At 37.8% G+C, this 72,089-nt stretch overlaps 3 protein-coding genes and 1 long non-coding RNA gene across 6 annotated transcripts; 2 read left to right on the top strand and 2 right to left on the bottom strand.

Moving 5' to 3' along the window:
- Positions 1-23,747: 23,747 nt before the first annotated feature.
- Positions 23,748-24,940, bottom strand: LOC148863633 (ribulose bisphosphate carboxylase small subunit, chloroplastic-like). Its single transcript, XM_088975591.1, has 3 exons — positions 24,575-24,940; positions 24,314-24,448; positions 23,748-24,184 (listed from the first exon to the last, which is right to left on the bottom strand). The coding sequence occupies exons 1-3, from the start codon at positions 24,755-24,757 to the stop codon at positions 23,954-23,956; spliced, it is 549 nt and encodes a 182-aa protein (XP_088831717.1). The 5' UTR covers positions 24,758-24,940; the 3' UTR covers positions 23,748-23,953.
- Positions 24,941-31,279: 6,339 nt separating this feature from the next.
- On the bottom strand, positions 31,280-32,455 carry LOC148863632 (ribulose bisphosphate carboxylase small subunit, chloroplastic-like). The gene is made up of 3 exons (XM_088975909.1): positions 32,101-32,455; positions 31,841-31,975; positions 31,280-31,706 (listed from the first exon to the last, which is right to left on the bottom strand). The coding sequence occupies exons 1-3, from the start codon at positions 32,287-32,289 to the stop codon at positions 31,476-31,478; spliced, it is 555 nt and encodes a 184-aa protein (XP_088832035.1). The 5' UTR covers positions 32,290-32,455; the 3' UTR covers positions 31,280-31,475.
- A 1,913-nt stretch (positions 32,456-34,368) lies between these two features.
- Positions 34,369-37,190, top strand: LOC148863631 (uncharacterized). Of its 2 annotated transcripts, none has more exons than XR_016110852.1 (2): positions 34,369-34,519; positions 36,425-37,190. It is a non-coding gene; the product is annotated as an uncharacterized LOC148863631 (long non-coding RNA). The 2 variants fall into 2 exon arrangements; XR_016110853.1 differs by having other exon boundaries at positions 36,409-37,190.
- A 5,769-nt stretch (positions 37,191-42,959) lies between these two features.
- Positions 42,960-48,412, top strand: LOC148863630 (uncharacterized). Of its 2 annotated transcripts, XM_088975908.1 has the most exons (4): positions 43,114-43,462; positions 43,866-44,152; positions 47,489-47,691; positions 47,988-48,412. In XM_088975908.1, the coding sequence occupies exons 2-4, from the start codon at positions 44,141-44,143 to the stop codon at positions 48,256-48,258; spliced, it is 486 nt and encodes a 161-aa protein (XP_088832034.1). In that variant the 5' UTR covers positions 43,114-43,462; positions 43,866-44,140; the 3' UTR covers positions 48,259-48,412. The 2 variants fall into 2 exon arrangements, with proteins under 2 accessions (XP_088832033.1, XP_088832034.1); XM_088975907.1 differs by lacking the exon at positions 43,866-44,152 and having other exon boundaries at positions 42,960-43,462.
- The last annotated feature ends 23,677 nt before the right edge of the window (positions 48,413-72,089 follow it).

Below are 72,089 nucleotides of genomic sequence, written 5' to 3'. Positions count from 1 at the left end.
CTAACTAGGATATCAAAATCTATCTTGGGAATGGAGTCGAGGAGAATGGAGCCTGCTTTTGGGCATAGAACCTGGAAATTGGAATGGAGTCATGGAGAATGGAGCCTCTCTCCATCCCTGAAATACCTTTCAGATGTCCAGCCAGCCATATAGACAAGGACTATTTACAAACAGAACAGGAGCCCACGGGTTGTATGCATGGTTGGGAGTGTGCATGAGCTTGGCTGCCTGGTCCAGTTGATTATCTTGGACCGAACTTGGTTCTTTTTCTCTTACAACCGACAAGGCCCAAAGTTTGAGGATGACACTGTCACATTAGTATTGGACCCACGTCAACTCTGATGCATGGGACCCATGTATAAAAGAGCTGACGCAGAGTGTTTGGTTTTGCATGCTTCCTGTGCAATGGTGATACGTCAGTGCCACGTGGGCATTCTGACTTCAACAGCCAAAAAAAACATAAAAAAAGCGCTTGGTTAAAACCGTGAGAAAGAAGGCATGCCAACTATTTGAAGAAATGCCAAATTGACGTTTTCTGTTGGTAAAGTCTCAATGTTTGGACTAAATTGATAATAATGTGGTGTTGATGATTAGAACCCAACCCCTGACTTTTTGGATTGGGGCTTTAGACCAAGGATTATAGCTTGTAAGGGCGGCAAAATACTGTTCATCTTCTTTCTCTTCTAAACCATTTTTGCCCCAGTTGTACAAATTTCGATGACTACCATCTACCAGTGTTGCCATTGTTGTCTTCGCCCACCTTCGGCAATGCCAATCTGACGATATGCCTCTATTACACCAACCTTAGGGTTTTCTCCCTCACATGGTCATAATGTTATCGATCGAGATCTCCAAATCAACCTCTGCTCAAGGTTCAAAGTATCGACATGTATCATTTTGGGATCTCCCCGATATACCCTTATAGAAAGTGTATCGGGGTTCTGACCGGTTCAAGGGGTGGAGGAGCTTAAACTGCCCCTTGAACTGATTTTGAAAAAAATAAGAAAAAAAAAAGTATTGATATAGCCTAATATGCCCCAACCAATGTATAAAGTATATCAATATTTTGAACATTGCCTCTGCTTCGATGACCAACAAGTTGAAAATTTCCAAATCGACCTCCGCCCCAGCCCTGCGACCTTCTTCTTTGTTGGACTGTTGACATAGAGTCACTTTAAACCATATTTCCATTAGAATTGACTCCTGACTCCCGACTCCCCAACCCTAGCCCTAGCCCCAAGGTTGGTGTGATAGAGGCATACCGTCAAATTAGCACTGATGGATGTAGGCGAAGACTATGGTGGTGAATTTGGCGTCCTGCCTGTGAATTTGGTATCAATCTACGGACAGGATTCAGTACACCCCTAAAAATCCTAGCTGAACTCTAGGAGTGGAATGAACTCTAGAAACCCCTATTAGGGCCCAAAAGTTGCCCTTATCATATATGTAGGAGACCAAACCATGGATATGGGTTTCTTTTATCCGAGACCGGAAGAGTGCAAAATAAATCAACCAATTGCAGTACTAGATTCAAAGAGGTCATGGATATGGACATCTTTTAGCTGTTTCCCACACTGAGCCCATCCCTTCGTCAGTCCATGAGGGACAAAGATGGCGGACGATTCCGTCAGTGGTTACGATAAAGTTGAGTCGATATTTTCTTGGTAGGGCCCATACTCGAAGCACGGAGCTGTTAGTTCCAACTTCTAAAATGATAAAGTTGAGTCGATATTTTCATGGTCGTCGCCGTCGTCGTATCGTCGGAGCTTTCCTTCCGCTCACGACGTGGAGCTTACCGCCAATCCAGAATGATCGTTGATAGGCCTTATCACGTGTTGGTCGATCGGCCTTCCTTATCAGATGTAAGGTCTGTGAAGTCTGATAGAGTCGAGTCACCTAATAGCCATTATACTCAGAGTTGGGGAGTGCTGGTTTTTTTGTTAGTTGTTAGCAGTTAAGCAAACAGTAGAGTGCATACAAAATCCATGGGGCCCCGCTGTTTTTTGCTCCACGGCAATTACCGAAAACTACCCTACCTAAAACACTAACAAATCAAAACCTTAATGAGAATACCGATTGATTGGTAATCAGTTTGTCAGGTAGCCATACCTCTCCACCACTCTACATGAATCGTCCACTGGAATGATTGCAATTCACTGAACAGTGCCTTCCATGTAAATACAGGTGTCGTTGGATGACGAGAGTAGCCTCGCCATAATTCATAAGAGCAGGGATGAAGGTGAGACTTGAGACTTGAGACAGACCCAAGTGGGTTCCAAAGCTGTTCATCGTCTGGCGACGTCACCGGTGTTCAATCCAAGGCTCCAATGCCCAAGAAATGGAGGATAAACCTCTGTTATTTATTTATCTTGCTTGTGCGTGCTGCTCCCATTGGTTTGACGGTTCGGAGTCTTTGGACTCGTGAGCCCATCAAGTAAGAGTTGGATGGAATGATTGATTCTTCGGTGGCTCAGAAAGAGTCGAGTTCAATGAATTAACTTTGATGGTCCATTCCTGTACTGTAGTGGAGAGTCTGGAGACCATTTACTGTTATGCAGTCGTTCTATTACAGATTACAGTCTACAGTATTACATTTTCATCATTGCCCTGCTTTCGGCTCTGCAAGTGACAGAAATGGGTTTGATCCTACATGTTCATCTCCCCCAAAGAAAAGACAAATACAGGTTGAGTGACTTTAAACGGGTAGATACTCTCAACGCGCGTTAAGAAATTGTCGATTTGCAGCAGTCTGATTATAAAACTACACGAATTCATGGAAGAGGCTTTAAAAGAAGATGTCATTATGAGAGTATTCCAACGCTGTTACAATAAATTAAAAAAAAAAGAAGGAAAACACAAGCTTCTCTGGATTTCATCTTCCTTTCTGGTCCTTTGATGGGTTTGGGATTTCTTTGATATCTTTCAGCTGCCATATATCATCGTCCCAAACAAGCTCGTTCTGTACAGCATAGAACTCCGTCTCCCACTCCGGAAACCATAACCAGCCCCACAGTGCTTGTTCCTCCACCAAACTGGAGAACCACGGCAAATCCTCATCCCAACCCATCGCCCCCTCCAGCGTCGAGTTTCCCGGAACAGAACTATACGAAGAATCTCCAGCGAACCTCTTCACCTCCTCCCCCACTTTACCCACTACACCTTCCGTTCCCTTCTGAACCGAATTCCTGGCCGTGGTTGTAATGATTTTCTTTCCGGCAACCCCAAGAAGAGCTTTTACATCCCATTCGCTGTTGAACTTGTGTGATTTTGTGGCTTTTCTGTAGCCCTCTTCGTCTCTGTTTCTCTTTCTCACCATCCTTTCCACTACAGAGCTCATCCCTTGTTCCTTTTCTCTTTGGATTTGGGTTTTCCTTGGATTGCCTTTTTAATTTGTAATTTATATTCTGTTATATCACGATTGACGAGGACGGGAGAGAACAAAGCCAAGAGGATATTTATAGGGGAGACCAAAGGTTAAGTTTTTATTTGGGTAAAATGAAGCACAAAGATAAATTAGAGAGAAGACTTGGAATTGGACGTCGGCGCGAGTGGCGAGCAAACCACAAAAGCTTACGTCGCACCACAAATGGGCGGGGCTGAGGGGCTGGCGGTACTTGGCAGATTAGGTGGTGCCGACGAAATGGGTGAGTCTCAGGGGTCTACTTGCATGGGTGCTGCTAGACCACATGCAGGACCGGGGTGGGACCAATCGTGTTCTGTTACTGTTTGTCGTGTTCTAAATTCTAATGAACTGGTTCGTTTTCGGGCCGAGTAGTTGGTAATTGCCGAGTCAATCGGTCCGTTGACTCCACCCTCTACAATCCGAAATCCTCTTAATTAAAGTTTGGATGACTTGACTTGCCAGTTCAACTCAAGATACGTTGAGCAAGTCGGACCAGCTAAGGAGCGAGGCATTTCCGACTTGAGACTTGAGAGTGGGAGTCCACTTTGGAACGGCTCTCTTTTGTAGGCTTAGATTGTAATTAACGTACTCGGTGCTGAATCTGCTGATCATTTATTAAAAAAGTAGTCAAAATTAACCAGGCGCCAGTGGCCCAGTCTCTCTCTGACCATGATGACATATGGTCCCAGTCCAGTTTCTCATCAGCTTCCCCAGGTCAAAGATTGCTTGGCTCTGTGCAGGCTATTGTCAATTGAAGTCTTCCAATTATAATGTGTCAAACCTTGTGTGCTTACAGTTACTGGTGCCATGCTTTTTGAGGGCTAGCTAAACTTAATACTTTGTTCCAAGACTGGAATTCAATATGAAGACAGTTATCCTGATCATTCATCTTTTTGAAGCCTTGGTTGCCTTTGTGGCACCTTTTTATTTATTTATTTTATTTTTGAACTAACACTCAGTCTTGAACTAGAATCGGCCGGGACTCAGGAGTTGAGTTAAACTCAAGCTTGTTTTATAGCCACCTGGGGCATGTATCAATACTTTAAATTCATTTCTTTTAAGAGAAAAACTAAAATTATAGATTTCAAAATATGTACATCATCAAGTCCTTGGGAGGGTAATTGAAAGACCAATTCCGAACCCCTCTTACACAACTTATTGGCCCAGTTACAATCTACAATATTGCTATGTAAGGTGTTGACTACTCCCATGGCATCACAAAAAAGAGTGATGATATTGATATTTCTTCTTCTTGCTTCTTGAGGCCCTATACTACCTACAGCTTCAGCTGGATCTTGTGCTTGCACTATACTACCTACAGCTGCCATCACCCTTCATTGTAGAGAGAACATAAGCGCTCGCTGCACGATGAGAATAATAAGAGAAAGCATCATCTGTATACAATGTATTAGGGGATGCAGGTTGTCCTTCCTCCTGGATTTGTTAAAGTGGGGGATTCTCTAGTGAAACAAATAGTTGTGGGTAGTTTTAACTACCCAGATTGGATCGGGACAAAGACTTTCATGTATTTTCTTGTTTCTGATATCCCATATACATTTCAGCGCAATGGCCACTTTACCCAAATGAAAGCCTTTTTCACTCTTAGTAATTTGGGTAGGGAGTCCGTTCAACTGTAAACCACACCAAACTTCCCTTGCAAAAGAGCATTTTAAAAAGAGATGCAGTTCTGATTCCAACTCCTTTTGACATAACACACAAAGCCTATCTTCATCATTGAGTAAAAACAACTCTTTTAGCATAACACACAAAGTCATTTTTATGTTTCTTTTATTTTTATTGAAACTTGATGTTGACGATTTGGGCACTTCTAGCTGGTTGTGGCCTGGCTTCTGACTAGAACGAACGGCACCTGAGAGGAAGGAAAAGTGAAGGGTTCCTGGGGAGTTATCTCGGTGGGAACACTCCGATGGCTAAGTTAGAACTGGAGGAAATCTCAAAGAGAGTAGAGAGTAAGAGTGCTCAAAGTATTTAAGCTTCAATACATTTTCTTTGTGTGGGTTCGGGTTCTTTTATATTGGAGTCCGGTCACACCTGGCATAACCGCCATCGCCCTTGCCGTTACTGCCAGGGCAGGTGTGGCAGGCGCAGGTGGCCGCCACAAACTACCATTGCCAGGTACGGGCTTGACAGACGTGTCATGCCTTCTAGAGGAGGCAAACAGAACGCCGCCTGGCGAGGGATCAGAGCCCTGCTACTAGGTTCGGTGGGTACGGATGTCAGACAGAGCTCCCCACATCATACCGAGCTACCACGCGTCAGACTGTCTAGGGCGAGCTTGTCTCTGTACCGAGGTGCTGAGGTGACTACACTGGGGGGGAGGGAGGACGATGCTGTCCTGAGGTGCTCGGGACACTTAACAACAAGCTAGGGTGCTCCCTTTTTGGGAAGGGAGAGCTCCGGGCCCCTTAAGGGGATCTCGGGCCCCTAGGAGAGCTCAGGACCTTCCACACTTGGTGGAAGTCACAATTGGCCAAGCGTCAGTCCCCGACGAGTTGCTTAATTCGCTGAGTGGATAGCGTTGGACTTGGCGTGTCTCTCCCGTCGAGTTGCGGTCGTGTTATCAGGTTGAGTTGTACACTGGGCCAGGTCATATACACGTGTCCCTGGGCTACGAGGTCGGGCCAAGTCACCCTTCATCAAAACCTTTTTGGGATCTAATAGGTCAGAGGAAATGGTCCTAAAGGGTAAAACCGACCTTCAGTCTACTTACATGTGGCATGCATATAGAACTGCCAATCGATTTGCGAGCTGAATGATGAAGACCTAGCTAAACCTCGAACCAAGGAGAACCACCTCGAGGTTGCGAGCCACCCCGAGAAATGAGCAACCTAAGAAATGAGCCACTCTGAGCTCCTGTGAATTTCTGACAAATGAACGACCTCAATGACTGTCGAGTCGAGGTCCGAGGAAGCAACACCTACCGAGATGACATGCTGTCGAAGGCAACCACAGAACATTACAACATGTCTTAAAAAATGACCATTTGGCAATCCATACAATAGATTAGACGACACATAAAATTGCCCATCAATCAACGGGTCCCAACCAAGCATACTACACCAAACACCACAAGGTCAAATAACCTAACAAGTGGCCCCAAATAAGCCCTAAGTGGCTCAGTTGATTTCTAGATGCTCCAAAATGAATCCTGGTTGGTCAGGCTGGTCTGCAAATGGCTTGACTAGACCACAGATGTTTTAGAACCAAGCTCCAGGTGTACTAAGCGGGTCCCATATGCTCAAAAGTAGATATCGGGTTTCTTGAAGCATAACAGATGTCCCATGCTTGTTCGATACGTACAATCTAAATGTACAATAGAAACCTATATAAAGGTTAGAATACCATTCAATTGGGGGGAGTTTTTTTTTTTGTTCAATTCCCACCTACCCCTCAGACAACTTGGTGCACTAACTTGATCGCCGGAGTTACAAGCCTGGGATGTCACCCTAGGCTCTTTGACTTTCTTTCCCTCCTTGCAAGTAACTCTGAGTTGTTTCTTAGGCCTGAAACAAATTTTTATGGCATCAATTGGCGTCGTTTATGGGAATCTTGAACAAAAGGCCATCCCCATTACTCTTGTCCACTCTACCGGCATGTCACAAACCTCTAGGCACATCCACTAGACTTCTCACCATTCTCCTGGTGAGATCTCTTGGGAACAACCCCGATGCTCTCCGTCCCTGGATAAGCTCAACGGAGTTACCTACAAGGATTTCGATGATTTAGTTCATACCCAAATAGTCAGATAAGCAACATGGGACATGGAAATGGAAGCACACCAAAACCGGGAGCTGCAATCACCTCTAGAAAATCGCCTTGTGTAGTTGATTCAGCAAAACCAAATGGTACATCAAGTGTAGCAACACCGTCTAGCTCCACCACCACCTGAACCAGTTGACCCTCCAACTTGGCACAACAAAAGGCCCTTTGAACGAAGGGATAGATTGTTCTCGCCATGGTCAACACTAGGGAGATCAGATAGAGAAACAAAGAGATGACAAACGAGACCGACATGACAAGCATAGCCAATGACCAGATCCATTGACTCAATGCTCAAATGTTTCTAGAAAGGGAAGCAAATCCAATTCCTCCCCCAAGACAAAACACTCACGAGCTTTTGAGCAGCTCCGAAAACACTGGCACTAGTCACCATCAGGTAATCGAGGCGAGTGAAGCGAGCATCTTGATAAGCATGACCTATCTCCTAGCTCACCAGGAAGTAATAAGTAAACTAGTCGTTCTTGTTCCTAATTTGGTTAAATCGTCACCCCTTGTCCCAGAGATTTTGTTGGAACCACGGTTGAAGGGGTTTAAGACCCCAACCTTTGAGACTTATAATGGAATAACTAGCCTAGTGGACCATATAGAGAGCTTTCATCCTCTGATGTTATTTCATGGCACCTCGGAAGCCAGTATGTTCATGGCCTTTCCTACTACATTTAGGAAGGCATCCAGACTGTGGTATTTCAGGTTTCCATCATGATCTATAGAGAGTTGGACTTAGTTCTTAGAACTATTTATTACTCACTTTGCTATCAGTCGCAGATGCCAGAAGACAAAGATGATGCTAATGCATGCTAAACAAAAGCCTAAAGAGAGCCTAAGAGAATGTGTAGAGATTCAAGAGCGAGGCACTAGAAGTGAATGACCTGGACCATGCTGTCAAGATGGCAGCAATAGTTCGCAGCATGAGAGACAAATACTTCGGCTTTTCTTTGACCAAGACACCTCCCTGTAACATGAAGGAGTTCTTGATATGGGCTGCGAAGTACATGAATGCCAAGGAGGCGTACCAGATGAAGAATCACCATCGAAATAAGAAGATGAAGAGAGACAGAGAGGATCAAAACAAGACCAGGTGTCCCGGGGTGAGAGGGTATTGACACATTCCCGAACTCCACCACAGATGTTCAAGATGTATATGCCCCTAAATGCCCTATGAGGTCACATATTGATGCAGATACAAAACGAGGAATATCTGAAATGGCCAAAGCGACTAAAGGGACACCCGACCAAACAGAACTAGAAGAAGTATTGCAAGTTCCATCGTACAATTGGCCATGATATGGAAGATTGTTATGACTTGAACAAGATTAAAGAGCTGATAGCTAGAGGTTATCTAAAGCAATTTTTGAAAGAGATCCGACCAATAGAGAAGAAGAAGGAAAATGAAAACATGGACGACCTTTAGGACAGGATCGTGGGTATCATCAACGTTACCGTAGGTGGCTCAATAGTGGCCAAATGTAGCCAGACTAAAAGAAGAGCATTGATAAGAGAACTGTAAACTGACCAAGGAGGCCGATATGAAAGAAGCCTAAAACAAGTGAGCCCATTGTATTCAACGATGATGACTTGAAGGATGTTTGATTTTCCCATTGTGATGTCTTAGTTGTTACTATGATAGTAGCCAACTACTTGGTAGCCTTTGAACAGATGAAGCTAGACAGGAAAAAACTCACCAAAACTGACTAACCTTTGGTCAGATTCTTAGGGGAAGTAGTAAGACCCATTGAGAAGATTTGTCTATCGGTAACAATAGGGACCACGCTGAGACATGCTAGCGTGATGACAAAATTTTTGGTTGTTGATTCACCCTTATCGGATAACATTATATTTGGCAGACTCCTATTTCATGACCTCCATGCTGTGGTGTCTATATACCATCTGGAAATGAAATTCCTTACTGAGAATGGAATGAGAACGGTCTGGGGAAGTTAGACTGAGCTTCGATAATGCTATATGGCAACATTGAAGGGTAAGCGCCTGTAAAGGACAAGAAGCCAAAGAAGTAGAAGAAGAATCCGACTGTGAAGGACAAGGAGGCCATAGCCGCAGACTATAGTAGTACCCATATCGAGGACAAAGCCAGAAAAGACGGTTCAAATCGGTTCTCTTCTTCTTGTTGACCTACAGGATGAGCTGGTAAGATTTTTATGTTTAAATTCTAATGTGTTTGCATGGTCCGCAACCGACATGCCAGGAATTGACCCTTCGGTCATAACTCACAAGCTTAATGTTTACATGAATGTTAGACCTGTAGTGTAGAAAAGACGAAAGTTCACCCCTAAGCATCTAAAGAAGATTGAGGAAGAGGTTGGGAAGCTGCTGAATGCCAACTTCATCAGAGAGTTGGAGTACCCAGACTGGGTTAGTAATGTAGTGCTCGTGAAGAAGGCGAATGGAAAGTGGCAGATTAGTATCAATTATACCGACTTAAACGGAGCCTATCCCAAATATTGCTTCCCTTTACCTCGTATAGACCGCTTGGTGGACGCGACCTCGGGAAATGAGCTTCTCAGTTTTATGGATGCATTTTCTAGATATAATCAGATTGTGATGGACTGGATGACGAGGAGCAAACAACGTTTGTAACTAAAACAAACTTATTTTGTTATAAAGTTATGCCTTTCGGCCTGAAAAACGCTGAGGCTACATACCAAAGGCTTGTAAATAAGATCTTCAAGGAATTGATAGGAAAAAATGTTGAGGTCTACGTCGATGATATGGTAGCTAAAAGTCGAGCTGCATGTGATCATATAAATGACCTGGGCAAGGTATTCGAGGTATTGAGAGAGTATCAACTTAAACTCATCCTGAATAAATGTGTCTTTGGTGTCACATCGGGAAAATTTTTGGGGTTCTTAGTAACTCAACGTGGCATCGAAGCTAATCCTAAAAAAGTTCAGGCTATTTTAAACATGCGACCTTCGGGATCAATCAAGGAAGTCCAGCGATTAATAGGCCGAGTGGCTACCCTTAGCTTGTTTATCTCCAATCTCGAAGGTTGGTATCTACCATTCTCCAAGGCAATCAAAAATGCTAAAAACTTCGAATGGACACCGGAGTATCGGGATGCCTTTGAAGAATTAAAACAATACCTCAGCTCACTTCCCCTGATGACGACGTTAGAACCTAGAAGGAGTTGTCTTTATACTTATCTGCTAGTGATGAAGTGATAAGCTCAGTTTTTACACGAGTGGTGGATCGAGTTCAATACCCCATTTATTTTGTTAGCAAGGTACTATGGGATGCCGAGACAAGGTATACGTAGTGGTTCTGACTAACCAACCACTTCGATAGGTGTTAGCAAAACTTAAAGTCTTAGGAAGACTGGCAAAATGGTCAATTGAACTTAGGGGATTCGGTGTGAGATATGAACCACAACCTACAATCAAGTACCAGGCATTGGTAGATTTCATCGCATAATTTACCTTTACAACAGAACGACCCATCTCGGAACAACCATCTATTAACTCAGAACCAACTTCTGAGTTGGACCCATCGATGATTTGGACCTTGCATGTAGAATATGAAGCATTTATTGCTGGGTTGAACTTGGCAAGGGAAGTCAAGGTGATGAAGCTCGTCGCATACAGTGATTCCTAGCTCATCATTAACTAGATTATGGGAACCTATGAAGTTTGGGAGATACTCCCCCACTTTGAGGAATTCCACATTTTCCAAATACCCAAGTCGCACAACACGTAAGCAGACGCATTATCGAGATTAGCTGACTCAATGGAGGTTAATTCCCGGAGAACAATTCAAGTTGAAGATTTGCATCGACTTAGTATTCTAGATACTCCTACTATCGAGATCTCTCCGATGTTGGCACCTGAACCAAGCTAGATGGACTCGATACTAAGCTTCTTGCAGACAGGAATTCTACCCTTAGATCGATTACGGACTAAGAGGACACAATGAAGATCGGCTTGATACACTGTCATCAGAGATCCGTTATATTGGAAATCATTCACCCTGCCTTACCTAAGATGCCTCGAGCCCTCTGAAGCTAAGCATGTCCTTCAAGACATCCATATCAGAATGTGTGGGGCTCACATGGAAGGGGGCAGGTCACTAGCCCAAAAAGCATTGCAATAGGGATATTATGGGCTCACCATGAAGGCTGATGCACTTTACTTCATCAAAAAGATTAATCGCTGCTAGCACTATGCAAATATCCCTCGCCAGCCCGTGGCTGACCTCCAATATTTTGTTAGCCCATGACCATTTGTGTAGTGGGGAATTGATTTATTGGGACCTTTCCCACCAGCAATGGGGAAAAAAAGTAGGTCCTAGTCGCCACTGATTACTTTACAAAGTGGGTAGAAGCCGAGCCGTTAGCCATGGTCACATCTCACAACATCCAAAACTTCGTTTGAAAAACATCATTTGTAGGTTTGGCCAACCTCGAGTACTCATTTTGGATAATGGAAAACAATTCAATGACATGGGGTTTTAGAATTGATGTAGAGAGATGGGTATCCGCCAACGGTTCACCTCGGTTAACCATCCCCAAACCAATGGTTTGGCCGAGGTGACAAACTGCACATTGCTACAAGGGTTAAAAACTCAACTGGACAGAGCAAAAGGTTGATGGGTAGAGGAACTCCCTAGTGTACTATGGGCGTATCGAACAACAACTCGAATAGCCACAGGAGAGACACCCTTCAACTTGGTGTACGATACAAAAGCAGTAATCCCAACTGAGATCGAAGTGCTTACATTGCGTACTGAGGTGTATGAAGAAGATGTTAATGAGGACGAGCTTAGGAATAACTTGGACCTAATCGAAGAAGTCAGGGATCAGACCCACATGCGAATTGCAGCTTACCAACAATAGGTAGCCTGGAATTACAATGCTTAAGCCCAAAAGAGAGGCTTTAGAGTGGAGGACCTCGTTCTCAAGAAAGTGATTGTGCCTGAACCAGGAATAGGGAAGGTCCTTATAAGGCCATCAAGGTGCTAGGCTCAACATCCTACAAGCTACAGACCATGGGAAGGTGAGTTGTACCCTGCACTTGGCATGTTGCAAATTTTAGAATGTACTATGTATGAGATTGCTTGGAATTAAAGTAAAAATCCTAAGTTTCTTTGTCCAAAGAATTGCTACAACTCAGCTCGGACTTAACCGAGGTGAGAATACATAACTCGGCACTATGTTAAAAGAAACCCCATAAAACATAGAAGCGTTGAAGACAAGAACTCATTCCCCGCTAGGATGACTCGAGCGAGCAAGATAGCTTGGGAAATGAGGAATTAATGGTAAAAGGTTAGTAACTTAACCGAGGTAGAATAACATGGGCAAGTGACTTAAGTCAAATAACTCAGTAAGAACCACAAGCATAACATAATGACATTTTTATTATTGATCAAAAGAAGAAGTACAAAAAAAAAAACGTTAATGTTCATAATAGAGAATCTGAGCACAACAGCTTGGAGAATACATCAAGAAGAATCATGGGGTGATATGATCGCCTGAAGCCTAACCACTAGTAGGAATCGTAGAACTAGATCCAATAGCTGCAGTTTCAGCACCTTCCTCCTCAACATCGTTGTGCACATTCGATGCTAGAATAAGATCTTTGGAAGTATTCGTAACCTTCAACTCGTTGGTGAGGCAATTTGGGAGAGTAGTAGCCAGAAGCTCATACAACCTGAAGCCCTTCCTTATGAAGGGCACGATGAAATCGATCTTCTCGGCTTCAGACTTTGGGGAGGTTCTAAAAGCAACAACCCTCCTCGTGGGCCTCCTCTAGTTTGGTCTTTGACTCTGCTACAATCTTGGCAAGCTACGCCTTCAAATAATCATCCACTTATAGTCTGAGATGTGCAATCTCCTGCAATCGGCTTTTTTCCTCCGAGGTTAGGAAATGTCCCTTGGGGTCGCTGATAGTCGAGCCCCACTTGTTGATAAGCTTCCACAGACCATCGTAGACTATGAAGAAGTATCTAGACTTCCAATCCATGACCTTGCTTGGAAGGCCCTCAGGAAACCTCTAACCTGGCTTGAAGGTGAAATAGAAGAACTTTATATCACTTGGGGTGTGCTTAATAATGCACGAGGCCTTGAAAGTCCTCATATTCATGGGACCACCGTGGGCATGGGCCACCGAAGCAGCATTGACTATAAGGCTAATGGCATTAGGAGTGAGATGTCCTAAGGTGATCGGCTAGATATTCAAAAGGTTAGTGACTAGACAAGGAAGGGGAAATCTCAACACCGCGACAAAATGTTGCTCATATACGTAGACTTCATTGGCACTATGATTCCAAGGGGGTCTTGTTTGGGGTAGGGAGCCTAAAATGGAATTCATTGGGGACCTCATAAAGAAGGCATGTCTTTTACAGATCGGCCAAAGTACATTGAGACATGATAAAGGGTTTGTTGGGGGTAATCACAAGCTCATTAGGTGTTGAGGTGAGCTGCCCAGAATCTCTACGAGCTCGAGAAGTCGACTCTACGACCTCCTTCTTTGTTCTCTCTACCCTCTCCATCTCGACAAAATTGTTTGTCGTGGAGCTTGACATGAAACAACTAAAAGAAGAAACGAAAAGGAAAAAAAACTTGGGAGAAAAGACTCACTTGGGATAGACTGAAGAACGAAGACAAAGTGAAATAAGAAGCAAAGCAGACTTTGAGGACGAGCTCTCCAACTTCAAAACGGGGACCACTCCAAAGGCGAATGTAAGAATGGACCCCCCATGAGGTCCCTATTTATAGGCAAAGGAAGCGGACGATAGAGAGTTGAGATCAAATAAGATCAACGATTGAGGATTTGCAACGGTTGGACTCCTCGAGAAACCAAACCAATTGAGTGCATTTTTGAAATCCAAATTGGGTTAATAAGCAATGTCAAGTCAACACATAAAATTGACACGTCTATAAGAATCCTCCAAGCGACGCTTCCAAGCTTGGCGGGTCCTAGCCAAGCATGCTACACCAAACACCACATGACCAAATCATCCAACAGGTGGCCCCAAATAAGCCCTAGGTGGAAAGGTTGATTTCCAAGTGCTTCAAACTGAATCCCAATTGGCCAAGCTGGTCTACAATGGCCTGACTAAACAATAGATGTTTCAGAATCAAGCTCCAGGTGTATTAATTGGGTCCTAGGTGCTCAAAACCAGATACCATATGTCTAGAAGCATAACAAATGTCCTACACTTGTCCGACATGTACAATCTCAATGTGCAACCGAAACCTATATAAAGGTCATAATAGCATTCAATTGGGGGGAGCTTTTTTTTCAATTCCCACCTACCCCTCAGATAGCTCGGTACACTAATTTGATCACCGGAGTTACAAGCCCGAGATATCACCCTGGGCTCTCTGACTTTCTTTCCCTCCTTGCTTGCAGGTACCTCCCAGCTGTTTCTTAGGCCTGGTGTTGTTTTTTACGGCACCAGATCCCATTTACAGTAATTGATAAAGCCATGTCTCCTTTTTTTCTGAAAAGTTCTATATTTTCCAATGAGGTGGCTTTAACATCTACTATGAATCATGAGTCAGACTGTTTTCATTTAGGCTATGTTTGGTTTGAAGGAAAAAATAAAGAAAAGAAGAGAAACATAGAAAACCTATGCAAGGTTATGTAAAACTTTCCCTATATCTCCCTTTCTTTCTCAACTCGTCTAAAGCTGTCAATGAGTGGGTTTGGTCTCGTCTGGATCAGGGTAGACCCGGTTTCGATCCATTAAGTAAATATGTTGAACAGTTACACATCAGGCCCAATTATAATTATACATAGTTCTGACGAGAAAACCGATCCCTACCCAATTTTTGTTCACACACATAATGCATACAGACCCAGACCTGCCGGCTTGACTTGAGTTCTCTCTCTCAGGGTGTTTCACAAAATTAGGCCCCACATCTGATTTAAAATATATTAATTAGTGAAACAAAATCAAACAAAAAAAACACGTTTTTTATTTTCTTATGGAGTTTTTGTTTTGTTTCCAAAACTAACTCATGAAATATGTTCTCAAATTTTTGCTTTCAATGATTTTTTTTTTGAACTTTTGACATTGCTTTTCGTAAAACTTATAATTTTCAAATAGAGATTCTTATCAATTAATGGGTATTATCTCACTTCTCTTCTTTAACCCAAATCTATTTAAAAATGGGTTGGAAGAGAGCATTATAGGAGATAGGAGATGTAAGTAGCAAATATCGGCCTGAACAATTCTTTTTTTTTTTTTGTTTTTTGGTTTCGAAAAGAAGGCTGATTTTAATTTTCTGAAACAAATTGAGAATGTATTTATATTGCTTCAACAAAAACACATGTTCATTTAACTAACTTTCACATTTTAGCTGATGGGACGTGTTTTAGAAACAAGGAGTGTTTCCTGCATCCATAAATAAATAAATAAAGTCTTAGAAGCATGCATGCAAATATAGAAACCGATACCCACAAATTACAATAATTAAAATATAGAAAATGGGAAGCTATACTATATCTACATGCATACTGGCCATGTATTTCACATGGTTGATTTAAAAATTGTCAACATTGATAGTAATGTATAACTTACTAGTTCAATCTAATGTATAGCCTACTAGCAAATGTGTATGAATTTGTATGTGACAATTGTTGAATGTGTTTCTAAACTTTTTTATATTTTTCCTATAGTTCTTCTTATTCGTTACATACATTTATTTTTGTTTAATATGATGAATATATGATATTAGAGAAGTGTATTTTTTTATATATTTATCTTTTTAATTTTTATTATTTAATTATGACATCAAGGGTTATCACACTTGACTCAAAACATTGAATTGTTGACTCGGCACCAAACATGAAAACAATTCCATTGTTGGGTCAGTATTAAATTTAATTTGTATTTTGTTTCCATTACCTATTAATACAATTCTTCTTTTTCACATTTATTTTTCTTTAATATGGTTAAAATAAAATATTACATATGTGCCCAAATTTTTTTATTACAAAATTTTTGTATTATTGCATTTTTTGTTCTTTTATTCTTTTCTAATTTTTTATTTAATTGTGACATCAATGACATTTGACCTGAAAGGTTGAATTGTTGACATGCCACCACAAAATAAATAATTTAAATTTTGGATTGACTTTAAATTTATGTTTCATTCCAACATCAATAAGAATAATTATTATTTATCACACTTATTTTTCTTTAATATGATTAATATGAAATGTTAGAGATGTGTCCAACTATATTTCTTTTATTTTTTGTAACTTTTACATTTATTTTTATTTTGAAAGTTTTTATTTAATTATGACATCTTTGATTGACTCATTTGACCTCGATGGTTGAATTGCTTACTAGCCACCAGGACGGAATGGAAGAATGGTTCCAATTTGATTGATTTTAAAGAACACACAATTTATATCATAAAAAACATTGCATATAGATCTAATTAATTAAATTTAGTAGTGAAATTAGTTTAAATATAGGATTCAATGAGAGAATTAGAGTTAATACCACAGACTTAATGAGAGAGAATTGAATGAAATGAAATGTAGTAATCCAAATTACACTTTGTGCCATCACAATTAAATAAGGACCAAATTCAAAAATAGGGGTATTCTATTCAGGAATAAGATTCAATGAATAAGAATAGGAGTTAATATTTTAAATATAAGACTTGATGAAATAGATTTGAATGAGGAGAAAAGTAGTTGTTCAGAGAGAGGCCAAATTCAAATTTGAGGTATTATATAGGCCCATGCAACATTGGAGATCAAATGTCTGAATACATGCTTTGCCCATAAAATCTGCACCCAATACAGTCAATTGGAATTTGCTAGGTGAAGGTAGGTAGGACCAATCAAATTGTTTGTCATTCGGATAGGTGACCCTTTGTGTTGGGCACATGTCCATCAAGCCCATGTATGTGCTATAGCCCACTAACACATTGTTGTAGCCTTTACCAGGTGATATTATAGGTCATAACTCATAAGGTTCCATTTGGGAAAAGTGCAGATAGAGTATAAATAAAGAGTGCATTTTGGTCCATGCAAATGCAAAGTTTGTTTAGTTTGCATTTTGGTCCATGCAAAAGTCTCAGTTTGGAAGGAATACAATACAAATATGTATAGTATGAATACATACAAAATACAAGGTTTTGTGCTCTGCACATTTGTATTTGTATTCTTTCCTAAGTATGCCTTAAGGCTCAGTTTGGAGGGAGTATAAATACAAATAATATACAATAAATACATGTAAAATTATATTTTGTATGTATTCATACTATACATATTTGTATTGTACTCCTTCCAAACTGAGACTTTTGTGCTCTACATATTTAATTTTTTAACTCAGAAAGATGTCTGGCTTTAAAAAGAAGTAAAAAAAATTCAAAAAGATGTCCACACAAGTATTTCTTGCTTATCAAAAAAGAAGAAAAAAAAACCAAGAAAGAAAGATTTAATTTAGTTATATGACAAGGATTTTTAAACTCAAATTTGTTCATAAACGAAGAGTGGCTAAGTGTATGCCATGGTTCCTATAGATAACCCTACTGATAGACATGTTTCCAGCATTGCATTAAAATTTTGAGTTTTTTTTTTTATTTTCTTCAGGTCGATGTTCAACCTAATATTCAAGGAAGGAAATTGCCGATAACCCAATAGCTGAAATGGTTCTTTCAAAAAAAAAAATGGTCACTCAGTACCCCCTTTGAACATGGAGTTGTGGGGTCAAATTTGTGTAATTGCATGTCTCTGTGGTAAGGTTAATGGGCCTCATATGCTTCCTGCTCCGTTCCCACCACTTAGGCTCAGTTTGGAAAGAATACAAATGCAATTAAGTAGAATGCAAAACCTTATGTTTTGTATTATTTTGTATATATTTACACTGTACATACTCTTTTCAAAATGAGCCTTAATTGTAATGCATAAAATGTGATATGAAAAAACAAAAAGGAACAACACCACCACAAGTTGCCATTTGAACATTCCTGATCATTTACAGAAGGATTTTGTTAATTAGTACCCTTAGTTATATTGCTGCGTGGTGGAGGTAGGGTCAACATTGGCTTACCGATCCTTTCATTTAGCCAAACATTTAATGTAAAGTCTATAATGCACGAATTACGCCCTAAAAGCTTGAGCCAGTGGTAAGGTGCACAGTTGAATCTGTAGATTGTTAATGCGTGTTAATGGCAAATATATTTTATAAAGCATGAACAAATGAAAATTAAATAGATAAATCATGCAATGTTTTTAATGTAATTAGTTGAAATTTTGATTTGCTTGAAATGAAAATTAAATTCTCCTATCCACTTTTTTTCCTCTTTTTTGGCTTATGCCCTATCTGGGCTGCTTATAAAAAATATATCCCTATCCGGACCCTTTTCAAGTCCAAGATAAAAGCCCAAGATGAACAATAAAGTTTTGCATGTTATGAATAATACTGTATACGTAATGGAGTACAAGATAGAAATCAAATACAATTCATAATGATTTACTGTTTTTGGTAAAGTCAAATATTTAATCATGTAAGTTAGTTTTATTGAGTTTATTTTTACCAAGAAAATTTAATTTTATTAGGCTGTGTTTGAATTAAAGGAAAAAAATAGGGAAAAGAAGGAAAAGATAGTGAAACTTTTACAAATCTTGTATACGTTACTCTAAATTTCCCTTTCTCATCTTTTCCTTCAAACCAAACATAGTATTAAAGTTGGGGCAAGTTCATGGGGATACTTTTCAGTAGTATAATATTGCAATAAGTTGTGCCTCTAAAGTAATTATCCACTTATATAATTTAAGGAATCATACCAGAAAAATTTACAACCAATCAACCAGTATCATAAAAGTGAAAACCAATTGTGGCTTTTCATCCAAATTTTGGGATTTTAATTGATTGGTCAAATCCTTTCTCATATCATGTTTCCGGGGTGTTCCAGAGGATTGAACAGGAATAAGAACATGTAAAGCTGGAAGCCTGAAACTTGAAAAATCGTCAGGGGTGTTCCAGAGGATCGAGGTTTGCTGTCTGGTTTCCTAAGGTTTGTGATCTGTGTGTGCTATTGCATGGGACTGAGTCGTCATACCATTGAAGATGAAAAAGAACGTGTCCTAGCTACAACTTTTTACCCATTAATATAACTTCAAAACCATATCTTTATTTATCGACTTTTGGCTGTAAGGCCATATTTGGGAGTGGTTAAGTTAAAAAAAGTGATTATTGAATAAGTGTTTAAAAATAAGTGCTTATTTATTTATTTAAATAAGCACTTATTTATATTTGGCATCCAATTTTGTAAGTGCTTGTTCTTTAAAAGCATTTATTTTATATTAGGTGTTTGATAGTTTTTTCTCTAATAAGCATTTGCGATTATTTTATCCTTCATTTTCTTTCAAATTTTCAAAATATACCCTTTGAAAATATTTTTAAGAAAGTGCCTTTATGAAAGTATTTTTATTTTGTAAAAGTGTTTTCGTAAAAGTACTTTCGTAAAAGTGCTTTTGTAAAAGTACTTTCGCAAAAGTGCTTTCAACAATGTACTTTCGTAAAAGTGCTTTCGTAAAATTACTTTTATAAAAGTGTTTTTGTAAACATACTTTCTTAAAAGTGCTTTTGTAAAAGTGCTTTCATAAAAATGCTTTCATAAAAGTACTTTCGCAAAAGTGCTTTTGTAAAAGTACTTTTATAAAAATGCTATTATAAAAGTGTTTTCATAAAAGTACTTTCTTAAAAGTGTTTTCATAAAAGTACTTTCTTAAAAGTGTTTTCATAAAAATACTTTCTTAAAAGTGCTTTCATAAAAGTACTTTTATAAAATTCAACTAGGATGTGAATTCATTTTACATTGGTCAAACAAAATAAATATTTTAATACTTAAAATTTATAAATTTGCACATGAATTAGCCTACTAATATACATCAATATCAAAAAAGATTTTTAACTTTAGAAGAATTATAGAAATAAAAATATTAATAGTAGAATAATTATTTTAGTACTTAAAATTTATAAATTTGCACAGAATATGTATTTTAAAATTTTATATAAATTTTAAATTATTAATTAATATTTTAATTTACATTAAATTACAACATATTTATAATTTACAAATATAAAAATTATTTTCAAAATATTCAAGAATATAATATTAAATTGAATCTATCAAATCTACTAATTTACATTTATATAAAAAAATATTTTTAATTTTAAAAATTTATAGAAACAAAAACATTAATAATGAAACAATCATTTAGTAGTTAAAAATTGTGAATTTGCATATGGAATGTATCTTAAAAATTTTAATATAATTGATATAATTTTGGTTGAGATTATATATTGTATAAATTATTAATTGATATTTTAATTTAAATTTGATAATTTAATATTTAGTTGACTTCTTTGTTAATGTAAAAATGTAAAAATAGTAAAATAGAGAATAATTGATATAATAATTAAAATATAATAGGAGCATATGTTTTGCATTTTGGATTCTTGATTGATACATTATCAATAAAATTGTTTGGTATCTATGCATCATATTATATTAATTATAATATATTCTTTCATATACATCATTAAAATATACATTATATATATTTATACACCATTTGCTGTTATTTCACCTTAAATTTAATATTATTAATATATTTATGAAACTTTTATATGTGTTTCCAAAGTATATCTATATCCGTATCCATATCTAATCTGTCCATAAGATTAATCCTTGCTTATTCTTGGGGTAATAGTGCACTAATGATGGCGTCACCTCCTATCACCCCAAGTATATAACAACTAAGCATGGTGTCACCTCCTATCACCCCAAGTATATATCCATTTCTGCATCCATATATAATATGTCCGATACAATTAATCCTTACTTATTCTTGGGGTAATAGTGCACTAAGGATGGTGTCACCTCCTATCACCTTAAATATAATATTATTAATATATTTATGAATTTTTTATATATTTTCCTATTGTATTCAAGCGTTTCCATATTTTTTGTTTGTATCCATGTATTTCCAAAATATATCCATATCCGTATCTATATCTAATCTGTCTGATACGATTAATCCTTGCTTATTCTTGGGGTAATAGTGCACTAAGGATGGTGTCACCTCCTATCACCCCAAGTATATAACAGCTAAGCAGCAACTCATTGTATTTATATTAGAGCAAGTAATGAAGCGGTGCATTAACATATGGAACAACTAGTTTACACTTACCACTCGTCTTTTGTTCTATGCAAAGGTTTAATGGGGATTGTTGTCTAAGCTCAAAAATTGCATAAGAAGGATATTTTAACCAACATTAATAAAAAGTTTTGTTTTGTTTTGTTTTATTTTTGGTATTTTGGTGATAACAAACATTGGTAAAAGTCATGTTTGTTCATGCCTGTAAAAATACCAGCACATTTTCTTATCGTACAAGAATGAAACTTGGATCTCCTACCCACAAACCGTTCTCCCATCCCTACCCATAAGACTTCGTAGGTGTGCATTGGAAATATCTCCCTTTCCATTCACATACAGATGTTTTGAATATAATAATAATACATGGTGTAGTGTATTGAGGGTAGAGATGTGGGAAAAGTTTGTGGGCAAGAATTTGATCGGGGGCAGAACACCTCCACCCACATTTAATTGAACCACATTCCACTAGAACTAAAAAAAAAAGTCTCTTGTAGGAATTATTTTTGTATTAGAGTTATTATTGAATGTCATATCTGATGGAAGAAGATTTGGCCCAACCTCTTGACCACCCAACACGTGGAAGCAATCGAGGGTGATCTGACAGAAGCAATAGCTCGATACGACAGTACGCTCAAGGCGCAAGCTTTGAGAGGAGGAACCAGCGGTCCGAGCTCCCCAAAAGGAGCCGGAACTCTCCCTTTGACCTCGAGCCTTATGAAGAGCGCAAAGGGCAACAACCCGAACTGGCCCACCTTAGGGTAGTTCGGGCTGCGCTTCTATCGGAAGTCAAGACTTCACCTCGCACACCACTCCAGCACTTCGTCTCCAGGCCGTCGAACTGAACAACCGTACCTGACACCAAAGGAGTCCATATCCTGAGGTGACGCACCTGACTGACTTAGGATCTAACGCTTGACAGCCGCACTTCAACGGCCACCTGCCACCGCCACCTCCAGTTACAGAGACGGCTCCGACAAAGAGAGTAGTGGCGGTTGTCAGCCCCAACAGAGGTGATGACACTCAAATTGGCAGAAATACAGAGGTAATGATACCCGACCTGACAGAAGCTTGGGAGTGGGTGCACGAAGTGGTTATAAAAGGCCCTTTTCCCCCCAAGAAAAAAGGTACGTGATAACTTTGCGCCATCTGATTTTTTATCTTGCCTTTGAGGAGATACTAATTTGAGCTTTGGAGCACTCTCACCGGGTTCCTCTCCGGAGACTACTCGCTTTCTTCCCCGTTTCAGACACCTTTTGCTCCAGTCAGAGGCAAGATCGTTGACAGCTAAGACCGACTGGATTGCACTCCATCAATATCATTCTCAAAAATATTAGAAAATCACCAGAAAATGTGATATCTGAAAAGGGCTGGTTTTAATAATCAATGTTTGGCAAATTCCCCAGAAATCGACATAATGAACCAACCAAATAAGAAAAAAAAATCATTGATTCTTCAAATTCTAACATGAATAAAACATTGTATTCGAAATTTTAAATGACTAAGACGATATCGCCAATTAAACAAAAAAAAAACCGTGAACGCTAGCAGACTAGTAGTCCCCATGAGTCCATGACCCTAAGGCTCAGTTTTGAATTTTACTTTGATGGACCCATAATGGCCCAGTTTGCCACCCGTAATTCCAGGGTCTAATGGGAAGTGGAACTGGGGAAAAGGGGGAAAATTTTTTTGAGAAAGTGAAAGGGTTCTTTCCTTTTGTTTGTTTGTTTGCCTTTTAAATTGAAGCAAAAAAATCAAAATGTCTTAATAAATCTCATCCTTTTAAATTTTGCGAGCACAACTGAAGCCACCTGAGTTATGAATAAGTATATATTTGGCATGGATGCTGCAGAAAACATTGCTGTATATCAGTGGATTGGAAGTATGTTGCTGTCAGGTAGAACATTTCTTGAAGCAACAGCAATACTTTCTATTTGGTATTAGTGATTCTTATCTGTTTTCAACACTTCTACCCATTATAGGAAGTTCATATTACTGCCACATCATGTCTTCGTTGGTAACAACGAGCTCCAATTTAAGGAAATGTTAAATTTGGCATTGCTCTAAATCACACTTTTTTGATTTCTAAAACTTAGCTTGAAGCAGTGCTTTTATGGAAAAACGGTTTCAAACGTATTGACTTTTTCTGAAAACCCAATTTTTACAACATGGTGTTAATGTGTCAGCATTTTCTGAAGCAATGGCATCGATGCCAAAAAGACGCTAAATATCCTGTTCTGGTTATGTGTATAGCGATTTGTTCAGCAACACAGTGCAGCAGATCCAGATTCCAGACTCAAATCAACAAAATCCATAGTAAGAGAGCCGGGATCTGTTGCAATTTTTTTTCCTACAGTAATATATATAGCTGTCGTATCTCGTATGAACTCAACACTCAAATGTTACCAGTTACCATCGCCAACAAAATATTATATAATCTTTATTCTCATCTTACATTCCGTTCAGTTGGAGATCCCCAAAGGAAAGTAAAAGCAAAGAGAGAGAGAAAGAAACAGACTACTGAGTTGAGGCAAAAGTTGGAAAACCAGAAGAAACAGAAAACCTAAACACATCTTGAAACAAATTGGGAAGGACGGATTCCTTAAATTTAGATGCCAGGAGGCTTGTAGGCAATGAAGCTGATGCATTGCACTTGGCGCTTGTTGTCGAAACCGATGATCCGGATGAAGGCGTTGGGGTAGGCTTTCTTTGCCTCTTCCAGCTCGGCCAACACCTGAGACGAGTCAGTGCAGCCGAACATGGGCAGCTTCCACATGGTCCAGTAGCGTCCATCGTAGTACCCAGGAGATCTGTTGTTCTCACGGTACACGAACCCATGCTACAATCACACCAGTACCACACCAAACAGAGCAAACAGTCACCACCACCACCACAAATTAAGAATAAGGCAGGGTCGTTACAAATGATACAAATCCACTACAATTAAAATTAAAAAAGATTGACAGACCTCCAACTCGAACTCCAAGCAAGGAATCCATCCCATGCGCAGAAGGTAGTCAACTTCCTTGGCCAGTGATTCTGGAGAGAGAGGTGGAAGGTAAGACAGAGTCTCGAACTTCTTCTTGCCAATTGGTGGCCACACCTGCATTCACATGCAATTGTGCTCTGTCAAGGACCCTTTTTTATCGCAATTTGAGCTTCAACACTCCGTTTACATTCAGTAAACATGTTCAATTATCATGAATTTGCCTTTGGTTGGTATATGTACCTGCATGCACTGAACTCTTCCGCCGTTGCTGGAGAGGGAGGTAATGTCATTGTTGGTCTTGCGGGTGACAGGGAAGGCCGAGACGGACTTGAGTCCGGTGAAGGGTGCCACCATGCTAGCTTGAGCTGGGCTGACACGGTTGACGGAGGCAACGGCTGTTGGTGAGAGCACGGAGGAAGCCATTTTGTCCCTTTTACTCTTTTGCTAAGACCTTGCACTACCAATTCAGCTATATATAGACCAACCTTCCTTCATTGCGTCCATTTGTTATTATTGGTCCTCATTCCGCCTCTAGGATGTCGTCTGTGATAAACTGATAACATCAGACTGTTCGGATGGCCACACAATCTGAGGGAAATTTTGGATTAGAGTTTTGCGATGGGCACCCTCTTATGACCACACAAAAATAAGTAATTTCTGAGGGCAGTTAGTCGATCTATTCTTTTGATACCAACCACAAGTAGTTAACAATCTATTACTAAGTTAAATTGTAAGTCACTGCCAATTTGTTTATCCAAATAATAATAATAATAATATGATCAGAGAACTGACACTAGGGTTGGTTCTGGATCGTCTACTACTTACACTACTTACAGACCCTACTGCCCACAGGGATATGGGTTGGGACTCGGGATTGGGTTTGTGATTGAATTAATGCTTTCTTGATATCAGGTCATCAAGACCAGATCTACCTGATCACCTTGCTCAGACGCAGTCAATTGATGACATCCTTACGTGTAGCTAGCTAGAGTTGAAAAGAAGGGGATTCATATAGACCATGCAATTCCAAAAGAGAATGAAAACATTTAAGTGAGATACTAAGATCTACCATTTAACACATTTTTATTTAGTTATGAATGTAAGAGGCAAAAATTTGTTTCTTCAGATCTTTCTTACAAAGGCTGAAGTTTGGTATGTAATACAAAAAATCTTGGTATGTGATGAAGGGTAATTTGGTTCTTCCAATTATTTAGCACGTGGTTTTTGGATAATATCTCAGCGTTGAAACGGTTGATCAATTCAGTAAGTTAGTTCGGAGTACTTTGCTCAGGCCAACCTTTACTTCGGCATAGCCGAGCTGGCTAACCCGTAAGATTATGACGACCTGTCCTAGGAGCCGGTTGAGCTGAGAGGACCCAAGGCGACCTACGAGGAAGAACTTGCTAACCGCCCCCAGCAGTTTGCTACCAAAGGTGCCAATAGCGCGACTGTTAGAGCGACTCATTGTGCCGTTCGCCTTGACTTCACTTAGACGAACCGTAACCCCTGCGAGGATCTCTCAACTAACATCTTAACGTGCTAGGAAAATAGGAAAACGGCTCTACAAAGAACTTAAAACTGTTACCCTGAACCCCCTGAGTCTAGGGACCTATATAAGGTGTCCAGATCCACCTAAAAAGGTACATGCACTAACTTTTTAGAGCTCTCTCACTCTTTTAAAGAACTCCCCAAACACCTACTCACTTAAGTATCGGAGTGCCTATTTCGGATAAAAGACATCCGGGCACTATACAAATACATATTGTATATTATAAATAAATACAAAATAATATAACATACAAAATAATTTCGAGCCAAAAATTACTTGTCATTGCTTAGGTATCTTAGGAGAGTACAGGATGTGTATATAAAAGAGAGAGTCCAAAAGGATGAAAAGGAAAAAATTAATTAAAGTTTGATGCACTGGATACTTGTTTATTTTGGTATTGTATCATTCGCCTCTATGCCCTTATAGGGCCACATTTCATTTTAATACTAATTTTCAATAATATTCTAATAATTGTGGGGCTCGAAATTGCATCTTGTATGACCAACTTAATTTATGTACCAACTAAGTCACACCTCAGTTGGGATATACTGAATACTTTGTGTCTTTGTCCTTGCTCTTTAATAGGGATATACTGAATACTTTGTGTCTTTGTCCTTGCTCTTTAATAGAGAAGGAGAGGTGGTGATGGACGGAAAGAATTTTGTGAATCTCTCTCTTGGGACTAGACCTGTTTATGGGTCGGGCCGGCTGGGTTTGGGCCGAGCTTTCATTTGTCATTAAGGGAAATATGTTAAGCCCGAGCCCGAGTCCAATCCGACCAACAGGCCTATAACTTGGGCTCGAGCCTGACCCTGATAAAAAGCCCGAAGCCTGACCTAATAAAAAAAACAAATTTCTCTATTCAAATTATAATTAAAAATTCAAATAGTTTTTTTTCCTATTTAAATGAACAATGGGCCTACAAGATGGTTTTTCCCCTTTCTTTTATATTTTAAAACACAGTTTTACATTCTTAAATCAAAAAAAAATTATTCAAATGGACATAATCACATTAATCACTTTAAGTCTAATATTAGGTCGAATCGGACCGGGCTCGGGCCGAGCTATTTTGACAAAACCCAAACCCGACTCGAATTTGTTGTGAGCCTGACTTTTTGGCCCGAATTTAAGCCCACGGGCCTATAACCACGTTCAAGCCCATTTGCAGGTCGGGCTGGCCCGTCTGGCCACCTGACCCATGAACAGGTCTACTTAGGAAAAACATGACTCATCCCAATCACAAGGTTTTACTTGTTCTTTTCGTCTTTTTATAGAATATTCTCAATCACAAGATTAGTGCCAAGTTGACGAACTAAATGGTGGCTCGATTGGCATGTCAGTTGGATATTCCCAGCAGAGTTCGAATCCCGCTATTACCACCTATGTTGAAAAGTTAATGTATTAATTGTATGAAGTAAAACAAAAAAAAAACAAAAAAACAAAAAAGAAAACCCTTTACGTCAAACTATTCCAAAAACCTTTCTAATTGTCTATTTTTTAGGGAAAATCTATACACAAAAGACATACCTAAAGAACTATGACCAATCAAAGCATTCGGTGAATTTTGATGATTACCACCAGATTGCTCATGTCCTTTTATGATATTGATTGATTGGCTGTAAGATTTTATTTTGATATTATATCTTTCTATTTCTTTATTTAATTTATCACTTTAATTTACCCAACACTATTCTTGCCACGATTATCTCCTTTTGTTTTTCTTTTTGGTTTGATAAGAAAAAAAAAAGAAAAAAAAAGGTGTATAAATAGACAGTTGAGGGAAAGTTGTTAATTAAGGATAAAATACTTAAGAAATAGAAAATTTGAAGTTTATTACAAAGAGAATGATAAGTGCTAGTGCTTTCTTTTGTGTGGTTATATATAAAATCAATTTAGATGAAGATTGGACCCTTAATTTTATAATTAATACAAGGAAGTCCAAAACGGTGCAATATGATAAATCTTTAATCTCCTTTAGCAAATGCACATCTCTTTCATCAAGATCTGAAATCATGGATATAATGAGAATAAAAGAGATGAAGTTTGAGGATATGTACCTAGATGGGCCAATTCTCAATACCTCAAAGAAGCACTCAAACTGGAGATTTATTGTAGATAAAGCAAGGTCAAAACTTAAGAAATGAAAATCAGGAATCCTCTCTCATGCAGATAGATATACTCTCATTAAATCTACTCTAGCTTCCCTCCCCCTTTACCATATGGCAACCTATGCTCTTCCATCCTCCATCTGTAAGGAGCTAAGATCAATTTACCATGATTTTGGTGGGGAAGGCATCAAAAGAAAGACCCATCTACCTGAAAGCATGAAAGTCATTTTTACTCCCTTTGGCTTTAGAGACCCAAGTTTGATGAACATAGCTCTCTTACTTAAGCTGATTTGGCGTTTTCTCACAAAAACTGATTCTTTATGGGTAAAATACTTAAAGAAAAGTATCTTACCTCGTCAATTTCTGGAAACAAAATCACAAAAGTTCACACTCATTGTTGTAGTCCAGCCTATTAGCTTGCCAGGAAGATCTCATTAAGGGTTGTAGATGGTTAATCTCAAACGGTTGGGATGTAGATATTTTCAAAGATCCATGGATTCCTAATGTACTGATTGAAAAGCCAAATAATTGGGATCTTGCTTGCAGTAAGGTGGCCATGCTCATGAATCAAAGCTCACAAATGTGAAACACCCAACTCTTACATATGCTCTTTGATAGGGACATTATTAACCAGATTACAAAGATTGTTATCCCTCAGGTGAATCCTTTAACTAATGACAAGTTGATTTGGTCATTTACTCCTCATGGAAGGTTCTCTTGCAACTCTGGATATAAATTGTTGTGTCAAGATGTTTCAAAATCTTCTCATACTTCTTGGGTTTGCAAAAATCTTAGCTGGAAAATGAAAACTTTAATTCCTCGTGTCAAAATGTTCTTATGGAGATGCTATAAGGGAGCTATTTCAGTTAATGTAGAGTTGACAAAACGATCAACTAAGATTGAAGCAACTTGCTACTTGTGTAGAGTTTCAAACGAGACTGTGGATCACCTCTTATTTCAATGTCCAACTATTCAGCCCAAGTGGTTTGCCTCCTTGGGTATCTGGACTGAGAATACTCAAAATAATAATTTACGTTATTGGTTACAGCATTGGAGACAACATTCTTGCTTTCCAATGTTTGCTCGAAGGATCATTGTGATGTGGTTCATTTGGAAGCATAGAAACTAATGGAGGGTGATTTGGCCCGACCTCATAACGAGGGGACATGTGGACGTGACTTGACATAAGTGACAACTTAGCATAACGAGCTCGCTCCAACTCAGCGTAACGAGCTCGCACCAACTCTACGTAATGAGTTCACTATAACCTAGCCTAATAGTTCGCCATGAATGGCAGCTCGCTACAAGATAATACTCCGTTGCCCCGAGCTAAGACTCCCCCAAGTAGGGAGCACCCCGAGCTAAGACTCTCCCAAGTAGGGAGAATCCTGAACTGAAGACACTTCGGGTTAAGCTAGTCAGCTCCCTAACTAGAATAAGCTCGCTCCTGTCCAAACCTAAGTAGGCTACCTCTGAGACCTGCCTCTGGTAGAAGCACCTCGGCGCATCATCAGCAGCTCGGTGTAAGGTAGCTCGCAGCAAAACAGCTCGGCATATCACAGGGGGTTTTCTACCTGACAGTCGTACCTGCCAAACCTAGAGATTGCACCCACGTCTCTCGCCTGGCGGCAACGTGCCTGCCAACCCTGGATGTTGTTTCTTGTCTGGCAGGACCGTATTCTGCAGCGATCACCTCTGCCCAACAGCTCAGCTCTGACAAGTAATGGCCAGCTACTCCAAGCCGTTATTTGGCAACAGATCGCTGCAGTAGAGATTCAGAGGTAGTTACACCTGACATGTCAGGAAACTAATATATAAGGACCCCGACCCCTAGAGGCAAAAGTATTGCGTGATCATCAGTCTAGCTCTTTAATTTCTCTGCAACTCTCTCTCCCTTTCTCTCCCAGCTTTCAATCCGGTTACTAACTTAACCATCGGAGTGTTCCCGCCGGGTGAGCCCCCCAGGATCCTTCATCTTCTTCCTCACAGGTATCTCTCGTCCGCCGCCAGCTAGGAGCACAGCCACTTCCAGCTAGGAGTGACCAGATCGCGCACCATCAGAAACAAAGCAATATTTGAGCAATACTCTTTTAATCCATTACAGATGCTTGCAGCCATTGAAGCTCATTGTGCCTACTTTCCAGATCTACTATTTCAGATTCAAACACTAATAGTGTTCACTCTCAAATCAGTACGGATCCTCAGACAGTTTAGAGGTGGATCAAGCCTCCTACTGGAATCATTAAAATTAATACAGATGGGGCGTGGAGTGCTTCTCGCTCGACTTTTGGAATTATTATCAGAGATCACAATGGCTATTTCATACTGGGTAGATGTGCTCCCCTCCTATGTTCTTTCCCGACAGAAGCTGAAGCCTTAGCAATTTCGAAAAGTCTAAGTTGTGCCATTGCAATGGACCTTGTGGCTCTAATCATTGAAAGTGATGCAAAACACATCATCGACATTCTCTCTTCGGGTGCAGACCCTCCCTGGAGATTACATTCTATTATTCTAGAATGTAGGCATCTTGGTTTTGGCTTTATATCAACCAGTTTTATTCATACATCTCGATCTTGTAATCGCTTAGCCCACGGACTAGCAAATCATGTTGTCAAATACAATCATGCTATGACCTGGCCAACTCCTCTAGATTTCATCGGGTCTATTTTTCTGGATGAGATGTAACATGTTGTTTTGAAATAATTTTTTGCCTCTCAAGTTAAGCGACAAGCATCCGATGGAAATTTATAGGTTGTGGATTATTTGTTGAGTTTGTTTGAATAGTACTTCGTAGTATTCTGGCGATCAGTATATATAAGGGGCGGTGTTCATCAAGGTTTTGTTTTCTAAAATAAAAAATTAGCACCGTATCAGAAAAAAAATGATATAGTTTTTTTGAAGTGAAGAATGATATGTTGAGCGTCAGCGAAGAATGTGTAGCCACACGTATTAACCAATGCTGATAGGAATAACACTGACACTGTGAAGGTAAATATGGGTTCGTGCTCTACGGAGACAATACTGGGCCAATCAAGACATGCCACATCGGCTTCATGAGCTGACGTGTTGTATCATGACTAGGATTATACATGATTAATTTGCTCAGTCTCCAACGAGACTCGTGTCCAAATTCCATCTTCATCTACCATAAAAACTTGTGAACTTAATTTTCAAGCGAATTAATAATGAATGATGAAGAGCAGGGTAGGGTGATCATGGTTTATTGGAGGGAATGGATATCTATTAATGTCTATGTGCGTATGAATCTCAAGTAAAGAGATATTCAAATTCAACAAATTAAAAATACTTTATGTAGCAAAAAATGAACAGTAGTTGCTGCTTCTCTCTCTGTATATATTGCTCTGCTCTTCAATGTACATTTCGCCTACTGTCCCTCAATATTATATATTTATATGTAGTGAAGTCGAGAAATCAACATAGAGACCTTCCAGCAGCGAAAATGAGGAGAGTTCTTAAATTACATTTAGTAGCCAGGAGGCTTGTAGGCAATGAAACTGATGCACTGCACTTGGCGCTTGTTGTCGAAACCGATGATCCGGATGAAGGCGTTGGGGTAGGCTTTCTTTGCCTCTTCCAGCTCTGCCAACACCTGAGACGAGTCAGTGCAGCCAAACATGGGCAGCTTCCACATGGTCCAGTAGCGCCCATCGTAGTACCCAGGAGATCTGTTGTTCTCACGGTACACGAACCCATGCTACAATCACACCAGTTCCACACCAAACAGAGCAAAAAGTCACCACCAGCACCACAAATTAAGAACAAGACAGGGTCGTTACAGATGATACAAATCCACTACAATTAAAATTAAAAAAAAAAAAAATGACAGACCTCCAACTCGAACTCCAAGCAAGGAATCCATCCCATGCGCAGAAGGTAGTCAACTTCCTTGGCCAGTGATTCTGGAGAGAGAGGTGGAAGGTATGACAGAGTCTCGAACTTCTTCTTGCCAGTTGGTGGCCACACCTGCAACAGTACTCAGATTTAATTAGCAATTAGCAATGTCGATCAACACCATTTCTGCTCAACTGCGCGCGCGCAACTATCTTGGGTGAAATTTGGTGTTGAATTTGTTGGGTGGTGTACTGTACCTGCATGCACTGAACACGGCCACCGTTGCTGGGGAGGGGGAGGGAGGTGATGTCGTTGTTGGCCTTGCGGGTTACAGGGAAGGCGGAGGCCGACTTGAGGCCGGTGAAGGGTGCCACCATGCTGGCCTGAGCCGGGGTGGCACGGCCGATATTGGCAACGGCTGTCGATGAGAACATGGAGGAAGCCATTTCTCTCCCTTCTTGCCTAACACAAAACTACCAGACGCTTGAGAATCCTTCAACTCCTACCCTGCAGATATATAGTCTCACATCTCTTGTTTCCTACCATAAATTTCTCATCCACTGGTCAGAAATCCATGTACCACATAATTCTGGCTGACCACACAAGAAGAGTGAAATTGGATTAGAGACTTCTTAATAAGAACCTCTCTATGCATGCCACTTGGCACCAAACATACAGCCTTAAAGGAACAAAATATGTTCTAATTAGTATTATCGAGTTTTAGTCTTTTAAATACCTCTCAGGGAAAGTGATATATAGTCATTGTCTTGAATTAATTAATAATATACACTCAATTAAATTATACAAAGAACCGTATAAATTAACGAAAATGTTAAAATGAAGGTGTCCATGAAATTTTCGTGGCGTTCAAATTTTAAGTAGAGGAGAGATGGTGGAAAGTTGTGTAGGGTTTGTGATCGATCCAAATTTCTTTGGCAAATTTACATCTCACATCGTGATGTTTGATGTCGCCGCGTCCTTCCTGGCTAGTCTAATTTGTTGGTGGTTGCAGTGGCACTTTGGAAATACTAATTAAATGGGCTGAACGTAAATTCTAATTTATTTTTGCTTTAGATTTCTTTTATTTTATTTTAAGGAATAAGGCAAAAACTTTATTCAACTTGGAAGTAGAAACTACAAACAACATTACATACATCTCATCCAAAATAACAGATCGGATAAAGTCTGGCGTAGAGGACGACTGGTTCTGTCTTTACTCTTTAGAGCGAAATGGGCTGCTCTATTACAGGACCTAGGGGTTTGAGACCAAGAACAGGATGAGAAATCTCCTGATAAAGATTTGCAATTTGGGGAAAGTAACAAAGGCTCTCCAAGGAGGTTCCAGATCATCTGAAGAGAGAACTTGAATTGCAGCTAGCCTTAGCTTTACTTTCCACGATAATTGGATCCATGGAGATGGCCTTCGCCAGTGGAAAACCCTTTAAAATTGCTCTGAATTCAGTTTTTTCAGCAAAAGAACAAGATACCGTTATAGCTCTGGCTATACTAGCTGAGAGTTCCAAATTCATCCTGAGCAATAACACACCTACAGCCGGGCTCTCTCTATCCATGTTGATCTTAATGTGTAGATGTGAGGAGGTTTGGACCATCATCTAGTAGAGGTAGCCGGTTGATTTAACGAATCCGGATTTCCTATTCATGACAACTCTACCTATACTTACTTGCATAACATCGCAGCTAAACATGAGGAATATCTCATTCTCCTCTTACATGTTATTATGCAAGGGGAGATATTCCCAATGCACAGAGGTAGTGTTTTTGTTGATAGGCACAGATAAAGGTCTGGTGGATACATCAGCGGCTAGGTGAGACGGGATCTGCTCCTCACACCTGGCGCATCACACGCACATCCTATCCTGCTCAGGCGGCCTCTCTAACAGGCTTGGCGAAACAGCCAAGGCGGCCTCCTCGGGAGAAATTTAGTCCTTCCTGTCAAGACCGGAACAGCAACTGCCTGTTCATTGTCTTGCCTATTACAGAGGCCGCTAGAGCTCTCGCCTGTTACAGAGGCTTGGGGGGGAACAGCTCTGCAGTTCTGGCGGCCTCCTCGGGAGCAATTAAGCCCCTGGTGAGAGCTCTCAAGACCGGAACAGCAATCGCGAAGGGAAACGCCAACTGTGCTCTATTCCGCCTCTCTAATGAACAGTGTATTCGAATGAATATAGAGGCACAGGAAGATAATGAATAGTATCATTACCCTTCCTTGATATTTTTCAAAAAAAATTATCTTATTTTTATTATTTTATAAAATTATTATCTTTTATTAATATTCATGACAAAATTTTGCCAAAACAAAATACACTTGTGATAAATAATCACGATTGTGGCTTCTTGCAATTCTTGCCACCGTAAGTTCAAAATAACAAATACATGTGCCTATGTTCCACATGCGAACATGGGCACTTTTGTAATTTTGTAAGAAAATAAATAGGACGAATGCCCTAAATCTTCTCATCAGTCGTGTTTTTCTCCAACTCTTTACAACGAATCCCATTGTTCAAAAATCTCACTGTTCTGGTTCTCCAATAATCTCAATCATTTTTTTTTTTTTCTCTTTCAAGCATCAACATATTTCTGAAGTTTTTTCCAGGTGTCAACAAGCTTTGTTGTTCTGATTCGTAGTTCTCATAACCTACCTACCTCAAAAATATCCAGGTAAAATATATTCTACTTTATTTTTATTGTATTGATCTGCTTTTTTCCCTTTCAATTTTCTTTTCTGTTATTCCATATGGTTTGAATGTTTTCTCTACTGTTGAAGAACACTAGATTGCAATTTCAATCTATGGCTTTTAGTTTTGGGGGATTTTAAGATCGCTGTAGTATAGAATATCTCTATGGTTGTTTTCAATGGATAGATTCTTTTATGTTACAATATCTTCTACATGTTTTTACATTTTATTTTTTGGCACGGTTATGTTTTTTGGACCAACCTAAACAATGCATTCATGTCATGTTGTAAATAATAATAAAAGAAGGTAGAATGAAACTTTCCAAACCCAAAGAGCATTATTGTTGCAAATGCAAAAGTGAGAGACTGAGAAAAATGTGTTAGAATGGGCTGAGTCGTGCTTGCTCATTCTCTAGAAAAGTGCACAAGGCATACGCGTGTATATAAGGACTTGCTAGATGAGGGAAAGAGAAAAAAGACAAAAAACTAAAACAAAAGGGAGAGATGTGAGATTCTTAAAAATTTGAATCTCCTTCCAACATGTCATCAACCTTAACTCTAAGTTTTCTAATCAAGAACCTAAAAACCCATTATACTTCCTTATTAGACTTCCAATCATAACATGATAGGCACGCACACTTGATTTTGTGATTGGTTTTGACTTGCTCTTGTATATAAGGACTTGTTAGATGCAATTCATAGCAAATAAGCTTCATCTAAGCCAACTGTATTCCACACTAACAAAACTAAAATTTAGACTATCACATAAATATTTTCCCGAGACCCTTCAAAAACTATGATTTTCCATATCATAATTAACAAATAGCTAAGAACAATATAGAATCCTATCATATGCAGGTGAGTATAAATTTCAGCATGAAGAAGTGAGGATTTGACTTTTTACTTTTGCAAATTGCCAAGCCATCTAATGTAGATATCAATCAACAATAATTGGTGCGTAAAGAAACTATCAAGAAAAGTTGGTGTATAGATTGTGGAATCTAAATATTAATTCATACTGAGTGTTTGCTTTTTCTGGATAGTAAACAAAAAAAAAAAAAGGAAAAAAATAATGGCAAACTCAAGGTCATCAAAAGCAATATTTGATGTTCTTAAAGAACAAATACTGTTGTTCTTCATTGTTAATCCCAATTTAGTTGATGCCACAAGAATCTTCAGTCAATATTAGACAGGTATGGATGATATACAAGCAGTAGAATATCTTCATCTTCTGCTACATCTGCTATTAAGGAGTTTTCTGCTCACAATCTCTTTAATAACTTATTTATTAGAGAATAAAGCTGTAAGGGCTCATTTGAGTCGGAGATTCAGTTAAGCTGGTTCAGCTGTTTTAAACTACTCGATATAAGTTATTTAAAGAGAGTGAAGTAGACAGCCCTTCAAATAACTGACTGTCGCTTCAATTTGAGGTTTTCAGATTTTCACCAAGCATATCACATTGATGGCTCATGTGGGCCCACATAGCACATTAACTGTTCATGTGGGCCCACATAGCACATTGAAGCTGCTATGATTTTGCCCTTTTAAATGGGCACAATTTATCAATTCAACTCTTATTTAAAGTAATGTTCAAAATATTGGAAATGCCAAGTGTACCGGAAAGGCAATTTTAAGAGACGTATTGGGATACACCTTGAATACGCATGAATATCAGGGAAAATGTCTGAAACAAAACATGGGGGTATTTGATGAACAGAAAGGGGGAATGTTAAGTTTATGGCTAATGTCTTTGCTTGAGGACAAGCAAAAGTTTAAGTGTGGGGGTATTTGATGAACCTACAATTTATCTATATTTTATGAGGTTTTTGCATGAAATTTTATGCTAGTTTTATTAATTTTTGCCTTAATTTAGCTTGATTGCAAGAAAGATTTCAGGGGGAGTCAAATCAACAAAAAGAAGGCAAAAGCAAGAAAAGAAAACCCAAAATTTATCAAGTTCAGCCCGGCCCAGCCATGAGAGCAAGAGAATTTCATTCGGCCCAAGAAGAGCAAGTGAAACTCTTTGAAAAATCCAAGGGAAGAAGCCTAGCAAGAAGGAAATTTCGGCCCAACCCATTTTTAGCCCAAATAACAGCCTAGAGTGTAGCCCACATGAGCTCAAAAGCAAGCTAAGTTGTAGCCCAAATAGTAGCCCAAAGGGAGCTAGGGGCGGCAACTTCTAGGAGTTTCTTGAAGAGAAGGAGGGAGCACTCTAGAAGGTTCATGAGGGGTGTAATACACCCCATTCTAGAGGCTTCAAGAAGGGGCAAGAGCCCCCTTGAAAAACTATATAAGGAGGCATCTAGGAGGGGAGAAAGTTGTTCAATTGCTTGAGAGGAAGGCTCTCCCACTCTTAGAGGTTCGGCCACCTTGAGAGAAGAGAAGAGAAGAAGGCTAGGCGCAAGGAATAAGAAGAAGAAGGGCTGAAGGAAGTTCAAGACAAGCAAGCTAGAAGAAGAAGGTGAATTCGAATTGAGGGTTTGTGATTCAAAGATCTTTTGTAATAAATCATTTATAATTTCATTCTCTTTTGATTTGAATTCAGTTTCTTTGTTATATTTTCTTTCTTCTTTCTCCTTGTTTCCATTCTTCCTTGATGTATTTCAGCTTGTAAAATTTCAGTTCAGCAATCTAATTCTTTTTTATTCATTCAAATGGTCATGAATTATACTTGAAGTTTCTTGAATAAGGGTGTTATTTGAATAAGGGTGTTATTGTAGAGTAATTCGGCCAACTAACCTTCAAAACTCAGATCTGAATTCTCAGATCTGAGATTGCAAGATCTGAATTGCTTGAAAGAGAATTCAGATCTGCAATTTTCAGATTGGCAGAATTAATCTACAGCTTGGAATTCCTAGAGTGCTTGAGAGAGACTCTAGGAATTCAGATCTACTATTCAAGAACTGAATTGAGTGCAAGGTTAGAGATAACTTGCACAATTCAGTTGGTGATCAATTCAGATTTGAATTGATGCCTTAGAAGTGTTTGAAGAAATGCATGCATGGGGATTAGATTCTTGCTAGACATAGAAGAACCATCACTCATGCATAGGATGAACATGCGCTTGAGAGAGGCTGTTCATGACCTTGGGGTTTCACCAAACCAAGGATCAATCATGATTCATTCGAATGATCCAAATTGATAGATTGCTGAATTATGAGATTGACATTTACTGCTTACTCTTCTAACCTGATTTGAAGGCAATTGGGCCAATGATTTAGATAGATTTTAATTTAGGATTTCTTAGCTTTCATTAGAGTTTTGATTTATTTGTTGATCAGATAAGAAGTGCTCAATTTAGTATTGGTAATTGTTTCCTAAATCCTCGTGGGAACGATACTTCATTCTCTACTTTATTACTTGAACGGCTAATGCACTTGCTAGTGTCACAATGAGCAACACATCAATACACCTTCCAAACTGAGCCTAAAGGTCTACACAATATTTTAAAAATGAGCCTAGAAATCCAATGGTTTTGGCCATTGGTTTTTGTATTAGTGGTTTGACGATCTAAATTAACCAGTTCAAATGTTTAGATAATATATCTCATCCTACCCTTTGGATTGGGAGATTAAGGAAGGATGGTATAAATATTATGAGAAAGGGGTATATCTCATCTTACCCTTTGAATTGGGATATTAGGATAGGATGGGTATTAATATTTTGAGAAAGGGAATAAGAGTGAGAGAGGAAGGTCTATTGGCTGAAAGAAGGGGAAAAAAAAGGCCTATTGGTGTGGGTGACTTTAGCGGCAACGGTGGAGATGGGGCAACTGGACCACCATTTTCTCTCTCTCTCTCTCTCAGATTTCTCTTGCAGTTCAGTGGTCAGACCGTCTACATCAATGGTTTATTAATGTTTTTTAGTTAAATGACAGGTCAACACTTAAACGGAAGTAGTGTCTTAACCAGTTTTCCGACTATCCGGATTAATGGCAGTTTTAAAACCAGAGATGGAATGAAGTCTAAATTTTCCTATGGAACATATTCCCACGCGTTGGAAAACCATTTACCTTTTGGACAGAGGTGTAAAGTGGGCCGGCAACGGCAGGCCCGTAGGCGGCTCGTGCTAAAGGCGAGTCGTGTCATGCTGGCGTCCAAGCCATTAGGGGCCTTGCCGCCCTTCCAGGTGGAAATTTTGGGAGTCGGCTCGGCATGGCCCACAGCCCAGGCCCAAGCGGGTCTGTGCCGTGTTGCAAGCCTAGGTCGGGTCGGGCTGGGCCACAGGGCGGGCCTTGGGCCTGGGCGGAACTGGGTTGCATTATTTTTTTTTGAAAATTTTGATTTCTTTTCTAAGTAAAATTGTAAAACTAAAATATTTAACTTTTCTTTGAACTTTGGGAATTGGGAACTATTTAAAAAATTAAAAAATGAGAAATCTAAGTTATCTAACACATAAATGAAAAAAAAAATATTTAACTAAATTGAAATAAGAATGATGGAATAACAAATTGGAAGAAAAATATGAATTTTATTTCATTTAAATTTGAATGGTACAAATTAGAGATACAATGATTGGATCATTGCATAGTTGGATGAATAAAATATGAAAATGGAATAAATTAATAAAATATAAAAAATACAATATGATTACAAATTGAAAATACAAAATTACATTGTTAAAAAATTAAAAAATATATATATATATCAAATAAATTAAATAAAATTAAAAAATTTACAATAATTTGAAAAAAGTTCTAAATGCAAGTAGTCAAATTCATGAATCATCATTCGTGACTTTCATCATCTGTTTCGAGTGAAATATCCGGTGTAGTATCATGCCCTTCCTTGTCTTGTAATCTATCTTCTATATCTAACCAAACCTTTAAGCAGATACACATCTCTATGCTCTCATCATTCATGCAACTTCTTTTGTCATCCAACACCCTGGTACTTACACTAAAACAAGACTTCGATGGAATTGTAGACACCGGAGGGGTTAGTAGATCATGTGCCATGGCGGCAAGAACTAGATAATTGGCTAAAATATCAAAATTATTTGATCATTTACCTAAATTAAAAAAAATTGCTTGTAAATAAAAATTAAATTCAGTAAATGAACTTGTTGTAGAACTAGCGGATTTCTGCCTTTAACTTATTAAATAAAAAAGTTTTTCTCTTCTTCTACTAGCCTCAATGTCAGAAGTAGAAGAAGATGATGAACAAGTTGTAAGAATATTTCCTACATTTTCAGATTCATACAAATTGTACATTTCAAATAATAAATTATTAATTTCATCTTTTTTATTTCCTATATCAATATTCATATTTTCACAATATGATTCAAGTAAAATATCTAAATCATCTTTCCTAATCCTAGGGTCTAATATTGTAGCTAAACAATAAATTGGTGAAATGTTCTCCCAATATTTTTTAAATTCATTTTTCATAATTTCAACAATACATTGAAATTGTGGATTATTTATATATTTTGCAAAACAATCACTAATTACCATTATTTGATAAGGTAAATTATAATTAGTTGGATAATAAATTTTAGATAAATCATTAGTTGCATCCAAGGTTCAAAGTATCGATACGTAATGAGTTTTGGTTGTTTCCAGGTGTTAACACAAATATAACTAATATTAAACATAATTCAATTACCCAAAATACCCAAAAAACTAACTGTTATTTAGTTGTTGGGAGGGGTATTTTGGTACTAGCCGTTGGGCCCCTTGGGAGGAGGGGGGTAGTAGTTATATTTCGGGTAGGCCGAGCAAGGCCTACTATGGGCCCTATGAGTGATGCCGACATGCAGGCCACGGGAGGTCGTGCCATGCCGTACTGGCCCGTGGGCCTCGAACTCTTGGCCCAGCATGACATGGACCTCCATCCCATGCCTAACATAGCCCATAGGCCTTCATGCCGGACCATAGGTGGCCTGACCCCATTTACACCTCTACTTTTGGAATCTGTCCTGTTTTCCTACTCAAAATAACTAGTAAATTTGAGAGCAAATGGTTAAAGATGGATTCTCCCCTTTAAAGATACAAATATACAATCAATATTAACTTTGATGCATGGATCTCGCAAGTGGGCTGAATTTGGATGTGCTTCTCACGGTGCACACCTTACATCGATAATCCCAATGCGCATTAGGTATACACATTAAACCGCAATGACACCCGATCTTACATAGGGCGCCTCATACGCACATCCTACTATGCATTGGGAGCATCTCCCGTACGTGTAAGTTATTTTTCACGGGAGATGTTCTCAATGTACGGTGGATGTGCATTGAGAATGCACATTGCGGAATTCTCGTGAGTTCGAGAACGCACCTTGCTGTGTTCTCAATTTTTTGAGCTTTTTTTCCTTTTTTTTTTTTAAATTAAATGAGACTTGGGAGACCAAACGTCACAGAACCTCTCAAGACCAAAGGTCTCAGCAACTCTTACTCAAAACCTATCAAGATCAAGCGCTGCATTCTCATTCTTATCTTGCAGAACCTCACACAACCCTCTCACTCTTTCTTCTCAATTTTCTCTTGCAGAACAGATTTCTTCCTCACAGCCACCCTTACAGCAAAATCATATCAGGTATTTAATAGTCTCTTTTCCAGATACAGAGACGTATTTTTTTTCTCTCTCAGACACCATTTTCTCTCAGGGCTAACAGAGGTTTCAGCAGCTCCTTTAGCTTCGAAACGCTTTGGTTGTACCGATTGTAGCTGTTTCAGTGCTTCACATTTTGTTCCAACTTTCAAACATTTCCAAACATCAGGTGCACTAATATAAACTACTGAACAACGGGTTTTGAAAAAAGAAAACACAAGTAAAAAAATGTTGTAAAAGTAACCGGGTTGATGCAGGACCCATTTTGATCGTCCGGGTGAAGAAGACAATCAAAATGGGTCTGCGATGACCCGATTCGATAGACCCGAAAGCGAAAAGATGGGTTGTCACAGATCTGTTTGTGTAAGGTATGGGTCCAATGGAGCCATGTGGATGTGATGATGCATGGGTCATTACTGTGACAACCCGTGCATGACACAGGTCTGCAGAACCGTGTGATGCACGGATCGTTACTGTGAGAATCTGTGCATGGCACAGGTCCGTTGAACGGTGTGATGCATGGGTCGTCATAGATCCACTCGTTCACAATACGGGTCTGATGGAGCCGTGTGATGCACGGGTTGTTATTGTGACAATCTGTGCATGACACAAGTCCACTGAACCGTGTGATGCACGCGTCATTACTGTCATAAATCCACCTGTGCACAATACGGGTCTGATGGACACGTGATGCATGGGTCGTTACTGTGACAACCCGTGCATGGCACGAGTCCGCTGAACCATGTGATGCACGAGTATAATGATAGTGATGATTAATATTTAATTATTCATCCATTAAAATCAATTACTTTTTTATGCCACGGCTTCATTTGTGATTAGATGTAATTAAACCTTTCATCACTTTTATATGGCATCTTTGTGCTTTGCTATAATTAGTTTTAAGAATATTATATGCTTTTTTTCTACATTTTCATAAATTAAGTAATTGATTTTGTTTTAACTATTATTTTCATAATTTATTTTAATTTGTTTATAAGTCTTGATTGTTTTATTTTTTATTTACAGAACCCGTGCATGACAGGGTCCCTGCTAAAGTACGAAAGATGTTTTTGATGTGCCGCTGGCACGGATGCATAGCGAGACAGAAAGGATCAATGTCTATGCAATTGCAAGACGTAAACCCCAAAGAATGCAAAAACAACAACCACCACCTAGAGGCTAGAGATGATTTACACCTAGAGAAGGATCTCGATCTCTTGCATGCAAGTAAAAACTCTGTGTCTGTGCATAGAAACCATATCATTAGGAGATATTTTGAATATGCCGCTGGATACCATGCTTGCTTAGTGTGCAGGAGGCCCCATGCTACACCCACCACCACACATGGAGACAAACCAATCAAGCTATGGGCTTTATGAGCCATACCACCTTCTCAACCCAATCCTTTATCATTTATTAACAAAAAATAATTGGGTGAGTTTGTTATCTGGGCCTAGGCCCAGGATTTGTTTACTTATCAATAAAACTTGGGATTTGGGTCCAATCAGATACAATTGAAATACGGATATGAATTCTTCATGGCCGGCTTCAAACATACCAGGCCCACTTCATCAAACAAGTAGGACCACTGAAATACATCAAACCCCTTGATTCTGGGTTTTAGCCCTGCCGCAAAGGTGAACTCTGTGTGAAGAAGAACCAGCATTGCACATAGCAAATGTCGGTGAAGATGGGTCAGAAGCACAATAGAAGAGGCGTCCAGGAAGATGAATTCGGATCTCCTGCTCATAGTTTTCACGTCTATTCACATAACATCATAGCCACACATAAAGAATATCCCATCTTCTTATATAGTATTATTCACCGATTGTAGTCTTATGTGGATAGATGTAGGCAGAATTATTGTTGGGCAGAGGATCCAGAGTCCAGGAAGACGTTGCAAACTTGCAGTTTGCAGGTCTGCAGCAGCGATTTGGTCGGAGGGTAATATCGTAATTCGAGATTGAATTAAGACCCAAGGCTAAGGGCCTAAGGCCTAAGGCCTAAGGGGAGGGGAGGGGGGGGGGAAGGGGGGCAAACGTCCCAAATCTAGTAGAAAAGCAGACCCCACCTGCAATTTTAGGAATCCAGATTCCCTCCCCTCGTTACTTTTTTACATTTTCCTCTCTTCACACTCCCACCGTTCCTGTAGGCCCAAAGCCAGAAAGACTCCCTCTCTCTCTCTCTCTCTCTCTCTCTCTCTCTCATCTCATAATCAGTTTCATAAGAAAGGAGACAAAGAGAGAAAAGAAGGGGAGTAGAAGAGAAGATGGGTGAGGGGAGGGGCTCTACATTAGTCCATCTCCTGGTCATCGTTCTGAGCTTAGTCGCCTTTGGATTCGCCATTGCTGCTGAACGCCGCAGGAGCACTGTAAGCTTTTCTCAATTTCCACTTCTATCGTATTCCTTGCCTCTTTCTACACTCCAAAATGTTACTTCTCTGCTTGTATCGCATCTGTGCTCTCATTTAGTTGCAAAATCGCCAATTTGAAACTTTTCTATCTTGTATCAAATGCGCATGACTGTTTCTGCTTTTGGAGGCCCAGGGTTTAAGATCTGCTTCTTAAGTTTGTTTTGATTCAAAATGTGATCTTTCTGGCTCTACAATCTTGTTTAATATTCTCCTTATAGCCCGAGATCTTGCGTCTTCAGTAGTGGATTTATTTGCTTGTTTGTATTCGGTCAGAAGGTTTAATGTAGTTGCACATATATGGGATTGTGCTTCTGGTATAGTTATTTGTATAACTGTTGTCAAGAATGTTTCATTACTTCAGGTGCTTATGATCTAGCTTTCTGCGTTAAGAGCTGGTTTCGGTGCATATCTGGAATACATGTATTGTTCTCCTTATGAGAAGTAGCTGCAGTAAGAACTGGGAGATTCATGTCTAAGCCTCTCTTTTGCTACTAATGAATTGTAGCACAGAGGGTGAAAGAAGTATTCTTCCTTTGCTGGCTTGCCCAGCTTGATTTCAGTCCTGGAGTTGAAGAAGCTACGTAGAATTAGTGCGGGTCATCATAAAGAGGTCATCTTCATAGGCTAACAACAGGGATGCGACTAAAGGTTTCTAATTTCTTTTTTTTTTTTTTTTTTTTTTTTTGAAGTGATACGCAACGGGGGGTATCCCATCCCCCAACCCATAACCCAGGTGCAGGCGGGATTCCATACCAAGTCTCTGCTACGACCAGAAGGAGATCTTACCAACCCGCTGGTTGGCACCTTGCAGTATTTACCCCTTATATAATGCAATGAATTGTTTATTCTCATTACTTGTTCCTTCTAATTGTGCCATATTTTATCCCCACCAGCACTATAGATCACCTCTATCTATCCTTTTGCTTTCACCGCTGAATTAGTGCTTTTATAGGCATAGCAGTGTAGGCATCATTAACTGACTCTGGGTACTTGGTCTTGACTTGTGAATGGAAAGTCTTAGGGTTATATGTATCATTCTTTTCTATATATGTGTCTGTTAGTCATTGATTTTACTTCTTGCCGAGTCAGACTCCTGAAAGCACATTGGGTTCATATTGTCATGTTTGTGTCCATGTAATATTGGCTTTAACATCAAAAGGACAGACCTTTACTATGCATTATATAGTTGGGTGCAGTATAGTTCCTTAATGCAAGTTATGTCCAATATGGCTTTATGTAGTAGAGAGCCTGTAGAGGTTCATTATGGCAAGATGTCCAAGATGGCTTGATGTAGTTCCCATGATTCTATCATTGTTTTGTTATTTTTGAGGATCTCTGTATTGTGCCAAGCAATTTGCACATAAGTACACTAATTCTTGTTTGCCAAATATCATCATTCTCATGGCTTTAGTGCTCTAAGTACCAAATTAACTTATAAGCACCCACACTATTGTCAAGCTAATCTTCACTGTCTCTAGAAATTTGCTGTTTCAAGCATCTCATTACCTTAAAGATCTTCCCTTAGGCATCCAGAATTCCTACAAAGGTTCCCCCTGAAATTCCCTAAAAATTTAAGGAAAAAAAGAAAAAAATGATTAGAATACTTGAGAAGCCTGACCATGGAACCTTAACTGGAAAGAAAAATAGATTCCCAGTGTTTTTTTCTGGATTTTCTTATCAATATTCTTACATCCAAAATGAAATATATGATGTGACTCTTCCTGAAAACAAAAATTTATTGATCAATATTCTTTTTGCACGGTTTCTTCCTACCGTGTTTTTTTCTTTGTTTCGCTAATGCTTTTCTTTCTCCTTTACATTTAGTCTTGTTCCTTTTTCTTTTCTATTATTTTCCTTATAGTTTTTAAAATGGGCCATTGAACTTTTAATTGATCCCGCCAAATATCATGGCAGCATTCAGCAACCTTGAGTTGTTTGAGTTTCTCTTCTCACATTTCTACATGTCCAAACCTTGTTATGGGCTTGATGTAACATTTTATAGGACAACATGTGGTGAAAGAACACTTCACTATCTTTTTGTTGTTGCATATTTTCTAAACCTTCAATCAATTCAGTTGTTGAACATAGGGGTGTCAATTGGACTGGATTTGGTCCAATCCGATCCCGCCAAGTATCATGGCAGCAATCAGCAACCTTGACTTGTTTGAGTTTCTCTTCTCAAATTTCTACATGTCCAAACCTTGTTATGGGCTTGATGTCACATTTTATAGGACAACATGTGGTAAAGGAACACTTCACTATCTGTTTGTTGTTGCATATTTTCTAAACCTTTAATTAATTCAATTGTTGAACATAGGGGTGTCAATTGGACTGGATTTGGTCCAATCCGATCCAGTCCAGTGTGAGTTCATTATAAATGGACCAGGTCCAATCCAGTCCAATAAATACTTTGGACAAATTTGGACCGATCCAATTCAATTTCTGGACCATCCAATCTGTTAAATTTCATTTTGATTTAGATTGGTTTCAACCCAAACCCGGTCCATTGACACATATATTCTTATCTTATATCAATGGACCAGATATTGGCTTAATCCAACCCAATCCAATATAAATTTGTTACGGATGGATCAGGTCCAATCCAACCTAATAAATATTTTGGACCGGATTGGTCAAATCCAATATGTCTTGTTGGTCCAATCCGTCCAAATTGATTTTGGACTGGACGGGTTCCAATCCAAAACCTGTCCATTGACACCCTTAGTTGAACATTCCTTTTTCCAAATTGGTATAGCATCTGAGTCAGTCAACATCAAAGAGATTGATCCTAAATGTATTTGTTGTTGGAGCAGTCTGTCTTATATTGAAAGGAGCATATGTTGGAAGCTCCTAAACCTTCAATCATGTTCAATGATTTGTTTACTTTTTGTTATTACATTCTTTCTATTTTACTTTTCTTATAAAAAAAACTTTATTTTTCTTGTGGTTCCAATTAAAGCATGAAGCTCCAACAAAACAGCTAAAGGAAAAAAGCCTTGGATGCCTTATCACTTTAGATTTTGTTCTTCAGGCTACATTTGGTTGCAGTTCAAAGTCTCAAATTTCATTTGCTCTGGTGTATATGTATGGGAGTGCAAAAGGGCTGAGTGTAAATTCTGGTTTACTTTTGCTTTAGATTTGGCTGTCTTATTTGTTTGTGAGAAGTAAAATGAAGTGATCTCCACTTTAAATGAAAGAGAATAGAGGTAAGAGGGTCATCTATCTAGAAGTAAGGTAGGATGCAAGATGATGTGGTCTCCACTTTATATGAAAAGGAATTGAGGTAGGAGGAAGGTGGTGCAAATTTTATGTCAGTCTCTTGGATATGCAAAATTTACATTGCCAGTGAATGCAAAAGAGACCAAAAATACAAATTCTATATCAGATAGGAATGTAAATCATAACTACAAACAAATGAAAGAAAAACTGACCAAGGTATAAAGTATGCACCCTGTCAAGATTTGCATTGTAACCAAATGCAGTTTCAGCTCTTTTACATGTGATTGGATGCATAAAATCATGTATGCAATTAGAGTAATATAGATAGCAAGGTTATAGCTGAAATTGATGAATGGGAGTCTAGTGGAACAGCATAAAAGAATGTGATGAATGCGAAAGCCATCAACTTGTAGCAGTTACAAATGCCCCATATGCTACCTGCTGAACCTAGTGTGAGACTATTGGCTTAAAGATAAAATTAGTAGGAACATTAGGCTCTATAGGTCTGTGATGTGAATCATGGGATAGTTATAGGCTTATAACTACTACAAGATGGGCTTTTACTTCCCTCAAAGATTTTTTTTTTTGATAATTCCCTCAAAGAATTTTATTCATCTTACAGGTGATGTTCTGGAGATACTTCTACTTAGCAATGTTCCTTTTTTTGCTTGTGTTTAGGGAATCTTTTACAGAGACTTGCTTCTTTTACTTGCCCTATTTTATACTTTTTTTTTGCCTTAAGATAATTGCTTCCTGTGTTGGCAGGGTAGAATTGTGGTAGACCAAAATAATGCGACATACTGTGTTTATCATTCAGATGTTGCAACTGGCTATGGAGTTGGCTCTTTCTTGTTCCTTCTCTCAAGTGAGTCGTTGCTTATGGGTGTCACAAAATGCATGTGCTTTGGAAGACCCTTAACCCCTGGTGGAAATCGAGCCTGGTCCATCATCTATTTTGTTTCATCATGGTGAGATTTCTGTATTTTGTTTTAGGACCTTAATGTTTTTTTCAGCACCATCTAGTCTTTCCATGCTGAGCACACTCCTCATAACTTCAAAGTTATCCGTGACAACGATTGTTTATTTCTTAAAGTGTTGGAATAATATTTTCAAAATATTCAATTTTTAAGAACTTGAAGTGGGATTTGATCTTTGTTATATACCATAATTCAGCTAATATGTTTGTATATTTCTAACCCTGGGCATTTCCCTTAATTGAGTGTTGTGTTGTCAGCGTGTTTATGGTTATCTGATTTGTCTGCAGGGTAGCTTTTCTGATAGCCGAGGCATGTCTGATTGCTGGTGCTGCAAAAAATGCTTATCACACAAAATACAGGGGGATTATTTATGCCGAGAACTTCTCATGTGAAACATTGCGCAAAGGTGTTTTTATAGCAGGAGCTGTGTTTGTTATCGCGACAATGATTCTGAACGTCTATTACTACATGCACTTCAGCAGAGCCATAACACAGGCTGCTACTGCTAGCAAAACCAATCGTGCAAACTCAGCGGTTGGGATGACTGGGTACCCATAGACCTACAGACCAGCGAACCCGGATAGCTTTTTCAAGTTCTGCTTCTTGGTTACATGAAAATGTATTGCCTCTATGATTGTATTGTATGATGTGATACTCAACTGTTGAGCATTATTGTCTACTTATAAATCGAGAAAATGTGTTTCTTACCAAACCCTAGCTTTCTTTCTTGTGGATCATGTACTGCCATGCTTTGTCAGACTGAATAGCGCAGTGGTCCCATATGGATGATGGAACATGTGTATGACTATAATTAACAAGACTAGAGAAGTATTTTCCATAATGGGTTTGGTCGTTTGGGTCTTTACATGTTCCCTTGGGCCTTAGCTGGATGCTGGATATTGGTATTGGGGTTCCTTAGATTAGTTATTGGTCACATGTACCGTTGTTAGCCATAAAATCCCTTGCTTGCTTCTGCTTGTTGGACTTTTCCCTTGCTAATGATGATCGAATTCAGTTCACTGCAGAAAGACCCACTGCCAACCAAGCTTCTTTCGAGTGCCAGTTTGGAGGGCTCAAGTACAGCAGCTTTCTTTTTTTAAAATGCAAAGAGCCCAAATCGACTGTCAGTCAGTTCTTTGAAGGGCTGCCCGCTTCAGCCTTTTTGAATAGCTTACCTGGACCATTTCATAGCAGCCGAACGAGATCGGATTTCCTCCTCACAAAGGGGAGAGCATGCATCTGGTCGGTTTTAATAGAAATATTTTATATTGGTGCTTTGAAATAGGTATTTATTATTTAAGGTGGCAAATGGATAAGTCGGGTTGGGTTGGATGCACAATGATTGAAGACCAACCCATCCATCAACCAGCACATCCATTGATGATGACTCGGATATTTTGAATGTACATGGGCTGCACCCCAACCTAATCTATCCATTTTGACCCATTTCAACATTTAAATCTATGTACATAAATCCTTATTGAGAAGAATCTTTAGGTGTTTACTATGTTGCCACATGTCTTTACGTGGTTGGTTCACCACAAACACAAGAAATGAGATTCACTAAAATGTTAAAAAATAAAGGGAGCTGGTTGGGCACTAAATAAAGTGGAAAACATAAAAGTTTGGGAGGATCCTTGACTTCATTGAATTCCAGGCTTCAGAATTCAGGGACCTAGGCCTTCTAATGAGAATCAATTGAAGTTAAAGATCTAATATCTCCCTCTGGAAAGACCTGGAATGAGGAGCTCATCAAAAAACAATTTTAGTGATCTAATAGCAGAAAATAACTTAACCATCCCTTTATCTGAGTGAGTGAGAATGGTGTTTCTTTTTTTTAGTAGAGTTGGCTTATTTTTTGTTGCAAAACAGCTAAATGAAAATTTTGGTCGGGTTCAAGAAGAAAAAGAAAGAAACTAGACTTTAAAAAAAAATTGTCATTGGAAAGTTTTGTGGGCAATTAAGGGAGGTGTTTTGTAGTGTGAATGAGAAGTTGGTGAATGTGAACTGATCTACACCACACCCTATGGTAGGGACCAATCCACACCACATCATAGTCCACAACTGTTCTGAACTGTTGATAGATTGCGTGGATTGGAGCAATCCATACTCACAGTAGTGTTCTGTAGGTGTGCCACACTTTTTTATTCCATATATCTCATATACATTTTATGAGAGATTTACACATTTGGTCATAAATATCTAATTTTTGCATTTTAAATGGTAAATAAATTAAAAAAATATATTAATAAATTGATATATAGGCAATAATTGCATTTTTGAATAATTAAAAAATATTATTTTAAATATTAAAAAATTTAATATTCAAATAATGAAAAAAGAGTGGAGAATGAGAGCCATCGGACTCGTGCTAAAATTATCATTAAAATTTATTATTTTATTGATAAAATATTAAAAATTATGAAATAATTAAATAAAATGAGAGTAATTGGACCACAAACTATTGAAACCTTGTCACAAACTATCAACGCCATAGTGTGGACCATTTATGAGAAAATACTATAAAAGATAAATTGGAGTGCGACCCGTCCCTGTCTATGCTATTTTGTGGATAAGGACTGTCCACACAAAATACCATATTTTACCGTGGATAGGATTTTGGTCCCCCGTCCACGATATTTACACATTACCGAATGCCACCTAATATTCCCCAAAAAATTCTGTGGAAATGCTGCTGAAATGCTTTGGCAATTAGAAAACATCTAAAGAAAAGGTCAATTGGAGATTTAGAGGTTTGTCCTATATGCTCTAAAGGGAATGAATCAATAGCTCATGCACTTCTTCACTATGATCATGCCAAAGCCACCTATTTTGCAAGTTCTTTAAACCTTAAAATAGAAAAATTTAAATCTTTTCCCTTCTTTAGTGTGTGGTTAATTTGGTGGATGGAGTTTTGCCTAAACCAAGGAGAGAACAAGGATGAATTTTTTGCGGTGATCTCAACCATTTGGTCTATTTGGAAAAGCCAAAATGCTTTCATTTTTTAAAATGTAGTTACAGATCCAACCTCTACTCTGTTGTCTATTGGTAGGATGATAAAGGAGAGGAAATTGACTTCCCGACAAAGATGGCTGCTTTCTTCCCCAGTTCATAATCAAATCAGAAAGTCTTCTTTTTGGTTTCCTCTTGGTGAAGTGGTTATAAAAATTAATACAGATGTGAGTTTTTTTATCCAAGGAACTGTTGGCTTTAGAGCATTGCTAGAGATCACTGTGGGAAAGTGGTAGCTTTTTCTTTTAGGCAATTGTAAAGTGAGCTCACCCATTAAAGCTGAAGCGATAGCAGTCTTACAAGGTTTAAAGCTTGCTTCTCTTTATCTGGTGCTTATTTTTTGCTCGAGAGTGATTGTTAATCTCTAGTGATCGCAGTGAACAAGGGCGACTTATCAGTGGTCAGCGATGCGTCTTTTCTTGTGTAGGATATAAAGAATATCATTAAATATGGATCTGTTTCTTATCAGGTTTGTATATTCAGGTTTTTCCGGAGTAGATCCAGGAGCTAAAGGACTTATGCTCTGTTTCTATCAATTAAATTTCCATTACCAAAAAAAAAAAAAGGCAATCAAAACCTGGGAATCATAATTCATATTCCACTTTTTACTGGGCCGTATTCATAAGAACTGTTCTCTTATAACCAACGTCAAATCACGGCCCTATAGAAGATGAGTTGATTAAACTCCTAACGTATCAAAGGTGCAGTCAAAATCAGTCACCTTCCTCTGTTGTCCACCACTCTGGTGTGTGAGTATTGAATGTGTGAGAAATCAATATCCACAGCTCTACAAATAACAGTTTTTTTTTATTACACTACAAATAACAGTTTGATCTTCCTCTCCTCTTGTAGAAGATAAGAGAAGGGAGAGACGGATAGAAGATAAGATGAAAAGAGAAAGATCCATAGCACAAGTTGGGGGAATGCATTAACTCCTAACATTCAACAATGGTTTTTGTTAGGTTTCTGTTCTGTCAACTTTTTTTAACGTATTTTGGTGAAAAGGAGAATCAACAACTTATATGGATGTCTGGTCCATTAAAAACTTTTAGCTCTAAGTATTAAGAGGAAACGCCTTTTATTCTAAGTTAGAATATTATGCCAATGTTTATATAGGTTTCATGTGGCCCAAGTTAAACAGTATAAATGAAGAGATAGAGAGAGTGATTGCAAGGACAAAACCTTTTTTATTTTTTATTTTTTATTTTGGGGAGGGAACATTAGTGGTGGCAGAACCTGATTAGGGCTCCATGCTTTCCAAACCCTTTCATCCAATCTATTCATATTTCTCAAATATTTTATAAAAATATAAATATATAAAGGAAAAAAGGTCTAGTCTATTAGTTGGGCTAAGTAGGAAGATTTTCTCTACATGACCAGCCCATAAAGACCATCCATCATATGAGAGACCCAGTATAATATCCACATGTTCAATCACATACCAGCAATATACCCCGCCTTATAATATTGATTGTTAAGATTTTTATAGATCAATCCACTCCTAGAAATCTAAAACTCCACTCTAGATTGTGAAGAGCATAAATATAAGTATAAATATATGTACAGTTCCTAGAAATACAATGTAATTGTACTGCCTTAAAAAAAGTACTTGTAAACTCTATTCCAAATTTACTTTCAACTTCTGCACTAATGTGCTATCATATATATAAGATCATTGTTCAGCTTCAGCTTATTGAATGTGAACGACTCCACTGCACTGACAAAAATCCACAGCTTCCTGAAAAATACCCTCAGTTCAGGCCTTCAGGGTACCAATTACCAAACGAGTCTCTCTACCTTGGGTTGGGTGCAGGTGCAGGTGCAGTGCAGGTTTTGTTTTGTCCCGATCGAGTTAATGAGTAGTCCCGTGAGTTTACAACGGCCGGCCGCCGTATGCTTTCAAGTTTCAACATTTAACAACACTGATTACGCGATAATTAAAAGTTGCAAAAAAAAAAAACAAAAATAGTGTTTCCAAAGCAAAGGTACAAAAGATACTATTGTTTTATATAATATATAATAATAAAACAGTGATGAGTGAGTGTGAACTGTGTGTGAACTGTGTGTGAAGTGTGAAGCCATCAACCAGTTGCTTCTTCAATGTGCCGTGCGTGTACCCATGTGCCTCTCTCCTGTCATAACTAGAAGAAGCCCACATGTGCTGTCTGGATTCTCTGGTATTCAAAACACTCAATTATATTTAGGAAAAATTTCTGATAAAATGCCTTATACTTTATGCTTAGGCTTAGTATCAATTTGGTCCCTCAACTTTAACGATGGTGGGATGACTGTGTATATAAGGATATGTATTTGCGAACTTTTAACAAATGCTACAGTGATAATTGAATATATGCGTGGTTGATCACTTTAATAAATGCTACATCTGAATTATCTGAATTATGAAGGTCTGACTTTTCATTGGTTCTTGGGCAGTGTCAAGTTTTAATCGTCACCCAGCAAAAACCCCTTCTGCTTTGTTGCAGTATCAACACATATGTGTTGGTTCAATACAGTTGTTGGACACATATCCTGAACAAATGCCTTTCTGAAAACCAATGGAACTAGTTCAATAGCAATACCTTTACGAGACCAATCCCTGTTCAAATCCCATGTGTTTTTAGGCAAATAACTCTTTGCCAATGACTGAAACCATGGAACTAGTATCATCCTGGGGAGTCCCAACCTAAACCATCAAGTCCTCAACATATGTTCATTATTGGACACTGACCATTGAGTCCTCAGTTCTGTTACCATTGTCACTTCATAGATTAGATGATTAAATTGAATACAATGGCAAACTGAACAATTTGATTCAACAATGGAGCCTTGCGGGTGTTCAGAATGAAGAAACCTGCCTTGTGCCTTCAACCCACGTTTAATGGAGCCTTGTTGGTGTTCGGAATGAAGAAATCAGCCTTGCGCCTTCAACCGAGAATGAAGAGAAAGGGAAAAGTTTCCCTTCTTTTAACATATAAAAGAAAAGGGTAAAATCGTCTGAATAATGTCATGATGGATATTTATCATATTGAAAATATTCAAACTGCACATGCTGCTAGTGCTAGTGATGGCTCTAACTGACGATGAGTTAAAGCCAAGTACTAGATTGTCAGCATTTTGAAATTTTGAGTGTTTAATTATCGTATTTTAAAGTTTAAGACTAAATTGGCAATAGGCCAAAATTAGAAGGTATTTATCGAAAATTTCCATATATTTATCTCAATTCATTTGCTTGCATGAGGTTGAGTATTCTTCGTCAGCCCAAGGATCCTACCCTACCGGCTACCGCTGTAGGGCCTGGATTCTTACTGGGCCTTCTGCAACTAGATGCCTGCGTTAGGCTTAATTTAAACAATTTATACGTAGCAAGTTTTTTTTTTTTTTGGTTCCCACATGTGCGTGCTTGCATCTTTATGCGTGCCATCTATGTGTCTGTATCTGTTGATGCCTAATTAAAAGGTTCAGCGGTTGCATTTTTAGGGAATTTAACTCCACGCCCAGACTAAAAAGTTTTATTCAGGCTATTTTGGAAAGAGTATAAATGCAAAATACGTAGAATGTAAAATATTATATTTTGTATTATTTTATTTGTATTTATATTATATGTATTTGCATTTATATTCCTTCCAAACTGAGCCTCATGAGCAAGAGGGTTTATAGGAAAACTAAAGTAATTGGTGGTTTAATTGTAATTTTATGGTGGCTGGTGAGTGATATAGCTTTACAGAAATCTTCAAGTTTATGTGAACCATGAGGAGTTAACTGTTTTTTATCATCCGCATCCACTTAGGTTCATTAGAGTTGGGCATACCGGCATAGGGGTGCCAATTCAACCCAATGACTTCATTATGGATGGATCAGGTCCAATTCAACCCAATGAGACTCTAAACTATTTTGGACCAGTCTAATTCAATGTCTGTATGGTTCAATTAACAACTTTTAAATTGCTTTTAATGTAGGTGAGTTCCAACTCAAACTTAGTCTATTGACACCTGTATTCTTATCTTCTATCAATATTGGTTCAATCTGATCTAATTCAATATAATTTTATTATGGATGGATCAGGTCCAATCCAATAAATACTTAGGACTGGACTGGTCCAATTCAATATGTATTATTGATTTGCCCAATTTGTTCAAATTGATTTTGATTTGGATCCAAAGGCCAAAGCTGGTCCATTGACACCCCTAATTGGGCATCCCATCTATATATAACCTAAAAGCAAAAGGATATAGTGTGTACCTTTGTCAAATGAAATATTTATATATATATATATATATATATATATATATATATATATAACTAAGTAAAATCTTATAATCTTTCCCTTTTTAAATGACCATTACCATTACAAGTTTAATTAATTAAAATAATGTCATTGAATAAAAAAACAATCATAACTTGACTTTTCTCCTTTTCTCTTTCATTTTTGATATTAAACATGTAATTATTTACAATGGTGCCACTGTTAATTATTTACAATTATGCCACTATATTTCTACCTTTTTCATCATATTTGTTAAAAGTTGTCTTTGTCTCTCATTTTATTTACAATCGTGCTTCCCCCCCTGGAATACTTAGGGGGTTAGCCTGGCACAGCCCTCGGTCCGAGCCCAATGCAGTCCTATGTCGTGCCATGGGTCGGGCCAGTATATCGACCAAGTCTTAGGCCAGGCCAGGCCATGAACTGGGCTAATCCATGTTTTTTAAAAATTTTGAAAAGAAACAATGAAAAGTTATTATAAATTAAAAAATAGATAACAAATTAAAAAAGATCTTAAAATTTTATTTTATATGAATTTTGAAGTATACAATTGTTTATATATGCAACAATAAAATGAAAATTTGACAATGTCGTATCGCAGGCCAAGTCTTTGGCCAGGCTAGGCCACAAACCGAGCTCAACCATGTTTTTTAAAAAATTTGACAAAATTAATGAAAATTTAACATAAATTAAAATAAATTGACAAAAAAATATTTAAACTTTTATTTTATATGAATTTTGATGTATAAAATTGAAAATAAAAATTATATATTATACAATTATTATCGGGCCAAGAACTAGGCTAAGCCATGTTTTTATAAATTAAAAAATATCTTAAATTTTTATTTTATATGAATTTTGATGTGTACAATTGTTTTTATATGCAATAATAAAATGAAATAATATAATAAAATTGAATATATATATATATATATATATATATTATAATTATTGTATATAATACACGGCTTGAGCCCATGCAGGCCCGTGCTGTGCCACGGGCCAAGCTGGTCCTTGGGCCAAGTCTTAGGCCAAGGCGGGCCATAACCCGGGCTAAGCCTGTTCATGGACTCAGTAGCCTACTAGTTCGGTTTGACCCATTAACAACGTTAAATTAATTAATTAGTTTGAGATAGCCTTTACCAATCTTGTGTTGATAATACATAAAGTTTTATTTATTTATTTACTTATTTTACTAAATTATTTAATTAGTTAATAATTTAATAATCCAACAAATTATTATTGTTAGCAAAGTAAGAAATAAAATCGTGTATATATTTATTCTCTCACTTGATTGTCTATTTATCTCATTTATATAATAAATATCTCATTTATTTTATGAATTTATTTATTTATTAAATTAAATAAATTATTATTTAACCATTTACAAATTTTCAGCCATATAAAACAAAAATACAATGACAAAAGTCATCTCTCCCTCTTTCACTCTATAGCTTGTTGGCCATGATTATTTATTTATTTATTGTTTTATTTTATTAAATTAAATATATTAATATCCATAAATTTTTATTTATTTTAAATAGATCTTTTTTCAATAAACTTTTAATTAAAAAATTTACCTTTTGCAATTTTTTTCCTATAGAATAATTTACCTTTAACAAGCCACTTACCATCATGTTTTACCCCTACAACATGCAGGGCCCCTCCCCTAATTTGAAGAATTACGCTACGGCATTGGGTCGGGCCCCTCCAATATTTAACAGAATGCCTAACCTAACCCAAGCCTAGTGAAGTTGCATCGGTACATACAGATTAGACCTATTCATGGGCTGGGCCATGCTCAGACCAAGCTTTGCCTATGTATCAATAGAATACGTTTAGGCCCGAACCTGAGCCCGAGCCCGATCAAAATTTTGAAAATAATTTTTTTCTTTTTTTATTCAGTAAAAAGTGTTTTATTTATATTAAAAACCTTCAAAACTCAAAAATAATAAATATCTCACTGTTACTTGAAAAAAAAAAAAGAAAAAGAACAAAGAAAAATTATTATATATTTTTTTATTAAATAAAATATATATTTTTATTATTTAATATATAGTATCATATCAGGCTCGGGCCATGCTTTTTTGAAAAGTCCAAATTCGAACCCGCAGGCCTAAAATTATGATCAAGCCTGACTTATAATGGGTCGGGCCGGGCCATCGGACTACCCGTCCCATGAACAGTCTAATACAGATACAGTAAATTAAGAATTGAAAGAAGGTTCAGTACAGAGCCAGAAATCCAAACTCCAAATCTGAGGTGGACAGCTCCCCAGAAGACCCGTACATGAAAAATGCCTTTAACCTACACTATGCCCATACCAGTTGCAGTAGCAAGCACTTTCTCACGGATTAGAGAGTTCTGCGCAGGTTATGTATCATTGGATCAATCCGGTTTTCGGGTTCTAAAATGTCAACCCGATTAACAGTTTCATGACTAGTCGTAAACCCGTAATGGTCAAGTTAGAACTCTTGGTGCTTCATTACACGGGACTGGTGGGTAGGGTAGGATGTATCCACATCCAGGTTCTTCAATCAATCAGGGTCATAGACTCCATGAACCGAGGTAAAATAATCCAAAAAGAGACGTTTCCGGGTTGATTTTTTTACGTAAACGGGTGTCCATTGTCCAACACGATGGCGGGATCCACGGCCTCGAGTAGTATGTGATGTCTGTTGAGTGTTGACTGTGAATTTCCCGTTCTAATTAATTTTTTAGCACCGACATTCAAATCAAAGATTTTATCAAACAAACTAACAAAGAGCAGAAGCCTTGGTTAAGAGGTGATGGCATATCGGAAAATAACCGTAGAAAGATGGCTAATGTTTTCAGACATCCTCAGTTTTAAGTTAAACGAGTCCCCGACCCAAACTACGGCTAATCTGTCATCACGTGGTGATTGTAGCAGTAGTAGTAGTATCGGCAGCAGTGGCGTTCTTTATCTCTCTGGCTGTGTGACTGGTTCGTTCTCTCTCCCTTACTCTCTCACCCACCAGAAGAGCCGTCATTCCATAATCCGAAAAGAGAAAGAAAGAGAGAAGATCTGGTTAAATTTTTCTGTCCATCTTTGTAATTGTAGCTTCTTGGGTTCTCTATGTATGTGGGTTGTCCGGTGATGTCGTATGCCGGCGGCAGGAGACTCATACTCTCTCTGGTTGTTCTGTTGATCATCTCGGTTTTACAGATATGGGTATGCTCTGATTGCAAGGTAGGGGCAATTCGAATCCTTCCTGGCTATTATAACTGGGCTAAGGAGACGACAGAGAAAAGCGACATGAGTGTGATGAAGAAGATGGGGAAGAGCGAGAATGAGGATGAATTTCTCAATAAGTTCTTCAACGGGAGAGCTTTCGATTTCAAAAGAAACCAACAAGGCTTCGAAGAAAGCAAGCGAAGAATACCCAGTTGCCCGGATCCTCTACATAACTAGCAGCAGTTTTCTTTATTTCTTTTCTTCTCTTTTATTTTGGGATATTTTTTTCTGATACATTTAGTAAGAAATACCGGCGTTTTCTTCATCATTCTGTTCGTTGGTGAATTTGGCAATTAAACGTGGAAACTGGGGGCATTTCGGTAGTTTTAATTTTTGGCTTTCTCGCGAATGGAAGAGACAAAGTAGAGATGGAAGGGATCATGATGTGTACAGAAGCTGAGATTTTGGTAAATCTTACAGTGATGATGATGTGTGTGTAAGGAGGACATTTGCATTTGCATTGCTGGAATCTCTGTATACTTTTTTTCTTTCTTTCTTTTTGGGTTTGAAGAAGGAGAAGAAGAGTGCAATATAAATGTGATTAAGCTACAGAGATTTTTGTGCAATATCAATACAAATAGCCTTTAGTTTTCGAAAATTTTCAAGTTTGTTTCTTAATTTCTATGCTTTTGGGTTTTTGTTTTTGATTGTTTAGACTAGACTTCAGTAAGTAGTTTTTTTTTAAACCAAAATTAGAGACAAGATTACAGATTGCTACGTAGATTACAGTTTGCACCACCCATTACTGTATTCAGCAACCAGTTGCAGTGGTTAGGGAAACCGAAAACAGGTTGGATGGTTTATTACGTATGGACGTGCTCAAAGAACATCATTTCATTGCTGAATGGAATGACGATTTGACGGGCGGTGGGACATTACTTTGACCACAAGTGGACCAGGATGATATTGACTACATCTCTTGATCCACAGAAGTTTCGTCATGGAGATAATATGGAGGCTGGAAACAGTTGGATGCAATAATAATTTTGGTGCTTTTGTCTGATTTTGTTTGATAAAAGCTATCGGGGCTGGCTGGTAATGTCAATACACGAGATTTAAGTTAATTAATTAATTAATATTCATGGTGTTTGGAGTTTGGACGTACGTGTAGCAGACGAGAGCAAGGGCCTCGTTTTCTGATAATTCGGAGGCTCTGGATGGTCGTGCCATATGAGAGTACCTGATTGAAGAAGAAGAAGAAGAAGAGGACGGCCTTTTAGCAGAAGTAGCAGCAAGCGAGAAAGGATTGAAAGCGTGAGCGAGCGGGCAAGCTCAAGACAGGGAAAGGGGGGGGGGGGGGTAGCTGATGAAGAGGGTTACCCAGTAAGAGATCAGAATCATAAGATAAATGGAGAAGGGAACCTCCACGTCTAACGCCAAGAAAATCAACTTAAAAGCAAAATAAATTGCCAAATTACAAGGGAATGGAGGAGAGCTGGAGCTTAGAGCTGAGAGGGGGGTTTGTCCTTTAGCAGCTCGTTGGATTTGGAATCAAATTGATTGAACTTCTAGCTTGTATCATCTACTATATAGATTACATTAGAAAAACTTTCTTTTCTCTTTCTCTCTCCTACAACACACCCATCGATGCATTATATCGGGTTCGGGACACGCTTTCATTAACTAATTCCCGTCTGTTCATCCACCGCCCATCGGGGTATTCTGCTGGTTCTGGCGTTCTCTTCTCTTGGGTGGGACCTTTCTTGGATGCTAGCGTAGTAAGTTAAACAGGCGTCTGTACGTACTTGATGAGTTCAGATTCAGAGAGTGCCTTGAAAGCCCAAACTTCAGAGTAGAGTTAAAATGATGATCAGTGGGATCAGATTGGTTTTAATTTGGTAATGGCTGAACTAATTAATTGGAGAGGAGGGGACTGAATTGTTTATGGGTTTTGTCCTAAAGCTTTGGCGATGATTACCTGTATCAGCTAGCTAGAAGACAAGTAATGAAATAATTCAGTTCGGCAAATTCAGTAGTAATCACTTACTTTACAGTGAGCTATTTGTGTACAGGCAGTGAGATGATGACCCATCACGTAGTGTATTTGTGAAAAGAAACAGTGAGTTAACGTCACAATAGCCCTTTTGAACCTTTTTGGACCATTGCCTCTGTACTTGGGTCTGCATTGATCACAGGTGAGAGCCTACTCGGGTAGCCTAAACATCTGCCTTGAATGTCATGCTTTGGCTGTGGCTGGGCTAGTACAATATATACCATTACATTTGTTTTTGTGTTGTAGTACCAACCTATCTTAAAGCAACGACAACAACGATACAATAATCAATAGATCCAAGTTGGGATAATGCAACTTGGGTCGGGTTTGGTTGGAAAATTTGTTAAATTTTTTAGATCTATCAATTTTGGGTGTCAACACAATACAAGGAGTGATCCTGTATCACAGTGAAGGTTTTGGAAAATAAAATTAAAAAACACATAAAAATTTGTATGGTAGGGAGAACTCTACATTTCTCAGTTCTTTTAATGGCTCAAACCCTAACCTCACCCTGATGTAGTTCAAATTCTTCAGATTTGGTAGGATGTAATTGATCATCATATAAATTCTTTAAATTTATGGGTAAACTACAGATTAGTATCATTTACTTTGGGGGTATAATCTCACTTTAATACATGAATGTCTTTTTTGGTAAAATAGTACCCAAATGTCAAACCATGCCGCTATATAGACAATGTTTTCAAACCACAGTTGATTTGGATGGTTGGACCGTTCGGCCCAGAAACTATTCAGGTAATCAGTTTTATTTTATCTTAAATCTGGTTTTTGGCCAAAAACCATTGAATCGATCAATGATCTATTGATCTGGACAGTTGAATTGTTGACCCATTCAACATTTTTGACTATTTTTAATTTAACTATTTTTTTTATTTTTTTGTCAGAACAGGCTATTTGTTCGAATTGAACAATCGAACCATTGACCCATAAACCAATGGCTAGAATAGTTTAGGTTCGAGGTCGGTTTTTAAAACATTGATAATACATGAATTATTGAAAAATCTCAATTTAATTGAAAATCTTAATCGACCTTAGGTGGTATGTTAAAGGACAAAAATATCTTTCAAATTTTAAGTAGACAGAGAAAAAAAATTGAAATGGCCAAAATAGCCCTGTTTAAACCCGTTTACCATGTGATAGGGCACCATTTTTCACTCCATGCCCTAACCATTCTGTTGATGAGTCGGTGGTTCCCGTTGGTGCAATTACATAGAAAAGAGTTCCAGTGAACACCATTACCGCCAACAGCACAGAGGCTCTGTATTAATCGTTGCTGGAGAAGAAAAGGGTTTTAGACCATTGTCGTTGCTGGAGAAGATAAAAGAATTATTGTCATTGTTGGGGAAGAAGATCAGAGTGAAAACTGTATTTTTTTTTCTATCTTTTCCTTTTCTTTTGTCAATATTCATTCCCATTTTTATTTTCATTTTCTTTGTCACCTGTTCCTTTTCGTTTGATATATATGATGTCACGAAAAATCATAATTTTCTTTGTCATTCTAAACCTTCTTTGTTCAACTTTCTAAAAAACGTAGCATCATGGCCCAAATCGTTTCACTAAGATGGTGTTTTGAAGAGTGGGCGCTTTTTGAGACTGATTTTCAAGAAAAAAACATCCATGCTTATAAGATTCGTTTTTCACAAAAAAGCACTTCTGCCACGTAGGCATTGAGCAATACTATTCTGTTTGATAAGGTGATTTTCATCACCGTTTTTCATGTATGTGCTGATAGGTAAGCACCACATAAGATACACATCAGTCAACTGTTGGGGGAAACGATTCACCGATGCATGAAACGTCAAATTTGGCATTTCATGCATCGGTGGGGTCTCGATTTATGAGGCATGCCCGATTTTTCAATAAACGACTACACCAAACATTCATATATATATATGTGTGTGTGTGTGTGTGTGTGTGTGTGTGTTTTGAAATGCCTATGTGGATCCAACATGGCACCATTTTTTTGAAAAACGATCACAGTTCCAAACATCCCCTAAATGAGGGCCTATATGTGTCAAGTGGACACACCTCACTAGGGGTGCAACTTGGGCGGGCCTAGTCCGAGCCCAAATTGACTCAGCCTGAAATTTTATATGGGTTGGGCTTGAATTTTTGGTCCTTGGACTGGGCTCGGCTCAAGAAATAGGGATATTTTGTTTTTCAGGTTGGGCCTGGGCCTAGCCTTAGGTAATCCAAGCCCAATTCAATTATACACACACACACACACACACACACACACACACACACACATATATATATATATATATATATAAGTTTTGAGTACACACACACACACATATAGAGTATGTTCATTGACCAACCCGAGCCTGAGTGCATCAAATCATGGGAAGATTGGGTTTGACCTTGTACTCGGGCCTTAAGCTGAAATTTTAGGATCAGACCTGGGTTAACCATAAATCCGGCCCAATCTGCCCGATTTGCACCCTTACACCTCACAAAGTATAATTTAGTTTTGAAAATCACAAGTAGGGGTGGATTCGAGCCAAGCCGAGCCGAATAGTATGAAGCTCGAGCTCGGTTCGAGCTAGAACATTGAGCTCGAGCTCGGCTCGAGTTAAAAACTCATAAGCTCAAGCTCGACTTGGCTTGAGCTCGATTTGAGAAAAAAGGTTTTATAAAAATAAAAAATATTTTTTATTTGATATTTAAAAATTAAGAATTATAATATTTTTATTATATATATTACTTTCTATATTATATATATATATATATATTCAAGCTCGGCTCGCGAGCCTCACAAGCCAAGGTCTATTAGGTTCGAGCTCGACTTGAAGCTTAGTTGAAACCGAGCCGAGTCGAGCTCGCGTAGCTCGTGAAGAGCTCGGCTCATGGCCACCCTTAATCATAGGGAACATTTAAATAATTTAGTAAAATTAGGGAGTACATTTAAATAATTATAGGGACTGGTCTAGTTCCAAATTCTTGGAACCGACCCCTACCCAAGTCGGTTCCATGGTCTAGGGATTTATCCTATCGAACTGACCTTGGTTGAACCTGCCTTGGAACTGAACTTGCCTTGAAATAAACCCCAAAATACTTTTTTGGGGATGTGAAAATTTGACCCTAGCACTCATGCTTACAAAGGCCATGGTCTCACTTGACCATTGGGTTGAATATTTATTTTCATTTTAATATTTGAATATGTACAATAAGTAACGTAAAAGGTAATGTTTATAAAATTTAAATATAAATTATAATTTCTGAACCATATAACGATAATCTACATATTAAATTGCACAATTTAATCCATAAAGATAATATAAGTTGTAAACTATATATTATATTTTTTAAAAATCAAATTTTTAAAAAACATGTTTTTTTTTTTAGAAAAAGGGGAGTAAAGAAAGAATAGGTTCCATAGGTAGACCTTGAAGCCAATCCCAAAAGCATGAAGGCTAGAACTAGCCTTGGAACCGACTATCACAAGGTAGGTTTTGGTTCCAAAAATCTGGAATTTGCCCCTACAGGTATGTTCCAAGTTCTACCATGAAGCTGAGTTGAACTGACCCATGCTCACCCCTAAACAAAGGTAAAAGAATTGAACATACCCTAAGTTTTCAAAAATTGACTTAAAGGTATCTTAAGGTTTTAAAATGGACTTAAATATATATTGTGAGCTGACCCATTGGACTTAATATATGCCTTATAAACTAATTTAAAATTTTTATACTTTGCCCCTTTTATGTGTAGGAGTGTCATTGGTATTTGAAAATCCAATTTCAAATTCGAGATTTGACATAATCGAATTGAATTCGGATAATTCAAATATCTAATCGGTCAAAGTTGGATATGACTTGATTTGATTCGATAAATATCTGAATTCGATCAATTATTTAATTCTTATGTAATATATATATATATATATATATATATATAATTTGTAAATGTTTTATATAATTTATATATAATAATTAAATTATATAAATAAATTATATATTTATATATTTTATATAAATAAAATATTCATTAATTACCTAAAATAAATAATTAATTTAATTCAAATTGAATCGAATATCCAAATTTTAATCAAATTCAAATATTAATTTTCAATATTCATCAAATATCGAATCGAATTCGAATATCAAATTTTTAATCGAATTCGAATTCGAATATTGTCTGATCCGATTAGAAATCGATCTATTTATACCCCCATTTATGTGCTTTAACAGTAACAGATGAGAGCTTTTATTATTTTGGCAGGATGGATACGTTGCCCTTGGATACTCTGAATCTTTCATGGAGCTTCAGAAACAACCGTCTTCAGATCCGTAGTCACCCAGTTGGTTAATACTCAATAGCGTCTACGAATCTCTCACACAGCTCAGCAGTCCATCTGAGATGACGAAACTATTAATCAGCCAAACAAGCATAAGCAAGAAGATTAGAGTCTTTCAAGAGATCCTGCAAATCTTCATGACCAATGCTTCCGTCAAGCAAATGAATCCCATGATGCATTTCCTGAAAGCTAAAAATTAAAATTAACAAAACTGCTAACATGTAATAATAAAAGGAAAAATATAGAAAATTTAAACACTGAAAATGCTTTTCTGCTTTACTCGAGGAATGGGTGCGCAACTGGAAAGTCAGAATCACTCACAGCTAAAGACAACCCAATTCCTGGGTTCCCAAATGGTTTATCTCTAGCTTGGATGGTCAGACTTTCTTCCTCTTTCAGTCAGAAAGTTTTCCTCATTGATATATATAGTCAGAAAGCACGACTGCATTGCAAGAACATTTGTTATTCAGTAATGGGTAATAATAGGGTTGTTTATTTGGATCAATAAATAATTAAAAAAAAACAAAATTGATGGAAAAATTAAAATAATAAAATGGAAAGTTAGGTTGTGGGAGTTGAAAAGTGCTTGAGGCTTTTCTTGACATTCCGTAAGAATTTTTCCACAACTTTCCCTTCTTAACTTATTATCCATCGTACCAAACGTATATAGCTAGCTTTAAGATTTGTTCTATTAGTTCCACCTTGGTTGATGACAACAGGGTCGAAGATACTGATGACAACAGCAGGACGACGACAACGACAAGATAAATAAGGAATAGCAGTAACAAAAACAAAGACAAGTGTAAATAAAGGGGTAGGGACAAAAAGAATGACAATAATTTTGAACTCACGAGTTCCTTGTCTGTTCTTTGATTTGTAATCCTTCCTCATCTTTTACTGCATGTCATGTGTATCGTATTCTTTAACCAATTAAGGCATATAATAATTTGATAGAAGACGTAACCTAAACAAAATTACAGTTTGTAAAGCGGATAATATACAACATTGTGCATGTGTTAATCTTATGCGTATGTGTGTATGAATATATATTAGAAGACAGAATTAATTGGAAGCTACGCCTTTGGCACATTGTTATTGTGCATATCCAAATCTAATTTCTAAATGTTAAAGGCTGGAATTGGATACCATAGAAAATGTCAACAACATGCATTGGGAAACAGGAGAATGAATTCATTTAAGCTGTGTTTTGTTTGTTTGATAGAAAATTATAAGAAAGAGCTAGAAAGTGTAGAGAAACAGAAATTCTTTAAGATCCTCAATTTTCAGTTTCTTTCTTATTTTGCATCAACTATCAAACCAAACACAGCCTCAGCTATAGTAGGATGAATAGGCTGGTATGGTTTAAAAGTTTGAGTAATGAGCAGACTGACAAGGACATGGTGTACCAATTGTAGAGGAATCATATCGAAATCCATTGGATGGTGCATGGTAGGAATACATAGCTTCGATTTTTGTCTATTGTGCATATTTAAAACTTGACCTATTAGCATTTCTGTGGTGTTGGGAAATGTCTGTTTCTGAACACGACATGCATGGGATAGATTGCTTCAAATTTCGTGCTATTATTGGATGGCGGATGTTTATATATGGTTACGGAGATACATCTCCTTCCTTTAATCCTTTTTGACATTTTCACAAACAGGAGAGTGACAGCAATACTTCCTCTGACGTGAAGAATAGGAAAGTGAATTATGACAACATCTTTAAAAAGCCTTCCTATTACTATCAGACTATCAGTACTGTTTTAATTAAACAAACAGAAACAGGTTAATAATTTCTATTGAGAAAACAGCAGCTATAAGGTGAAATGAACAATTTATGGCTGTTAATGGCAGAGCTCTAGTGGCAACTTAAATAAATGGAGGGGGCACTGACTGACTGATCATGTCCCAAGATTTCAATTTTAAGTTAATAAAATGAGAAACAAGTTAAAGGTATCGTCATTCGATACCTTTATGTGGGGCCTCCTCCGGGGTCCATTTTTCATTTACATTTTACTTATAGCAGACAACAAACGAATAAAAATATATGGTGAAAACAAACCAAAACTAAACCATTGTTTACCACAAGCACACAATGGTAGATATATACATATGATAGATCGGATCAATCAGCTCAATGTGTAGGAAGTAACAACGCCGCCCTCATAATCAAGTTATCGATATACATATGGGCCTACAAATATAGGCCCATCTATTTATATGGCCTCACCCCGGTTCAATTACAAGTGCCGATTGGACGGACAAATGAGCCAGTATTGTTTCCAACCCAATCATATGGGTCCAAATTCAGTCGTTGGATTACCCATGCTCTTATACGTGCCATCAAAACAAAACAATGTGGGGCCCCCTATATGTTGACACCTAGTCCAATTTGTTGTCCAATCCCAATACGCCCTTCAAACCCTTAGTAGTGCAACAAGGGACAAGTTGCTGTGGATTGGATCGATCAATTGTAAATGATGCACAACTAGAATTTACAATTTTGAGCGCATAAAAACTGGGCCATGAGTAGTCCAGTAGCCAATCTCTGTCTTAGAGAGGACAAACAAAAGGAAGAAACGTGCTAGGTTGCTCTTATGAGGCTGAAACTCCCCACTCCCCACTCCCCAGAAGAAAAACCTAGCATGAGTTTCTGAAACCGGATAAAAACTGCATATCAACGTTAACGCAGTCCTGAAGAAGGAGGCCTAACTCATTTTACTAGCTTATGCAGTGAAAAACGTGAGGTCATATCATGTGGCAAAAACACTGCGTATACATCGCATAAAGCATCTCTCTCTCTCTCTCTGGATGGGGCCCTGCCACTATGATACGGGCCACACTACTCTTGAGTTTCACTTGCATTTATTATATCTACATAGTCCAAAGAAGCGACAAAATAAAGATATGATCAAGAAGAAGTTGTCTTGTCCAGTGTGCTGCTGCACCATTTCTTTATTGGATATCTCTAAACTGCTCCAGATCCAAATAGATTTATGTACTTGTGTGAAGCCCAGAACCATTAAGCTTATTGGGCTTCCGCTTTCCCCCCTCTTGTTTTAGATGTCATGATGCCATTGCTCATTCCAGATTAGTGGAGGATGCTGGAAAAGTGAGCCAGTTGCTCCATCTTTTCCTGGCGGAAGACAAAGTCATCTTGTACAGAAAATTTTAGTCGGGACCCAGTCAATCGTCTGCCCTGATTCTTGACAGATGGAACCAAGTGAGGTCCCCATCCCCATAAACGAGTTTTGTTCCCCAAGATACTTTCTATGCTTAAATGGGACAGCCAAACAGATATGAAAATGAAGAAAGAAAGAATCTTCAACTAGGGGATTTTAAACTAGAAAAAGGAAAAGAAAACCGTGGCAAAGCAAATGTGTTGTTGAAGAGAACAACTGTGACAACAAAGATGAAGAAAATGCTGAAGATATATGGACTCCTTAACTCGTGAACCATATTTTAGAGTCAATATCATATTTGCGAAATCTTCCATGACTAACATCTGGAAGGAGAGAAGGAGAGGCCAACACTAGAGCTTTCATGGAGAAAGCCCACGGCACGCTTACAATTCTATCTTTCTTGGCCCATTTGAAATATGGCTTATATCTAAAACCATTGTATGTTTCAATTCTTGACAGCACATGATATAGCTCAGTGGCATACCTCTATGCTTATAATTACATTAGTAATTATGGCTCGAAAGAGACCGAGATATTGGTCATCTGAGTTGGTAACTGTAACTGAACATCGAAAGATAAATTAAACAAATCAACATTCTATGGGGAGAAACAACATTTTTGAATAAAACAATGGGTCAAAGCTCAATTGAAAGGATAAAAAAAATGTTTTGAGATATATATATATATATATATATATATATATATATATATATATATATATATATATATATATATATTGTTGATATTTTGCTTCGAGTTAAAAGTTCATAAGTTCGAGTTCGATTCGACTCGGCTCATTTTATATTTTATAAAAATATTTTATTATAAAACTATTTAGAAAAAATATTTTATTCCGATACGAGTCGAGCTGAGCTCGAGCAGCTCGTAAAAAACTCGGCTCGTTACCACCCCTAATGGCATATTGTTCAGTTTGTATAAGAGTCATTGTTTAGGGTATTTTGGATATTTTAAATATATGTCTAAAGAATACGAGAACGGATCTGCTCCTCACACCAAGCGCCTCACATGCACATCCTACCATCCATTGGGAACATCTCCTATACTTATTAATTATTATTTACGGGAAAATTTTCCAATGCACCATAGATATGCATGTGAGGCGCTCATTTGTGAGGAGCATATGTCGAAGAATATATACAGTATGAATGATGGGGGTAGAGTAATAATTTTGCATATCTTTTGGTCATTTAATGGAATATCTCTGATAGAGGTTTCTGGTGACATTTAATGATAGAGGTTCTAGATAGACATTGCATTTAAAGTCAAGGGATGAGGTTTTAGATTCCCTATTAATTTATGTGCAAAGCACGTTGAATCCACACGCCTCTTCATAATTTATGGTCATTTGTTGCAATAAATTATATATTTAGGAACATGGTTGCCACAATCCCCTAATATTTTAGGGGCCATTTCATAGCAGCTGAATTCTTAATTGGATGACTTATTGCTTTTTCTTTTAGATGATATATTATTCAACATGGTGCCAGTTTCTATTTGGCTTAGGTTGAAGTTTGATTGATTACTTACCCTCAATTATTCTATTATATAACCATTTAATCTACCAGAAAGACAATAAAATAAGTCATCCAGTTCATCTATTTCAGCCATTATCAATTGTCTCTTGGCTGATTTCTTTAAATGAAAGATGTGTGCTTACCACACTCCAACTGGCATCAATTGCCTACCCGGGAGTGGAGATTGGCAATTCAATATGACACCAATTTAACTCTCTTTCATATAAAATCTAAATTGGGATTTTAGTAAGCGGTCGGTTGTAGTTGAGAAGAACGACAATTTAGAAATAAACCATCATCGATGTCATTTAACTTGGAGCTTAATGAACTTTAGATGCAGAGTTCATCAAAGTTTCATACAGAACAACAGCAAAAGCTCCGAAACTAGGCCGGTATTAGGCCATGCATGCAGCTCCATATATTCTATTAGGTTGTGTTTGATTCTCTTATGTTTTGTCACATGACATAAGAGAATCACTTCAGCTAGAATGATTAATATTTCGACAAACAGCCTCCAATATATGTTTTTAAAAGGCATTGCCTGTTTCAACTGTAAACAGCCCCAAATAACAATTATACAATTTATATTATTAACCCAAAATGTTTCGACTAGAGAAATCAACGGCACCAAACACAACCCTAATCATCCCCCAGATAAAAGTTTTTTTCCCGAGCCCAATTTCTTTCTCCCTTTAGGTTTCCTTTCAAGGCGTACAAATACAATTATGTAAAGTGCAAAGCCTGCTTCTGCTTGTATTTGTATTTATACTCATTCCAAATTCAATCTTAGAAATGCCCAAGCAACAAATCTAGATATCTTGTTTCTAGCTCGAGTACTAGACCAACTAACCTATGGGCTTGTAACCCGATATCAAAAAACCAATAGACTTTCATTTGGAAGGAGTACAAATACAAATATATAGGCACAAAACCTTATATTTTGTATTGTTTTGAATGAATTTGTACTGTACATATTTATATTTGTATTCCTTCCAAACTAAGCTATACCAACTAATTGTTCTCTATGTTTTCAGTAGATCCAGTTGCTATATATGAAACCTATATCTCCATGCATGGAGCTCTTTGCTATACAACTTTATCATTCTTACAAATCAATCAAATTAACAGGGGTTCTTTTCTTTTTCTAGGGAGTTCGGATTAACACCCCACAGCCACCCCATATATATATATATATATATATATATATATATATATATATATATATCAGCGTCTATTGATAACACCTCTCATACTTGTCATGGGGAGATACTCTCGTGGCTGCATGCAATGGGCTGTAGGGCACATGTGGGGTGCGTTCTATGGGGCACCCATGCAAAATTCTTTTCTGTTTTTTCGGTATTGATTATTCGCCTTTAAAGGCCACAATTCATTTTTTTCATGGCATAATACAACACTTTTAATTAGTTACATTATTAAATCTTCTAAAAAAATTTGGGACTACCCAGTTTGCATGCCAACCGAGTCACAACTCAGTTGGCCATGCGAATTCTTTTCTAGGGCATATTTCTAATGAAGCACATTTACTGAGTAAATGCTCAACGGTGGACTTAATCTTGAGTTTAATGTCTTTTGTAGCCCCTCTTGGATCTATCAATGGCCTGGCGTTCCCTAGCCCACCAGCCAAAATCAGGCCAGCCTTAAGATTTGTAAATTAAGATTCAAAATAACTCATAAGTTACTGCACAAATAAATAAATAAATAAAGTTATTATATAAGCAACTTGCACACATGAGTGGTGCCTCAGTTTATATAGAAATTACCGGTTCCTTTATTTTCTTTTCTTTTTCCCACTCGGTACTTGTGCACTAGGTCTGACAAAAGAACAAAGTTTTTGGCCATTTGAGCCGCTAAGTCAAAAAAAGTGCGAAAGAAAAGGAAAAGTTTAATTTTGAAAAAGTGAACATCTGTGGAGATAATATCATAGATCAATATGATAAAAAAAAAAAAAAAACAGTTGAATTTAGTGGATGAGTTTTGGATAATTTACGAAAACAGGCAACAGATATTTTCATATACTTCACTCTAATTATATATTCTACTTATTTTTGGTTATAAGAATAACTTGTCAAGATTAAGACCGAGTATGTAAAATTTAAGGGTCACATAACATAAGATTATTAGATATATTTGAAAATAGTGATGCTAGATGGGTCCCTACTCACTAGCATCCAAAACATGGCTTGGCATTACTTTACCAGAAATCCCAAGAAGTATCAGGAAAAATAGCAGTCCAAACAAACCAACTTATTCCATGCAGAAATACAACGAGAATTACTGTCTACTTCTTTAATCTTATTTTGAGCTTTATCCATATCTATCAATCATGGGTATAAATATAATTGAGCTGTTTCAGGAGATTCAATACATATGCTGGTGTTGGTTCCATGTAGATTGAACAACAAATGAGTTCCTTCATAAATGATATTCCATAGAAAAATGAGTATTAGTAAATTTTCTTGGCGTTTTATGTAACTTGGAACCTGAAAAATTGATGAGAAATATACGAGTGTTGATAGATGAAAATTGAAAGGGCCTACCTCTGTTTGGAAAATGACTTCTTATCATATATTTGCTTTCTACAACCATTTTCCTGCAACTATAAATACCAATACCGTAAAATTGAAATTTCCAAGAAATCATTCTTTTTTTCTTTTTTTTGCTTTCTGTCATTTGGGGGTAGTTGAATTGTTGGAATATCTAAATGTTCTAATATCTGGAACTATTATTTTACATATTTACCCTATAAATTATTTAGTTTAAAAAAAAACTAAATAATTTTCTATCTACGAGGTTTTAGGATTAGATAAGAAAA

The sequence above is a fragment of the Nelumbo lutea genome, chromosome 3, assembly GCF_056320005.1.
Source record: "Nelumbo lutea isolate HS-2025 chromosome 3, American lotus-T2T, whole genome shotgun sequence".
Taxonomy (NCBI): Eukaryota; Viridiplantae; Streptophyta; class Magnoliopsida; order Proteales; family Nelumbonaceae; genus Nelumbo; species Nelumbo lutea.
The sequence above is the reverse complement of the archived record's forward strand: the minus strand, read 5'-3'. Positions and strand labels throughout refer to the sequence as shown.

Excerpts from the sequence above, each read along its gene's own strand:
- LOC148863632 (XM_088975909.1), bottom strand. The coding sequence starts at position 32,289 with ATGGCTTCCTCCATGTTCTCATCGACAGCCGTTGCCAATATCGGCCGT. Across the intron at positions 31,976-32,100 it reads GCCGTGTTCAGTGCATGCAG|GTGTGGCCACCAACTGGCAA; the intron begins GTACAGTACACC and ends GTACTGTTGCAG. Across the intron at positions 31,707-31,840 it reads GCTTGGAGTTCGAGTTGGAG|CATGGGTTCGTGTACCGTGA; the intron begins GTCTGTCATTTT and ends GTGTGATTGTAG.
- LOC148863630 (XM_088975907.1), top strand. The coding sequence starts at position 43,361 with ATGGGTGAGGGGAGGGGCTCTACATTAGTCCATCTCCTGGTCATCGTT. Across the intron at positions 43,463-47,488 it reads CTGAACGCCGCAGGAGCACT|GGTAGAATTGTGGTAGACCA; the intron begins GTAAGCTTTTCT and ends CTGTGTTGGCAG. Across the intron at positions 47,692-47,987 it reads ATCTATTTTGTTTCATCATG|GGTAGCTTTTCTGATAGCCG; the intron begins GTGAGATTTCTG and ends ATTTGTCTGCAG.
- LOC148863633 (XM_088975591.1), bottom strand. The coding sequence starts at position 24,757 with ATGGCTTCCTCCGTGCTCTCACCAACAGCCGTTGCCTCCGTCAACCGT. Across the intron at positions 24,449-24,574 it reads GAAGAGTTCAGTGCATGCAG|GTGTGGCCACCAATTGGCAA; the intron begins GTACATATACCA and ends ATGTGAATGCAG. Across the intron at positions 24,185-24,313 it reads GCTTGGAGTTCGAGTTGGAG|CATGGGTTCGTGTACCGTGA; the intron begins GTCTGTCAATCT and ends GTGTGATTGTAG.